Source organism: Haliotis rufescens, unplaced genomic scaffold (assembly GCF_023055435.1).
Source record: "Haliotis rufescens isolate VD_foot unplaced genomic scaffold, xgHalRufe1.0.p SCAF_25, whole genome shotgun sequence".
In the NCBI taxonomy this organism is placed as follows: Eukaryota; Metazoa; Mollusca; class Gastropoda; order Lepetellida; family Haliotidae; genus Haliotis; species Haliotis rufescens.
The window spans coordinates 8,165,716-8,226,663 of NW_025963946.1; the positions used below are offsets into that span (position 1 = coordinate 8,165,716).

At 39.9% G+C, this 60,948-nt stretch overlaps 3 protein-coding genes across 7 annotated transcripts; 2 read left to right on the plus strand and 1 right to left on the minus strand.

Annotated features, from left to right (window-relative positions):
- Positions 1-6,964: 6,964 nt before the first annotated feature.
- LOC124141328 lies at positions 6,965-15,509 on the plus strand. Its single transcript, XM_046509303.2, has 2 exons — positions 6,965-7,073; positions 12,501-15,509. Exon 2 carries the CDS (start codon positions 12,511-12,513, stop codon positions 15,487-15,489), a length of 2,979 nt encoding a protein of 992 aa, XP_046365259.1. The 5' UTR covers positions 6,965-7,073; positions 12,501-12,510; the 3' UTR covers positions 15,490-15,509.
- A 1,815-nt stretch (positions 15,510-17,324) lies between these two features.
- LOC124141329 (peroxynitrite isomerase THAP4-like) lies at positions 17,325-28,218 on the minus strand. Of its 3 annotated transcripts, none has more exons than XM_048402332.1 (6): positions 28,096-28,218; positions 26,885-26,925; positions 22,018-22,171; positions 20,088-20,197; positions 18,223-18,326; positions 17,325-17,619 (listed from the first exon to the last, which is right to left on the minus strand). In XM_048402332.1, the coding sequence occupies exons 2-6, from the start codon at positions 26,895-26,897 to the stop codon at positions 17,509-17,511; spliced, it is 492 nt and encodes a 163-aa protein (XP_048258289.1). In that variant the 5' UTR covers positions 26,898-26,925; positions 28,096-28,218; the 3' UTR covers positions 17,325-17,508. The 3 variants fall into 3 exon arrangements, with proteins under 3 accessions (XP_048258289.1, XP_048258290.1, XP_048258291.1); XM_048402333.1 differs by having other exon boundaries at positions 28,036-28,100; XM_048402334.1 differs by lacking the exon at positions 28,096-28,218 and adding an exon at positions 27,304-27,419.
- A 262-nt stretch (positions 28,219-28,480) lies between these two features.
- Positions 28,481-52,234, plus strand: LOC124141330 (cysteine protease ATG4B-like). Of its 3 annotated transcripts, none has more exons than XM_046509308.2 (12): positions 28,481-28,540; positions 32,002-32,100; positions 34,345-34,416; positions 36,980-37,078; positions 37,384-37,482; positions 38,972-39,044; positions 39,985-40,064; positions 42,382-42,686; positions 43,905-43,983; positions 45,013-45,152; positions 49,742-49,907; positions 52,052-52,234. In XM_046509308.2, the coding sequence occupies exons 1-12, from the start codon at positions 28,528-28,530 to the stop codon at positions 52,120-52,122; spliced, it is 1,296 nt and encodes a 431-aa protein (XP_046365264.2). In that variant the 5' UTR covers positions 28,481-28,527; the 3' UTR covers positions 52,123-52,234. The 3 variants fall into 3 exon arrangements, with proteins under 3 accessions (XP_046365264.2, XP_046365263.2, XP_046365265.2); XM_046509307.2 differs by having other exon boundaries at positions 28,501-28,540; positions 31,990-32,100; XM_046509309.2 differs by lacking the exon at positions 28,481-28,540 and adding an exon at positions 28,589-28,752.
- The last annotated feature ends 8,714 nt before the right edge of the window (positions 52,235-60,948 follow it).

A 60,948-nucleotide genomic window follows, 5' to 3' on the forward strand; every position in this document is an offset into this window, starting at 1 on the left:
ACCAGATGACGTCACTATTCAACGTGACGTCACCTACCCCTATCCTATGACGTCACCTAGCAACGGGCGTAATAATAGCCCGACATCAAGCAATATGAGGGCATTATCAAGTTACAGTAGCCCGCTCATTTCTGATAACATGCGGGCGGTTTAATAATTCTATCCATTTTAGCTATAATACAAAAAAAGACACCAGAAAATTCTGTGGTCGTCATGTTATAACATGTCTGCCAGTTAATTTAGAAAACATCAACCAAATGTGTCAAATGCAATTGCAGTCTGTGCCAGCTAGTCTACGAGCCCAACCCTGTCTCTTGACATCATATTCAGTAGATATAAGTGTCATTGTATGGACTTTAAATAGAAAACATTACTAGACTGAAAGAAGTTTTGCTAGACTCAGGACATGGACTGGTGGCTAAAATCACAGACATTAAAGGGGAAGTGTACACGCAAAAATCACTTTCTTTCTTTTTCTAAACAAAACGCAATTTTAGAATTAGTTAATATCTGTGTTTGAAAATGTAAACTCATTTTTTTCACAGTGAAAGTAGGAAGCTCACAATAGTGTGAAAATGATATGCCGTTATGAGGCCTTCGTTTTTCGAGCTAAACAGGCCTGAGTTATCCCCCTTAGATTATGACGTAATTGGTGCCAATTCAACTGGATCCCTGTCTATTCTCAACGCAAAAGATATCAAGTACCAGTTTTCGGTAAAACAACATGGCCTACGACACACTCCGGCGCAGTGGTGACTCAGCATAACACTATGCTGGCTGGCATCTGAGACGCTAGAATCACACAGCTGTACCTACACCACGTGAAGCGGCTCTAACATAGCATGATGACGTCATAATGTTTATCAATTGGCACCAATGACGTCATATTGCAAGGGGCATAAGCCATGGTGTTTTTGTTATGAAAATAGAACACTTGGTAAATGTGAAAAATATAAATCGTTTTAATGCAAAACATATGTTAATTAATTGTGATATTTTTATATTTTTGTCTATGACACTACTAGGTTAACACTTTTAATGTGGAAAAAGTACAAGAAAAATAGGTTCATTTCCGTGTGAACTTGCCCTTTAAGTAAGAGACAATTGGAGAGTTTTTATACCTTTGACATTGTTTAATGAATCTTATGTGGATATCATGACTTGATCATTTTAATCAAATACAGGATTGCTTCTTAAAACACAATAAACCCCCTCTGATTGAAACAGCTGGTTTGACGGCCGTATCACCGCGGAAGTACCACAAACTTTTCAAACACGTGATCATACCCCATGACGTAGTTTGTAGTATTTTGTTGCCAGTCACACCGGCGAAACAATGCCCTGTGACGTCAGGGGTCATCGAGTGTGCATAAGCTCCTCCCAGTGATCTATCATCTCTACACGAAATGTCATTGAATACGCCAAGCGCTGTGGAGAATTTTGAATATTTGTTTACTGAATATAGCCTGCGGCGGCGCATTTTATAGCAAGCGCTAGTTTACGAAAGCACTTTTATTTTTTATATATTTTTTATTTCGTTTTTCTCTTAATTCAAGTGGCTAAAAGTGTTATGAATGGGAACTAATATACATATATTATTTTTTCGGTGCATTAACTTTCATTATTATGCACAAGAATGTAGTTTATTAGGGATAATATATTGGTGCTGAACACATCCAAATGTCGCCAGTGTTAGGGTAGGTTACCCCGAACTCTATCCTTAGCCCTTGGATCCCCTTTACGATCAATCACCCCTTTACGATCATTAGGGTTAGCTACTCGTTTAGTGGCTATTATAAGGGTAACACTATTTTTCAGGGCATTATCATTTGCAGAAGCCCGAGGTCTTCCATTAACTGCCCGACGAAGGGGGGCAGTTGAAAAGACCGAGGGCTTCTGCAAATGATAATGCCCTGAAAAATAGCGTTACCGTTATTATAGCTAAAATGGATGGAATTTGTTATCAAATAAAAAGAAACAACAATGTCGATTTTGAAACATTTACTGCAATCAACACGAATGTCACTGACCCTTTTTTACAAATATGGAAACGTCATAGAACAAACCAGATGACGTCACTATTCAACGTTACGTCACCTATCCCTATCCTATGACGTCACCTAACAACGGGCGTGATAATGGCCCGTCGTCAAGTAATATGAGGGTATTATCAAGTTACAGTGGCCCGCTCATTTCTGATAACATGCGGGCGTTTTTATGATAATTCTATCCATTTTAGCTATAATATAGATTATACAGCGGCTCCTAATATTCTTCACACAAAAACGTCGAGTAAAAAGGATGAAATGGTTTTGTGTCGAATATTTTGGCTACTGGAAACTGTCCTGGAACATTCACACAAGTCACTTTCACCGGTTACATTTTTTCAGTACTGATTCAAAAGCGAACTCACCGTTGTGTCGTCACTAGCCATGCACATGCCTCCCTCGTTCCTTACTATTATCCACATCATCCTTACAGTGTTCCCTACCACAGTAACCACACTTTTCTGTCACAAAAACCACCCGACGAATTATTAAATAACAGTCATTCATGCGTACTCGTGAGTTCGACGTCTGACGTCTGAGGCCTGGAGCCGTGTTCAGTTCGCGCCATATCGGATCATTCCTCGCCACTCGGTATCTTGTAGATTACGGAATGGGACGAGTGTGCCAAATGACATCGTCATCATTCGTAAGTGTCGATAGACTAAAGTCACGAGACACCATGCCTACCCGTAACCTTCGTAAGTGTCCGTCACCTGTTCGACCCTTTTCGTTCAGTTCCGTAACGTCGTAGGCATGACTTGGTAAAATTGCACTTTGTGATACAGTGTGGACGTAGCTCAGTCGGTTAGCTGTCGGGCTAACAATCCGAAGGTCGCGAGTTCGCGCCCGACGGTTTCTCTCAAAAACTGGTTGCTTGTCTTTGAGACATGTGGCCCACGGCAGAGACCCTCCTCACGAGAAGTGTTCCATTTATTCTTCCCCGCCCTTAAGGCGGGGAAGTATACGGGAGAGGTTAATTTTGGAGCATGTAAGTCGACATGTTGGTTTCTTAGAAATTTCAAGCCACACAGTTACCGAAACGAAACATACAAATCATTTGAAATGTGCGTGAAATGTTGATGTTTATCTTTTCCAGCAATAAGAGATACTTCAAAATCGTCTTGCTATTCTGAGACTTAGTCACTTTTCGTTATGCTGATAACCCATGAAATTTGTTCATTTTGTTTTTAAAAGAGCTAAAAATGATCCCATTTCGCTAAAGTTAACCGGTCTATATTTTGTAAGAATAAACTATTGCGCATTGAGCGATTATCTCCATTAGCTATAGGCGTAGTATAGAAGTGAAAAATTCACGCACTGACCTTGCATTGCTGTACATCGTATCTTATTCAAGCTGCATCACTGAGAGTGAGTGATTATCTCCCTTCCCCGAACAGTTCAATTGCGCACTACCTTTACAATGTATCGTATGTTATTCAGGCAGCCATCGAGAAACGTTCCAGGAAGGAATTTAGGCCAAGCCTGTCACGCGCACTCAATTTTCACACTGCTATTGCAACATATTGTTCAACACGATTAAATAACAGGCTTCTATAAAGTATGACTTTCTACAATAAACAACACATGTAAAACAACGGGTTTGATATGAGAAATTTTTTGTTAGTTGTCTTCATAATCACATGTATGGCGCTAGCTGTGCATAGTTGAGCACAGAATTGTTTTAAATACTTCACTGTATGTAATGTATGGTACATACCGTTTCATGCGGCGGTTTACGTTTCTGCATAGTTTATTGCTTTGTCAAAACAAATTAACTTCCAGCAGAGATCATACACCCGTATATGTTCTTTGCTTCTGGATACATAGGAAATCAACAGGTTGGTCTGTAGTTTGCAATTATTTTCCAAAAAGATAATACGGTTGCATGATATCTTCACGATGTTTGGGTTGAACATAGTAACATTCTTCTAAACAAATTTCCAATCTAAGCCGGAAGCAATCACAACACAAACGCAGTTAACCAAACGGAACCATACACAAGAGTGAGTGAGGTAGTTGGGTTTAACGCCGTCTTCAATAGTATTCCGTGTCAGCTTGAAGTGGGATAAAAGTCTGAAGTGATGCAGGTCTTAGACGGTCACCACTTTGGTGAAACCAACGAGCAAGGGTTTTGTGCTGAAAACAAAATCGGGGCGAACCGAGATTCAAACACACTGTCATAGGTTTCTGGCGTGCCCAAGGGACACAACGCTGCATAGCGAATTGCAGCCCCTTCGGCGACTGGGCCAACCATGCCCCCGTAAACAACTGTAAGAAACTATTATACAACATAGATGTTTTAGATGAGATATGTATTGCGGAACATTCCATGAAGAAACAGTGGCAATATTGCACAATCACAAACTACAAAATACATGCACAATAAACGACAATTAAAAAACACAGGAACATTCAACATTCAAAAGAGGTAGAATTTAATTTCTAAAACAAGTGTATTATAATGATATGGAAACAATATGAGAATTGAGCAAAACTATGGTAATGTAGTACATACATGTACAAGGAATTTGTTGTAATTGTTGATATGTTAACAGATCTTGGAAGTTGTTTCTGGATAACTGTTGGTAAACTTACTAAGAATCTGCTCCTTTTAACAGAGTGTACCAAATTCTTTATAATGATTGGGGATTATTTTTGATTCTCTTTCTTGGTTGTATTATGTAAGACAGTGCGTAATGTTGTTCATCTTCTGAGACATCACATGTTTCACAGAGACATGGTTCAAATGGGGTTGGTGTTTTTGTATATCTACAATTTTTTCAATTTTTAGTTTGTGATTACTTAAACGAAGTTTTGAGAAAAGTGACCTATGGCCTTTGTTTTTACAATATGTAAGATAATTCTCAATATTTATAGATAACGTGACCAAACTGTATGTTCCTAACTTGCTGCTAGATAAATGGGAATCCATTAATGATTGCGTGAATTTTTACATTTGAACTGAAGTATATTTAGAGTGTATTCATTACATTTTTTGTGTTTGCTATTTTAAAAGTTTGCTTTATTTAAACCAACCAACATTTTGACCAGAAATATTGATATTTGCTGCAAAAGCATGCTTTAGAGTGACATTTGTTGTGTTATCTATATAGGATTTTTTTATTGGTACTAATAGTGGATATACATCAAGTTTTGCCTGACAGGCCCAGTTTTCTTGCCTGGGTTTTCTTTGTGCTGACCAATTAAAGACACTGTTTCTTTTATTGTGCTTTCCAAGGATAAGTACATTAATAACAACCAATTTGTACTTTACACCAGTTCTCTCCTCCCATAGCTTACACTTCCTTCCTCTGCACATAACATTATATGGCGGGGAGCTATTGATGCTCTGCAGCAATCTCTACTTGTGTATATACGATCCCTGAATCAACGAAGTCCCCTCGTAAAATCCCGCGTACTGTTGACAGTGAACACGCCTTTTGTAAAAGTCGGTCGATCGACGGTAGTGATGTCATACGCGCCAACATTGTTGTACATATTTGGTAATTTCTTTGAGTGAGTTTGGTTTTTACGTCGCTTTTAGGAATATTCCAGCAATATCACGGCAGGGGACACCAGAAATGGGCTTCACACATTGTACCCATGTCGGGAATCGAACCCGGGTCTTCGGTGTGACGAGCGAACGCTTTAACCACTAGGCAACCCGACCGCCCCGTACTTTCTTTGAGGTGAAGGTCCTTTAACAATGCTGAATGAAAGCACACACGATCATTGTATCCAACTTTTTACAGTCATAATTATTATGTAGATTTTGCATATCTTTCATACATTTTTTTACACATTTAATTTCACTTTGGATATTTGTCAATGTTCGATATGATATCATACGTAGAACATTGTTTACATAAGAAATTGATAAGTTTATAGTGTCGTATACGACTTTTTTTTTATTAACATAATCACTTAACGCAGGTTTGATTTATGTAAATAGTTACTAAATACCATCCATCTAACAAAATTACTTAAAGGGGAAGTGTACACGCAAAAATCACTTTCTTTCTTTTTCTAAACAAAACGCAATTTTAGAATTAGTTAGTATCTGTGTTTGAAAATATACACTCATTTTTTTTCACAGTGAAAGTAGGAAGCTCACAATAGTGTTAAAATAATATGCCGTTATGAGGCCTTCGTTTTACGAGCGAAATAGGCCTGAGTTATCCCCCTTAGATTATGACGTAATTGGTGCCAATTCAACTGGGTCCCTGTCTATTCTCAACGCAAAAGATATCAAGGACCAGTTTGCGGTAAAACAACATGGTCTACGACACACTCCGGCGCAGTGGTGAGTCAGCATAACACAATTCTGGCTGGCATCTGAGACGCTAGAATCACAAAACTGTACCTACACCACGTGAAGCGGCTCTAACAAAGCATGATGACGTCATAATGTTTATCAATTGGCACCAATGACGTCATATTGCAAGGGGCATAAGCCATGGTGTTTTTGTTATGGAAATAGAACACTTGGTTAATGTGAAAAATATAAATCGTTTTAATGCAAAAAATATGTTAATTAAATATGATGTTTTTATATTTTTGTCTATGACACTTCTATGTTAACACTTTTAATGTGGAAAAAGTACAAGAAAAATTGGTTCATTTCCGTGTGAACTTGCCCTTTAAAGTAGTTTGTGACGTTTCTCAGTGAAGCTTTTGTAGAACGGCAGCGCGTCGTCTAAAAATAGCGACCAATGAAAATTACATAACATAGTGTATGTTTAATATTTCGAAGGCGCTCACAGCCATCGTCTCATTGGCCTACACCGGCTCTTAGGCTGTGATATTAGAGACGGGCCCAGCTTAACTTCATCACTGAGCGTAAGATCGCTTTTGGAGAACGGGACCCTGCGCCCGTTCTATGATTTACATGGCAACATCACAGCTGACGTCATGATATGTAACATGATGACGTCATCCTTACAGCGAAGAATGTGACGCCGTCATGATTGTACTTTCCGAGCTCACTTGTCGGAATTCAAACTCAGGCAGTTTTGGATTTATGTGGTAAGTATATTAATGTATTTGAAAGGACACATTAACTTGCTGAGCCTGTTCTTTTATATGCATGAAAATTACGATAATTTTATCGTTTTGTTATCACACAGTCATTGTAAATACTCATGATGACGGCTTGTTTTTAAGAGAAAATTGTCTTTTATTAGTGAATGAGATGTTTTACAGTTGTTCATGTGATTAGAGAGAAAACTACGAATTTTTCTTAAGCGTCCGAAAACCTAAAACACGGAGATAACGTCTTACAGTAAAATGTACTCGATCGTTACAGCGTGAAGATCCGGGGTAGAAGAGGTCTAACGGGGTCGGGTGGTCAGGCTCGTTGACTTGGTTGATGCATGTCATCGTATCCCAATTGCGTTGATCGATGCTCATGATGTCAATCACTGGATTGTCTGGTCTAGACTCGATTATTTACAGACCGCCGTCATATAGCTGGAATATTGCTGAGTGCGGCGTAAAACAACAAAAAACATCGTAGGTCATACATTTTGACAACAGCTGATTGTTGACGATGAGTGTTTGGGTGTTTTATCCGATGCAGTCAGTATTATTGCAGTCTTATCACATTATCACACTGGATGGTCTGGTCCAGACTAAATTATTTACAGACCGCCGTCATATAGCTGGAATATTGCTGAGTGCGGCGTTAAACAACAAACAAACAAAATAAACAGCAGCGCTCGCTCGGACATTCTTCATGCTTTCATGGTGTCCCCTGCCGTGATATTGCTGAAATATTGCTAAAAGCGGCGTAAAACCATACTCACGCACACACTCACTCAGAGGTATGTGTGTAGGGGTAACTTACAGAACCAGGTAATCCCCCAAACATACAGTACCAAGTAAATCCGTTTTTTAAATATTTTACATATCACTGTCATATTTTATATACTTAGAATTTATCCACAAAAATCCTTCCACTAATATGATAAAATAGTTATAAGCATCAGTGTTGTTTAACAGTTGTAGAAAGGTGGATTGTCTCTATATATACAAGGACTGATTGATAAGTTCTTGCCAAGTCCAAACAAAATATATAAGTTCTTGATCACTGCATGTTCCTCAAGTCTTTCCATTTTCCAAAGGTCAAAGGCTCCTGCTTATTTTATTAACTGAAAAAGCGAAGAAATTTGCTCAGTTGTCTCATTTTTGTGGCTTTCATGTAATGTCTGCTCTTACGCAGGTCCGTCCATGTGAGGTCTAGAATTTCTCAATCAACCCATCGTTGATTTCATGGCCTTTTATCATGTTCTTAGAAGCAACATTTACTCACAAAGAAGACCAGAGCAGAGAAACTTTAAAATTTGTTTTCACGCGACCAAATGAACATCTATCCGATCGAGTCAGAAAAAAACATTGATGTGTTACAGAGCTTCAGATGAGCAGCGTATTTGCGGCGTAAGATATCCCAAAAATATATTCAAAACCAGATCACTTTCAATTAACTTGCGTACAGAAACGCAAGCATTAATTGAAAAACTCAATTGTTTGAAAACGGCATGAGCAAATACCCAACGAAGACTTTTCAGCATGTGTACACTGTTTTTGTTGTATTCAGAGCTACAGATAAGCAGCGCATACCCCCAAAAAATATTCTAAACCCAATTACTTTCAATAAACTTGCGTACAGAAACACATGCATTAAATGAAAAACTCAAATGTAAAAGAACAGCACGCGTAAATACACAATAAAGAAAAATAAGTAGCTAATTTCCGAAACACAATTACGAGCTAATTTACTTTCCGAGTCAAGCCTATATATTTAGAACAGTTATATACATATAAAACATTATTTCTTTTTTTCAAAGTCTTAAAATGTTCACTTTTTTAAGGAAAAGCCCAAAAGTGTGATGAAAAGGTGAGTGAAAATATATTGGTTACCCAATTTGAAAAATGAAATAACCCAATGCAAATCGAAAACCTAGAGTAAAAACTCAATGGCTCAAAATGTTATCTGGAGCTCTGTGTGTGTGGGTAATACCGTATTCTGCCTTTGTAGAGTGGATTATGACATGTGCTTTTGATGTTTATGTACATTGTTAAGTAGTATTTGGGATTCAGGGATGAGCCAGTAAGACTTATAGTGACAAAATAGATGGTATTTGTATTTTCGTATATTTTGTATTATTGAATAGAACATGAAGTCAACTTTATCAACAACGAAGTCGACAAGAGACAGAAGTGTATTTTAAGGTTCATGAACGCTTTTAAGTTTATCCCAATGTTTCTATTTTCGCCCATTTTCAGGTTCATAGGGCTGGCTGCTCTGGCGTAAAATGTAACCCTGATTTCAGAACAAATGTATCATTGGACAAGCTTAGCATAATCTATACATGTTATAGCGCTTTGTAAAGTGTATATTGTCTTAGTTGAAAGAACAATGCAGGAAACACTTAACAAAAGATATAGAATGTGTGTAAAAAAGAGCTGAAAACTCTCTCTTAAAGGGCTGCTTTGAACAAGTCGCCTGTGCGCATGCGCATTTGGTGCGGAATTCAGGGGTGGGTGTAGGGGTGGGGCGCCCTAATTTGTATACACCGTGTACATGCAACACTAATCAGTAAACTTTCATGATTCAACATCACACAAGTGTAAGCACCGAATGTGTCATCCCGGTACTTTCAGCTGAAATAGGAATGTGCGTTTCCTGGTCGTACGTTTTTATGTTCAGCATGTCATCCTCATGTGTCAACACCGGTGGGAATGTTGATCAAAGCGTCGTCTAATCTAACTTACCCATCCTAAACAAAACAAGACATCATCCACTTTATATATTATCCGAATAGTGAACCATTTTACAACATAGTGAGTGAGTGAGTTTGGTTTAACGCCGCTTTTAACAGTTTTCCAGCTATATCCCGGCGTGTCAGCTTAATGTGGGAGGAAAGCCCGAAGTGATGCAGGTCTAAGACGTTTACCACTTCGGTGAAACCCACAAGCACGGGTATGGTGCTGACGAACCTAGAAACATAATCGGGGCGAACCGGGATTCGAAACCACAATCATAGGTTTCTGGCGTGCCCAAGGGACGCAACTCTGCACAGCGAATTTCGGCGCCTTAGGCGACTTGGCCACCCGTGCCCCCTTTTACAACATAAACAGTCCCGGGTAATGTAGGTACTTCCACACGATGGCAGCCGCAGTGCAAACTTGTTAGGAGAAAAACGCACGAAAGTTGTAATTTGTAGAAATAGACCTAAATACAAGATGTACGTAGACCTGTTTACTTGAAATTACACTTTGTTATACACCATTAACTCTCAGGACATCGCGCGGCTCCTTGTTCACCATGTTCACGGGAGTATAATGGCGTAAGGAGATCTCATGTTTGCGTGAGTGAAGGAAGACAAAATCTCCAAAAGCAGCACGGGTCAGATCCTCACGGCACTGGATGCCATGCACTCGTCGCTGCAGCTAAATTTAAAATTTCCTCCATACATTTTCAATAATGTTAACATCTGGGCTGGCCGCACCAATGTTGGAGTAGTGTTTCGCTGTTCCCACTTAAAATATCCAGGGTCCCCATGGTTTGGTTGGTTGTTTGTTGATTCACGCCGCACTCAGCAATATTCCAGCTATATGTCAGCGTTCTGTAAATAATGGAGTCTGGACCAGACAAACCAGTGATTAATATCATGAGCATTGATCCACGACATTGGGATTGATGACATGCATCAACCAAGTCAGCAAGCCTGACCACGGGACCCTGTTTGTCGCCTCCTATGACAAGCATAGTCGCCTTTTACGGCAAGCATGGGTTGCTGAAGACCTATTCTGACCGGAATATTCACGGTGGATTCGCATTAATTCTCTGCTATGAGTTTAACCATAATACCAAACGTTTCTGGCCTGTGTCCCTTCAGGATTTCCTCCCACTTAAGATAGCCTTTTTCAAATTGACCGGAAGCCCTGACACGCAAGTACTATTAGCACACCATGTAGGGATTCCTGGTTAGAACTGTTCCCATTACTTCATGCTGAAATGGGGATCGGGTGATCAGGCTCTGACTCATCTTCCCGAGGCAAGAGAGTTAACGGACTTTAAAGTCCAGTTTCCACCCTTGCCGAACTTGGCTGGAATTCCTGGGCTCGATGGTAGCGCCACCAGTGGTTATTATGAGTTATGTCCCTTCTGGGCCTCTCCTCTGGACCAATCCGATTCCATCACTTGCATTTGTTTCAAACAAAATGGTGGCGCGCAGTCAAAATGATCTGATCGATAATCAAGATCTATATTGTGATAAAACGGGTCTTACATCGCGAAGTGAATCAACTCACATGAGCACCTTGATTAAAAACATGAAAAGGTTCGAAAAATATCTGTTGGTAACGAGTTGGTGGTGCACATGCTTTGCAAATCCTGCAATCGACCTAAATCTGCACGATAGTTTACGAACCGGATTTCGCAGCTTGGCAAGGGTGGAAACTGGACTTTTATATTCAGTTAACTCTCTTGCCTCGGGAAGATGGCTCTGACGTGTCTGATTGGTGTCACCGTACTTACAAGGCGTGGACCATTGGTCATTTATCAAAAGCTTGTTTGCTTGGCCCAGTATATACCTTAAATATTACTGAATGCTGTAATGCAATAAATAAAACAAACTAAGGATACACACACTAAAAAGCGGAGAGCAGAACACAATCATGACAAGTCAATCCCAGACTACCAGAGCAGAATAAATCTCCCGAATGTCATGCTTGTCATAAAACTGAAACTGAAATTGGGATTGGTCGGTTAAAATGTGTGACCTGACCGATGGTGGATTATTAACCTCCGTGGTTGCATTGTTTGCTCTATGACTCTGGGAGGATCTGTGATCTTGCCAGCTACATTCATTCACTGACTTCTTGCATTCAATCAGTCCACACGAAATATTTAACCATGGGTAATGCTGTATTATACCAGTCAACAATTGATTCAGTCTTTATCACGGCCTGTACATAACCATAGACTAAACCAGTTGGGGCACAGGTGGCCCGGTCGTCTAAGGCGCCACAAATACTGTGCAGAGTTGCGTCCCTTTGGCATGCCAGAAAACTATGACTGTGGGTTTGAATCCTGGTTCACCCCAATTATGTTTCTAGGTTTGTCAGCACCATACCCGTGCTGGTGGGTTTCATCAAAGAGGTCTCAGACCTGCATCACTTTGGCTTTCCTCCCACATTAAGCTGACACGCCGTGATATAACTGGAATACTGTTAAAAGCGGCGTTAAACCCAACTCACTCACTCACTCACTAAATCAGGCAAATCAATGGTTGATGGAATGAACAGCAAATAATGCCGCTGGAGAGCTTGACACATACTTATTCAGATTCCCATTAGTTTGTTATTATGCAAAGCATAGTTTATTATTACGCAAAGCATGGGATATTTGGGGCCTATTTAAATTGTTATTTCTATCTTTTGTTCCAGAAACAACGCAATGACCTCATCAGAGAAACCCATCTGTTCTCCAATCACCATAGCGAGACAGGATCTAGTATGTCCTCTCTGTAGGCTGGAATTCCTTGAGCCCAAAATGCTCCCATGTTGTCACACATTTTGTCGCATGTGCATCGCGACTGAGTGTGCCGTTCTTTACATGGACCGCTACGTCTTCTGGTGCCCAACCTGCTACGATGAAAGCGAGGCCTATGATGTCACAGGATTCACTCTTCCACCAAACATATACATCACAGGGCTCCAAGAAGTGCAAGCCTGTCGAAAAGCTGACAAAGAATACTGTCTAGTTTGCTCTGTCAAAAAAAGGAAGTCATCAGCTGCCTATAAATGTCTGGACTGTGGTGATAAGCTTTGCCAAACTTGCAGTAGGGGTCACAACTCCTCCACGACCACTTCCAATCACTTCCTTGCTTGCCTAAGTGATTTGATTAAAGGTCGCCACGATATGCAGATCATGAGCAGACAGAGAATTGTCTGTTTAATTCACAGAGAGAATTACAAATTGTATTGCACTACCTGTTCAATTCTAATCTGTGAACGCTGTGCCCTTGATGAACACAGAACACACCTTCACAAATCAATAGAAGAAGCTGTGCAGGAAAGAAAGACTGCTTTGGAAAAAGTGGTGCCCAAGAACTTCTCAGTCAGCCAAATAAAGAAAAGATTAAGCAACTTAGATAAAGAAGAAAAGCAGTTTAATAAGAAGCTGATGGAGGAAACAACAGCCTGTGTGCAGCAAATTCAAATGGAAAGCAAACAGATGCGGAAAAAGTGTCACGAGTTCTTTCAAAAAGAGCGTGCGATGCTTAGTAATCACCTCAGCAGTTTGTCCACAGGGGTCTTCGGAATGTACAACAAGGTCATGGAGTGTGGGGGGTTGCAGGTGCTTGTTATGGGGGATGCCTTAGAGGCAGGTATGAAGTCTCTGCCAGACGATGTAGTGAACAATCCTTTGCTCCACCACAAGAAACTCAGGCTAAATATTGCAGGGTATTCTCCGGGGTCAGATGTGTTATCATGTACAGAAGAACTGGATGAAGAAGAGGTGGATTTAGCCATATCCAGTGCTGGTCAGAATGGAGTGTTCTCATTCATAGCTCCGAAAGTCAGTGTTGGAAACAGCAGCAAGACAGGAAGTGTTTTGGATCTGTCAAGGTTTGATTCCACAAAACCTCTTAAACAAACTAAAGGTAGAAAAACAGTATGTGTTGATGGTAAGACTAATGATGAAGAAAGCGACATGATCGGAGATGTAATAGTGGGTGATACGAAGAAGGACCCTGTCGATAACATCATGATTGACAAGGCTATAGGCATGGTTGATGTCACAACTGAAGATACAGAAAATGGCAAGGCTAGAGGTCCAGAAGATGACAAGGATACAGACATACTTGATGCCAAGGCCAATGACAAAGTTGATATTATGCCTGAAGACAGAGCTAATGCCCAGGCCAAAATCACAGATGATGTCAAGGCTGATGTTGATGTCAAGGAAAAAGATACAGTTGTTGCCATGAGCGATGACATGGTGAAAACTAATGACGAGGACAAGGCTGCTACAGTCTCAGAAGCAAATTCAGCCGATGATGGAGATGGAGAGGATTGTATGACACATATTGACATCCCAGAAAGAAACACAGGATGTGCAGCGAAGCCTTCCAAAAGTATCAAAGACTACTTATCAGAACTTCACAATGAAAAAGTTTCACCTTCAGATGGAACAGGCACAAGACAATTTGTTTGGAAAGATATGCCACATTATGATAAAGTTGCTGAAAAGACATGTTCATCTAAAGACATCAAGAAGAGCAGCTTAGCCACCAAGAGTACAGTCGGAGACACAGAAAAGGGCGATTCTGAATTGCAATTGGTCCTTAAAGATAATAAACAAGAAAGTCTATGTGTGAAAGACATCCAACATAAGGAGGATATGGCTCTAGGGACCAACATGAAATCAGGTAAAACCAAGAAAAAGGATGATGAAGCAGACTGCCTTAAAGATGAAGTAGAAACTGCATCCATGGCAACCTGTAAATCAAGTTCAAGCCAAGGTTCCTGTTGCAGTACAGATGTTGAGAACGGTGAGAAAACAGTTGCAGAGAGAGAGCGAAGGACAGCACAGACAAATACGAGGAGATGTAGGCAGACGATCAAAACACTGATCTACATACACCACTTCTTCACACGACTGCACAGCGACTGGAACATCCCCAACATCACCTGCATGGTGTTTGGCAGGGACGACAGCATATACTTCATCGATGAAAACAACTACAAGATCGAGATGGTGAACAAAATGGGAGATTTTCTGGCAGGTGCTAGAAAAAACGAAACCACTTTTTTCAACCATATGACAGCATATTACAAAGGATTTGCTGCAGTGCACGGCAATGTCCTGTTGTACTACAACTATGACATGATTGTCACCCAAACAGCCACTCTGTCTAAAGACACAACACCCATTACGTCATTTCCAGTCGTCTCAAACTTTCAAGACGGGATCCTCATCGGCAACTTGCCGCGGAATGAAATGAAGCTGTTCAATATATATGGAAGCTTGAAGCGATGTTGGACAAGTAGGGTACCAGGTCCGGTCATGTCCATGAAGTATGTTCACAGTGACAGGGTCATCATGGCCACGTGGGCCAATAATGGAGCTGTGTACATCGAGTCAGAATCTCAGGGTATAGTGCTGGAGATATACCGACAGTTCTCCTCGGGGGACAACGTAGTTGGGTGGCACCCCTGGGACGCCTGTGTCACAGTGGATGGGCGTGTCATTGTGTCCGATAGTCTACGGAATGAGATATCCATCTTTGATCAAGAAGGTAATTTGTTGTATTCACGGAACACTGCAGAGCGCCATCTTCTGGAGCCAAGATGCCTACTGGTGGACAAAACTAACAGAGTGTTCGTGTCTGGAAAACATGGGACCATACTTCAGTATGGTTTTATATAGAAATACATTAATTAACTTCATGTGTTGTCATATTATTGCTTATGGAGCAGGGCGTGGAGTCATCCCACAGATGACATCCTTACCTTGTCAGTGGAGCAGGGCGTGGAGTCATCCCACAGATGACATCCTTACCTTGTCAGCTTGCTGACGGGGTTAACCTCTTTGGTCATGTGGACAAGGCGTCCGACCTCTGATCAGAAGGTCCGTGGTTCGAATCCCATCACGGTACTCGAAAATTTTATGGCCGCAACAGTGGCGCCCAACTTGGGCTGAGCACATTCATATTAAATTTGAACAAAATAAGCCTCAGTACCCTACTACGCGGCCCGGGACGTGCCTTCTGTTGACGGGGGAGTATGTACCAGGGCGTGGAGTCGTCCCACAAATGACATCCTTACCTTGTCAGCTTGCCAACGGGGTTAACTTATTTGGTCATGTGGACAAGGCGTCCGACCTCTGATCAGAAGGTCCGTGGTTCAAATCCAATCACAGTACTCGGAAATTTTATGGCCGCTACACGAACAAATGTACTGTTTCACTTTACATTTTCAGGATCAGAGTAAAGGAAATGCTGACTTAATTATTTCAAACATTGTCTTCTCATGGGAAAAGAACACTTTCAATATAAAAAGAAATCTTTCCTGAAAAATAAAGTAAACTATATTTCCTTTTTTGCCTATTCACTGAAGTCAAACTGATATTCAGAAATTTGTTCATTATAAACATGTTCAAGTCAGATATTTTTCATCCATCCGACTACAGTAGAGATTATTTTTTTTTTAAAATACTGGGCTTTCCTTTTCCAAATCATGTAGATCCTTTTTCATGATCCATTCCATGAGACAACGCATTTTTAACATGCAAACTGAACAATATTATGTAAAATATATCAGCAAAATAACTGTTCTTATATTTTCATAAGGCTCCCCAATATTGTGTACCATTTAGGTGAAGAATTATGTTTTTTTCTAGATTTGCAGTTAATGAATATTCAGTGCCAAGAATTGGTGCTGCATGGAATATACAAAAACACCTGGAAAATATGTAAATGCATCGAGTTCATGACTTTGTAACAACTAAAGTTATATGTAATTATCTGTAGAATTCTCTTTCTACAAACAGTGAGACTTACACAAGGTCATTCTAAAATGACATGATAATATGATACTATGGTTGGCATAAAAACTGTACCAGGATGTGGTTCAAAATCACATATTACAAATTTGAACCAATGAGATTGCGGCACACATGCTCATTTGTATCAGAGTGAGTGAATACGGTTTTACGCCGCTTTTAGCAATATTCCAGTAATATCACGGCGGCAGGGGACACCAGTTATGGGTTTCACACATTGTACCCATGTCGGGAATCAAACCCTGGTCTTCGTCGTGACGAGCAAATGCTTTAACCACTAGGCTACCAGACCGCCCCCATTTGTATCAGAACTCAAGCTGCTGCGTTTCAACGTGTCATGCTTTAATATGCACCTCTTCGTTCATCTCCAGTCCGACACGTGAAGATCCGGGTTAGAAATGCTCTTTACCAACCCAATCCTTGTCGTAAGAGCCTACACAAGATCTGGGCCCACTTGCACAAAGCGATCTTAACACTACAACTATTGTAAGCCTATGTTAAAGTATGGGATATACAATCATCTTAGCGCTAAGATCGCTTTGTGCAAGTGGGCCCTTGTGGTCAGACTCGCTGACTTGGTTGATGCACGTCATCACATCGCGACTGTTTATTATTACATTTTATTTTTTTTATTTTTCAACTTGTTGTTTTCAGAGTTGTAAACAGAATTCGGCAGTGTTTAACAAAAACAGAACAATCAGTTACCCAATATTGATTTTATTAAGTTTATAAGACCAGTCTGAATGCAAAAGCAAAAAATCTACAAAAAGATATAAAATAAGAAACCAATGCCACTTTTTTGTCTATAGAAATACTTTGTTCTGAATAAATTGTATATAAAACACATACCCGCATGAATAAATCAGAATGCGAATTAATTACTCCTTAAATCTTCTTGTACTCTATACGCAGATGCTCTGTCATAGCAGTCTTTTCTGTTGCCATGGAAACAACTTGTACAAGGCTGTCACCAGATCTTTTGAATTCTCTTATTATCTGAAAAAGATTACAGAGTTTATCCAAAGTCAAATACTGCACCTATTAAAAGCATTGAAGAGTTTTTGTTGGTTTAGGAAGGAGAGAGTGAAAGCAAGTGAAAATCCGGGGTAGAATAGGTCTTCAGCAACCCATGCTTGCCTTAAAAGGTGACTATGCTTGTCGTAAGAGGCGACTAACAGAATCGGGTGGTCAGGCTCGCTGACTTGGTTGATGCATGTCATCATATCCCAACTGCAAGGATCGATGCTAATGATGTCAATCACTGGATTGTCTGGTCCAGACTCAATTATTTACAGACCGCCGTCATAAAGCTCGAAAATTGCTGAGTGCAACGTTAAACAACAAACAAACAACAAATTTGTAGAGGAATTATTGCAATGTAATTCTGCTCATACACATTCAACTTATTAAAACAAAATCTGATTTTAATGAGATTGAACATTACTCAACATTTGCTAATATTCATCTTTAGACAAAGATGTGGTCTATTTGAGTCGCATAATACTGTCATGTTTCATTTTTCCAGACATATATTGTCAAACTGGACCTAGACAGCAATTTGAAATTTAAATTACACATTTCTATGTTGAAGGTTCTCACCTGTTTTGTCTGGGGTGGCTTCCCAAATGTCAGTCTTCCTAGAGTATGTGAGGTTGTCTTCAGAGATTCCCCAGTTACCTCCCCTTCTTCAATCTCACACAGTCCTGGCAGTAAAGATATAGTTACGTTATTAATCATTCTAAAAAGTGTCTACATTGCAGATTGTAATATACCAATCTCATTCAAATCAGATCTTAGTTCTCGCTACCGCTAAACAAAGATCTGAGGACATCCCATTACGGGTCAGGTCAGACTGACCTTGCGAACTTTGACCAACCAATGGAATGACCAATCAGAAGGCAGCTTTCTCGTGCTTTACGGCACAAATTTCAAATTGGCGACTACGCTTCAAAGCATATTTTGACAAATTCTCGATTACAAATTTGAAACCTGAACAAAAAAACATTCTGGAATGACTAATAGATGGTCTAGATTGTAAGGATTCAGTCGTTAAACCCGTAACTATCGTTCGGAATACCCCATGTTAAAGTTTTCGAGATTGCATGAGTAGAAATCACATTCTAAGGTTGAACTGACGTGACCCCTAATGGGATGTCCTCAGATCTTTGTTTAGCGGTAGCGAGTACTATTATAAGATCTGATTTTAATGAGATTGTAATATAGAGCCTTCAGACCATCTCCAATGTAATCAATGTATTCAAGTCTGTGTTGTGTTAACTTTTAGAAGTCATCACAAATCCAGTCAAATCCCATTATCATATTTTATAATGCAAACATATCGCGGTACGTCATCTTAATCTGTTGAAAAATGGCCACATGCTTGTTTTTTCGAAACTTTCCCGAATTTGCATGCTTCAATCTCTGTTCCTGTTGGTACGTTGAAACATTATGACGGAAGTATTTGAATTGATAAAATTAAGTCATCAGAACAACAGACGGACTTCAGTGATAGATTCTTTGCAGGTTTGACATTTTGTCCACAATTCCTCATTTTTTGATGACATGACAATATGTAATACTCTAAGGGTAATGCTATTTTTCAGGGCATTATCATTTTCCGAAGCTTGAGGTCTTCCATTAACTGCCTGACAAAGGAGCGCAGTTGAAAAGACCGAGGGCTTCTGCAAATAATGCCCTGAAAAATAGCGTTACCGTTATTATAGCTAAAATGGATGGAATTTATCAAATAAAAAGAAACAACAATATCGATTTTGAAATATTTACTGCAACACAAATGTCACTGACCCACTTTTACAAATATGGAAACGTCATATAACAAACCAGATGACGTCACTATTGAATGTGACGTCACCTATCCCTACCCTATGACGTCACCTAACAACCCAAGCAATATGAGGGCATTATCAAGTTACAGTCACTCGCTGATTTCTGGTAACATGCAGGCAGTTTAATGATAATTCTATCCATTTTAGCTATAATGCAGAGTAACCAACTTGAGACACAAAACTACAGACTGTTAAACCCCCTTGAATGAATAAGGTAATACACATGCACAACATTTACTAATGTAAGTAATTTTACCCATGTGTAACTATACATATGTGCGTATATGTAAATTTACTATGTGTTCACATGAAAAGCATCTTAGCTGTGTAAATAAAGTATGTAAATTGTGTAAGGCACACATATTCGTCAGTCTGTTCACGGCTTTCAACACAAAACAGGTTGTTTTCCAATCAAAGTTGAATGAGAAGAGAGTTACTTCACCAAAAATATTCGTGTAAAGCAACATTTGTTTGATTTGAGGCACACGTGAGCGGGGTATAAGTCCCTCACCCCTCTCCAAAAGCTTGGTACTTATAATCCATTACTAAGGACAGAAAACCTATAATCCCTCATAGCTCGTTGGATATTTTCTAAATACATGTTTATTATGCACTCACCTATATTTTGAGCAAGTACAAAGGCCACTTGGTTTGTGCCTGGCTTGATACGAACAAATCCAAGTTCTCTATGGAGAGGCTGCTTGGTGTCTGAATGCCAAGAGTAAGCACTGAAGATGAAAGACGTTGACTACAACACTCATAGGTCTTGTATACATACAATTATTACAGGACACAAGCGTATCAACAAACGTAACAAGAACTTTAGATTCATATTCATTAATAACATTAATAACAGGGTGGGGTGGGTCGGAGGAAATATGGGGAGAGTCACCAAAAAAATATGACAGTTTTAGGACAGGGTCATAAAAAATAATACTGTATTTTCTTGAGTATAGTGCACACTTTTTTTTCCAAAAAACACAGCTGTGTAGAAGGGGGTGCGCATTATACACGAAATAATGAATTTTGATGTTTTTCCCCCCCCATGGAAAGACATTACCATGAGCACGTAACACCGAAAATACCTAGTCAACAAATCCATACTGAAGTATGCAAATTAATCATGAAATTACACTGTCTGGCTAAAAAAAGTGTTCTTTGTATATCTGGACTTATGTTTGTAACTTATTTCATTAATTTTTTTCCAAATCTCTTTTAATATTGTTTTAATTAATTTTGGCGAAATCGTGTGTGAAGCGATCGGAAGATCGCACAACTCACTGTTATTAACAGCAACCACGGGCAGATTACCGCTATACTGACGCCTTAAAACAAACATTAGTTGACAGAGAATGGAGACATGTATCATAAATGCCATACTTTGACTCGTTAAAAGTCATATTTGTTATTGTTTGACGATTCTATGTCAACACGTAGTTCACACTTATTTGGGCAGGGTCCTGCAACAATGAGCATGACATAATAAAATATGAAATGCAATTGCCTTTTTGGGAAGGGTCATTATTTTCAGTACTTTAGTTACGCCACTGTATAAGAAACAGGTTTCAGTAATTACTATACTGGCTTCTGTCACTGTCCGACTGACACATCACTTACCCTGTGACGTGATATATATTAATGTACACTTTCCAGGAAAACTTGCAGTGTGTAGGTAATGTTTGTAAGAATTGAAGAATGACATTATATGATAAATAGATTATGCCGCTTGTGTGTTTGGGGATGGTAAATATCCTGTATTAGGAATAAACATTATGTATTAAGTTTGTCAAATCTCACTAAATGCAATGTTTATTTCTAATAAAGGCTATTTACCATCCCCAAATACACTTGCGTGATAACCTCTATATATTACTAAAAAAAGTTAGGGGCCAACCATTCTTTCATATTACTATAGTTAATCTGCACAACAGATTATCTATAGTAATATGAAAAATCACGCGGTCGGTATCATAATTGCGACACATACCGCGATATATTGGGAGTTAAAGTGTTGAACACTGATTGAACATGCAGATACCATTTTCTACATACTAAACATTCAAAAGTCAATATTACGATGTCAAAATCAGCACGGAGAGCTACTGCTGAGAAAGAAAAATCACTTCAGCATTTCCGAAATTTTGTTATTCAATTTTGAAGAGAAACATCATTTGTGAATACATTTCTGTGTACATTCTAGGTTAATTCATACAAATAATAATACCCAATATATCGAAACACAGAAAAAATATCGTTTGAAAAATGTATTGCAGTATACTGATAGTGAGTGAGTGAGTAAGTATGGTTTTACGCCGCTTTTAGCAATATTCCAGCAATATCACGGCAGGGGACACCAGAAATGGGCTTCACACATTGTACCCATGTAGGGAATCGATACCGGGTCTTTGGCATGATGAGCGAACGCTTTAACCACTAGGCTACCCGACCGCCCCTATACCGATAGTGACGTGCAGGCCTATAACTATACTGATAGTGACGTGCAGTCCTATAACTATACTGATAGTGACGTGCAGTCCTATAACTATACCTGAACTGTAAATTTGGTTGTCCAACATGGGAAAACTCCACCTCTTCTCCATACTTGAAGTCTTTCATGGTTGGGTATTTTCCCTTGCCATCGTCCGATCTCCACTTCCCCAACAACCACCCCAGGGGCTTGACGATGTCATGAAGCACAGCACCTACAACACAACAGACCCATGAAGATCCGGGGTAGAATAGGTATTCAGCAACCCGTTTGCAGGAAAAGGCGACTACGCTTGTCGTAAGAGGCGACTAACAGAATCGGGTGGTCAGGCTCGCTAACTTGGTTGATGCATGTCATCATTTCCCAATTGCATGATCGATGCTCATGATATCAATCACAGGATTGTCTGGTTCAAACTTGATTTTTTTACAGACTACCGTCATATAGCTGGAACATTGCTGAGTGTGGCATTAAACAACAAACAAACAGACAAACTAACAAACAAACAAAACACTTACATGGAGAGGGGCATCTACAACACAGTAAACAACCACCCCAGGGACTTGAATCAGTCTCGAGATGTCCGCTGAATTGCTATTTTTTCCTTTTTAGCCCATAGGCGACGCATGAGGCGAACAACCTCCGCCATCTTTCTTGCAACAATTTTTTTCTTAAGTCTACTCAAGGGCAGTCTTAGGACTTAAGATCAAATTTTTGTCTTAGACTTAAGATATAATCATAGATTGAGCTTCGTGATCCCCGATTTAAGACAAAATATTGTCTTAAGTATAGTTTCATGATCCCAGGGCAAGGTCAGGGTCACCTACAACACAACACTGATTCTAGTAATTTATTGTCTGTGAAAAGATCAGTATGACATTACATTGTCATTCTCTACACTATACACTATAACTCTACTGACAATTCAATCAAATCAGCCAATCAAATCTTTTGTAATATACTGTTTTCTGGATTTTGTTTATTTTAACCTCAGCAGATGTTTGGACTGGCCCCTTTTTGGGAGGGTTGACAACTGTAAAAATGTTTCTAGTGTTGTTTTTTTAAATAGAACTGTTTATGTTTGACTGTATAATAAATGCTTTGTCTAGAATGTCTTGCACTACTGTATTCGATGTAATAAGCACCCAGAGCACTCTCAAAATTAGTAATAGGGGGCTCTTATTACAATATTATTTTGGTGAAAGCTAAATTTCGTGGTTAATGCTGACAGCCTGAAATGTTTATATACGACAGATATATTTTTCCACAATTAAATGCCCATAAGTAAGGGTGCATGTAACACACGAGTGCGTATAATACGCGAATAAATAAGTCTTGTGTACATTGTTCAATCAGAAGAGGTGCTTATTGGGATTGTTCACTAGCCAATATATTGGCAAATATTGCCGTGGGTGCTTAGTAGAGCGGGGCACTTATTACGTCAAATATGGTATATATGGAGTTAATTTTAAATTTAATAAAGGTCACATTTGGAAACTGATATATAATGTGTGTGTTTGCTTAATGAACAAAACGGTAATCTGATTATCTGATCACAGTGCAAAATCTTATGAACATATGACCCCAATAACAGACATGACCTTTGACCTGTACAAAGTCAAGGACAATTAAACGAGAGACCAGTTATCAGTACATAGGTTACAATGTTCTTTTATGTCAGAACACAGAACACAGACACACAGACAATTAATGTGTTCATTTTATATGCACAATATCGTAAATGACAAGGACAATTAAATTTACTTTGATGCCACTGTGTGTTTCCGTTTGATGTCAAGCCATAAGGTGGTTATTAATACCATGAGTTTTCTGAATGAATTCATATCTCATAAAACTCTGACAAATAAAAGGCCTTCTATTGTAGGAAGATTTTCTTTTCCTCTTAATATTCCTAAGAACAGGTCCCCAGTACATCAGGGCTAGTCAGAAAAGCATTAATATGAGAAAACAACTGTAATTGAGGAGTTCCAAATGCAAAAAAGTAAAGCCAACTATATGCATCCTGTTGTTTCTGAGCACTTTGACTTCCACACCCACAACAGTGTACTATCAAGGGTCTATTTTTGTTCCTTGTTTCTATTGGAAATTGTTAAACTAAGACATTCTAGACCTATCTCAGAAAAAGATAAATACTCAGAATTCAGACTAGTGGAAATCTTTAAATCATTCTATGAAATTGTGTTTTCAAGATGTTTAAATATACCCATACACAAGAGCACATGGTTTCATATTGTTGTGTTTCCACTCCTTGTTTTTAAAAAGATATGTAGAATGTTCGCCAGATCTGAACTATAGTGTATGAAGAGAAAAAGAGAAAAAGCTATACATATGACACCTGCTATACCTATAGGGGTGGCACAGTCGTCTAAGGTGCCGCAATTCTCAGTGCAGAGTTGCGTCCCTTGGGCACGCCAGAAACCTATGATTGTGGGTTCGAACCCCGAATGATTATGTTTCTAGGTTTGTAAGCACCATACCCATGCTCGTGGGTTTGACCCAAGTGGTAAATGTCTGAGACCTGCATCACTTCAGGCTTTCCTCCCTCATTAAGCTGACATGCCGTGATATAACTGGAATACTGTTAAAAGCAGCGTTAAACCCAACTCAATCACTCATATTGATGGGTCTGCATTTATTGATTATTATCAGTGTTCCTGCTGGCATTTGATACTGCTAGTCCCAGGGAAAGATTAGACCCGTGAAGATCCGGGGTAGAATAGGTCTCCAGCAACCCATGCTTGCCGTAAAAAGGGACTATGCTTGTCGTAAGAGACGACTAACAGGATCGGGTGGTCAGGCTCGCTGACTTGGCTGATGCATGACATTGATTCCAATTGCGTGGATCGATGCTCTTGATATCAATAACAGGATTGTCTGGTCCAGACTCAAATATTTACAGACCGCAATCATATAGCTGGAATATTGCTGAGTACGGCGTTAAACAACAAACCAACCAGTGAAAAATTAAGTCCCCTCCAATTTTTGTCAGTCCCGAATTTGAAAAAGTAAAACGAACTCATTTGCCTGTTATAGTCATTAGCATATCGTTAATGATATTTGGTTCCGATGTCAAAACATGCAGCCTAACAAGCATTGCGATTTACATAAAGTTAATCAGAAAACATTTTGTGGTGCAAATCGTCAAACTCTGCCGCAAATACTGTAAATCTTGAAATCAACGCGAGCGTGAATTAAATGCGAAAAATGCGAGTGGTCTTTGCTCGCATTTTTAAACATCGCATTTATATCAACAATAAAACATTTTGGATAGCAGAAAATACCAACTTAGACATACGCTGATGTAATCCACACCACTGTTTATTGAACAGCACTTGTATATAAAGTATATAAACAATGTCATTCAAACACTAATTACATCCTGTGAATTGTCACTGCTGGGGTCAAGACATAAGCTCTACTCACATATGTCATCACTGATCACACCTGCAAATCCAGACAGACGCCATCCTTTGTTCTTTGCGACTGCGTCAAAGGCCGACACAAGCCAGCATGTATTGTTTTTGCGGAAGTACTTCACTCAGCGCTAATAAGCGGTGCTATTTGGTGTGTGATTGGATTAATGTAAGGTTGGATTAAGGTGAGGATTCTAAACCTGACTGAGGACATTTTCTTTGGATAGAAATCCACTGATGCTTGAGAGGAGGGGGTGTCGCATTTTTTGGCTAGGGTCCAGTGGTCGCATTCTTTTGGAGACGCATTAATTTCACGATTTACAGTAATGATGCAGATGAGAGACTCCTTGGCCAGATAACAAAATGGCTGCCAAGTTACAGCTCTTGTCTGATTGATCAAGAAAACACCCCAAAAGGGGGACCACTTACATCAATCCAATCTATTGTCATCGAAGGTATCTGTCACCTAAGAAGCCATCATGGAATTGGCAAAATGGTATTACCGTATTCGACGTAATAAGCGCCCCGCTCTAATAAGCACCCACTGCGATATTTGCTAATATATTGGCTAGTGAACAATCCCAATTAGCACTCCTTCCGATTGATCAATGTACACAAGACTTATTTATTCGTGTATAATACGCACTCGTGTGTTATATGCACCCTTAATTATGGGCAATTAAATTCTAGAAAAATATATCTGTCGTGTATAAACAGTTCAGGCCAGCAGCATAAACCACGAAATGTAGCTTTCAACTAAGCCCCCTATTTCTAATTTTGAGAGCGCCCTGGGTGCTTATTACGTCGAATACGGTAATATGATTGCCATGGTGAAATGTTTTGACATATCATTATTCGTTGAACACTATGTCAAACATAAGTGAAACAAATTTTGTTATCACAGATCTTCGTCCGATTTTCAAATGGCGTTTGTTTGTTTGTTTGTTTGTTTGCAATCTTTGTCAACATCAATAAGAAATAGAAACCCTAAGAGGCATATATATATATGACATAGTTTGTTTGTTGTTTAACACCCCACTCAGCAATATTCCAGCTATATGCCGATGTACCAGGATAAACTCTTCCGAAGGGGACCGCCTCCGTAATCTTGTGGTAGAGCGTCTGCCCGGAGAGCGGAAGGACCCTGGCTGTGTCACACCAAAAGACGTTTAAAGATGGTTCTTGTTGTTACCCTGCCTGATGCTCGGCACTAAGGAGATAAAACAAGGACTGGTTGTCTCGGAGCCAGAATAATCTGTCTGAGTGTGGTATTCATGTTAAACTACAGCATGGTATCTCAGTGGGCTAGCACTATAAATCGGCATCAGTCCGGACTAGTACAAGCAGCCACACACACACACACGACATGATCCCCTAATGGGATGTCCTGTTTGTTTAGCGGTAGCGAGAACTAAGATCTGATTTTAATGAGATTGCACAAAATATTACAGACATAACATACTTTTACTTCGTTTAGTTTTAATGAGTATTACCTGTCCCTGCCATGTCTTCTGTTCTGTAAAACTTCCAGAAACTGAAACAAGAGATAATCTAATTACCATTATCTATAACAGCATCTTTACATAATGTCAATGTTATGATGTTGCAAGATAGAGACTATATTCTTTATAGTTGGTTATTAACTGAACTAGATGACTACATGAATGAGAATCACAGTCACAAAATATGTGCGATTCAACAATATATATATCTGTTTAGGCTTACAATAAAGTATTTCATTACAACTATCATTTTCATACAGTTTCATAAGCTAATTCTAAAGTTAACTTTGTGTGCTGGTGATTAGGTGCCTCCATCTGTGGGTTCCAATCCCAGATGGAACTCAAACCAAACAAGAACTAGAATTTGAACTTTACTAAGAAAGTATACTCCAAAATATAACATTTCTTACATTTGACCACTTTCTAAAAGGCATATTGTGTATTCAAAGCTTAAAAATTTCGGCCATGGGAGCCATGCCAATTCACATTTGTCAGAGAGGTACACAAAGTATGTGATCTTGACTACAGTGCCTCAAATGTCTAAGTGGGTTATTCCAATACAACATTTGTTACATTCAATATGACTTTCTAAAAGGCATTGTGTATTCACAGCTTTCAGCCTCGGCGATTGAGTGGGTGATTCCAAATGTAACATTTGTTACATTCAATAACCACTTTCTAAAAGCCATTGTGTAGTCACAGCTTTTAGCCATTTACCAATTTACAGCTATTTGTCAGACGGGTACACAAGGTGTGTGACCTAGACAACTAGTGGTTGAACTTCCATTTTCAGGATCCCTCAGTGGCCGAGTGGGCTAGATCGCCCACCTTGTGTGCAGGCAATTAATTAGGTGTGGGTTCGAATCCCGGATGGCACTCATTGAAAACAAGTACTGGCATGTTGTAGCCTACTAAGAAAGTCTAATCCCAAATATAACATTTGTTACATTAAACCACTTTCTCATTCTTAAGTGTTGTTTTGATGAGAGACGTTTTGCCGAAGTGTCGTGTTAGCGATATCAGTTATCCAAAGACGATATACGTCTTTGAGTTATCACAATACCGATTCTTTTCGAACCGGCTAGACGTTGGTGGCTGATGGGTATCGCCACTGCTGCGATCGATTTTTTTGCAACACTTACCACTCTGAAATCCGATACAAGTATTTCCCCCATGCAAAACAAACGAAAAAATACTGTTACCTTTTTCACCCGAGTGACCTGCACCCACGCCAACAAATTAATGTCAACAACGTGTTGCATGAAGGGAATTCCCCTTTTTGGAATATACTATTCTCTGTCAAAGTAGAAAGCACTCACATATGCGGGGAATATATCATGGAACAACAATATTTTACGTCAGTTTACAAATGTTACTACATTAACTGTTAATTGATAACACGTAGTCTATTATCAAGATCGCAATATACAGAAGTTTAAAATTTTACTTTAGTAAACAACGCAAATGTAGTAGTTATGCCACCTAAAGATAAATAGGCTCTACCATATTCCTTTACACTTTACCCAGCAGTTCATTGGATAAAGCGAATCGGATTGACCAATCATCGGAGTTATCACAAAAGTAATACAGTTATCCGGTCATGCGTAGAACAAATGTTATGATTTTGCAAGGAAATGGAGTTTGATGGTAAGTTATAGATCAAACAGAAACTACGCCCATACGTTGTTAAATATCGAGATTGTGATGGTTTGTTAATGGAGAATGTTCAACTAGTTTAATCTGAGGTCATTCACAATTCTTAAGAAATCGGCTGTCATTTATTTTTGGAAGAGTTCACTAGCAACAGCTGACGTCTCAGTGACTGACGAGAATATGGGGAAATGACAGGTCATCTGATTGTGAGTGAGCAGTCCCGAGTTTAAGAAATTGTTACTTAATTTACATACCCTTTGTTACAAGTACAAGCCCCGACCTCAGTAAGGACGTATAATGAGGTTAAACCTTACGACGGAAATCATCTGCAGCAATGTTGATAAAGTGCGTCATCACTATTTACGTGCATAATTTCGATTTACAAAAAAGATACATGTAACGTGTCGTGAAGTCAAGTCGTTCTGGACAGTGTCGAATGTATACACGAAGCATGTGGAAACTATCAGACGGGAGTAAACACTGACTGATGAAGATGTGCCATGATTTTGGCAATATGTCCACGTATTTATAGTATTTAGTTTCAATGTCTGTTACATTTATTGGCCCATTTATTTAGTAACATGAGTAAGGCATCATATGTGTATTTGCAAACGTTACATAATCATGATAACAGAGCATCATCCATATTCCCTCTGTTTGCACCTGTTGGACAACTAAAACCAGTGATTATGATAATACTGGTTGTGGCATAGTACTCCACGACCACTACGCAGTTGGACGCAACAAGTCCATCCTGATGGTATCTGCATAGAATTGGGAGGGAGGCAGCAGTTGTGACATGAAGTTAAATTGCACAGACTGTGGCTGGAACGTTTTCAGGATGATCTTTGGTTTTGTTTGTTTCTGATATAATTATTCATACTTCATTGTTTTAACATGTTTAGGCCACACTTTTTTAATTTCATGTTTCACCGATTTATTCAAGTTTTTGCACGCACTGTCGGTCGAAATGAATATGAAAATAAATAGCTATATCATGTATTTATTTATATGAAAGTCATTCTGCCGGGGAGTTAAAACTGCAGATGGCTTTTTGAATCACTGATAGTGATGTAGACATGGAATTTATATCTAACATTTGTATTGTATGAGAAGGACTATATTACCAGCAGAATACATAATGAAAATAGATATTTTTGTGTTGAATTTATTTCTTTTCCAGCTGCTTTTCAGTAGGGGCAGCGGGCCGGTGAAGTGAAAAATAAATAAGTGTGGCTTTAACATGGTTTTGATTTATCATCATGATCATAGATTATTGATATTTGTGTGTCAATTTATGGATTGCAAAAATAATTAAATAGAAATCATTGATTTGGTTTTCGTTAACGATGTCGCAAAAGACTATGATCATGAACTACAAATCTGAATTGAATTGAGGACTGGCTGGAGTTAAAAATTTGTTACATCTACATTTACTTTGTCAATCCTATTTCATGTGTATCACCACCCATGAAGATCCGGGGTAGAATAGGTCTTCAGCAACCCATGCTTGCCGTAAAAGTCGACTATGCTTGTCGTAAGAGGCGACTAACGGGATCGGGTGGTAAGTCTCGCTGACTTGGTTGATACATGTCATCGATCCCAATTGTATGGATCGATGCTCATGATATTAATCACTGGATTGGCTGGCCCTGACTCGATTATTTACAGACCGCCGTCATATAGCTGGAATATTGCTGAGTGCGGCGTTAAACGACAAAACAATCATGTGTATGATGTTTATTCCTTCATCATCATGATCTTGTGAAGGTTGATCATGTTGATACAATTTGTTTCAAGTGTATCCAGTCCAGAATGACATGTTGACATGTCTTAACTGTTCAAAAATAGGGTATGTGAAGATTGGAAGGCGGATGCCTCGATGCACACGCGACCCGCCAGTCACGACCTTGGGAGGATTGGGGGCTCTCTCGGTAGTGGGTTATTTTACATAGCGCTTTAATTACTTTCGCAGAGGTCGCGGGTGACAGCACAGCCACAGTGATTGAATTAATTATTATCAAGCGCTTCACTGAGTACTGCGGACAGCACCCGTCTCTCGTACAAGAGACAGCAGAGCCGTCACGCGTACACGTTACGTCTGCGACTGATGATTAACAATTCTGGTTTCCATGACTACAGTAAACCCGTAATGAGCATGATGAGTGTTTGGTGTTACATCATGTTGAAAGTTAAATTCATCTGTTAAAAAACTCACTTACAAAAAGAGAAAGTTACAATGATATGTGAAGAAAACCCTTTTCTTTTTTAGCATGTTCAACTATCTCTGCATGTCCTATCATCATAATCAGCGCTTTAGACATGAAGGATAATTCAACCGTTATGAACTTTGGTAGGGACATGTACCACATGCTAATGCTGAAGGCACCATATCACAGGGCACTGATCATGTTAGTGATCAATTTTCAATTAGTGTGTCAATGACGAGGCTGTGCAGTGTGTGCAGATGCATCAGATTGTAGACATATGGCATGTATTATGTGTATAGTAAAGGCCGTTATTATGTTCTTGTGTCATATCTGTAGACATTGTATTCATGCACATTACCATGGCTACGTGTAAATTGTCTCACTATAGGATTACCCCAGTCTGTAGGGGTGTCACGATAAATCAAAATATCAATGTATTGCTAAATTGGTTGTTAAATCAGTTTCCGATCAATAGTATCGATTTCAGTTAGAAATATTTACCATATCAATTTACACATATGTGGTAATATGGAAGTTTCTTTTTCTTAAATTATTAGGGTAAAGAAAAAACAAATCAGTAATATCTCACACTTTACTTTTATTTGTTGTTATGGTGATCACATCCAAAGGAAACTTCAGTTCCAAGGTTTAATTCAACTCTAAAATCCATCTAAAATGATACACTGAAAACTATTGATATTTATCGCAATAGTTGCTTGCAATATCAATAGTTATCGCAATAGTGATTTCCAGACCAAGAGTCACCCCTACCAGTCTGTGCCAAAAACAGTTGAAGCCACTGGCCTGATTTTGGCTCTTAGCATCATTTTCAGTACATTTTTATTGTTTCATTAGCTGCTGAGTATCAGTGAGTGAGTATGGTTTTACGCCGCTTTTAGCAATATTCCAGCAATATCACGGCGGGGGACACCAGAAATGGGCTTCACACATTGTACCCATGTCGGGAATCAAACCCGGGTCTTTGGCGTGACAAGCGAACGCTTTAACCACAAGGCTACCCGACCGCACCTGGTCAGTATCAGATGGGTATGGAAATAAAACAAAAAAACATTAGCTTGTCCATGGGAGGATATATGCTTTTAGTCTCAGGTAAAATCACTGTTTAGTGTTTGGTACTTGATTGTTGGACTGACACAGTGACAGTGTTTCCAGGTGCGATGTGCATGATCATGATGTTTTTTTCACTTTTGGTGATTCTTTGTAAATTTTCAGTTTTTGTTACAGCAACGTTCACGTATGAAAGTGGTCCCTTGCAGTATGTGGAGTTTCCGAAGACACAGGAACCCCTGTACATCCTGGGAGAGAAGTACAGTACACTGTACGGTAAGTGTTGGTGTGTGGGGAAAGAAGTACAGTACAATGTACAGTAAGTGTTGGTGTCTGTGTGGGGAGAAGTACAGTACACTGTACGGTAAGTGTTGGTGTCTGTGTGGGGAGAAGTACAGTACACTGTACGGTAAGTGTTGGTGTCTGTGTGGGGAGAAGTACAGTACACTGTACGGTAAGTGTTGGTGTCTGTGTGGGGAGAAGTACAGTACACTGTACGGTAAGTGTTGGTGTCTGTGTGGGGAGAAGTACAGTACACTGTACAGTGAGTGTTGGTGTCTGTGTGGGGAGAAGTACAGTACACTGTACGGTAAGTGTTGGTGTCTGTGTGGGGAGAAGTACAGTACACTGTACGGTAAGTGTTGGTGTCTGTGTGGGGAGAAGTACAGTACACTGTACGGTAAGTGTTGGTGTCTGTGTGGGGAGAAGTACAGTACACTGTACGGTAAGTGTTGGTGTCTGTGTGGGGAGAAGTACAGTACACTGTACGGTAAGTGTTGGTGTCTGTGTGGGGAGAAGTACAGTACACTGTACAGTAAGTGTTGGTGTCTGTGTGGGGAGAAGTACAGTACACTGTACGGTAAGTGTTGGTGTCTGTGTGGGGAGAAGTACAGTACACTGTACGGTGAGTGTTGGTGTCTGTGTGGGGAGAAGTACAGTACACTGTACAGTAAGTGTTGGTGTCTGTGTGGGGAGAAGTACAGTACACTGTACGGTAAGTGTTGGTGTCTGTGTGGGGAGAAGTACAGTACACTGTACGGTAAGTGTTGGTGTCTGTGTGGGGAGAAGTACAGTACACTGTACGGTAAGTGTTGGTGTCTGTGTGGGGAGAAGTACAGTACACTGTACGGTAAGTGTTGGTGTCTGTGTGGGGAGAAGTACAGTACACTGTACAGTAAGTGTTGGTGTCTGTGTGGGGAGAAGTATGTTAGTGTTAAGTAAAGAAAACAGCTGGAGCAAACATTTTTCATGATCAGCTGGTGTCATTCTTCATGTGTCACAGTATCATGATCATTCCATGATTTGTGTCAAATATGTCTTTGCGTATTAGGGGTGGATTTAGCTATGTAAAAGTTTTAAAACATGCACAAGTGCAACCTATTATTGAAACATGCAACCTAATATTTATGCATCAGGTGCATGTCAAACATTTTCACATTTGTCTCTGGCTAACCCTTACTGGACCACACAAAGTCAATCATTGAACACACCCAGAACTTCTAAATTTTATTTACCATACTACATCACTAATCCCTGTGGCATGTGTAATTTGTCATGCTTTCTTAGGCTTGAAGTCATCCATCTTCCTGAGGCAAGGGAGTTATCTGACTATAAAAGTCCAATTTCCACCCTTGCCGAACTGGGCTGGAATTCCTGGGCTCATGCAATCGTAGCGCCACCAGTGGCTATTACGGGCGATTTCCCTTCTATGTCTCTCCTATTGACCAATTAGATTTCCATCTCTAAAATCACTTGCATTTGCTTCAAGCAAAATGTTGGCGCCCAGTCAAGACGATCTGACCGATAATCAAGATCTATATTGTGATGAGATGGGTCTAACCCCGCGGAGCACATCACATCGCGTCAGCACCTTGATTAAAAACATGGAAAGATTTCGGGAAATATCTGTTAACGCTTAGTAGATGGTACACATGCTTTGTAAATCCTACAAGTGCAATCAACCGAAATCTGCACGCCAGTTTATGCACCAGATGTCGAGTTCATTATGAGATTTTCATTGGACGATGCATTGACTCGTTAGTCCAGCCAAAATATGACTCCTAAATTCCAGCCTTGTTCGGCAAGGGTGGAGACTGGATGGTTTATACTCAGTTAACTCTCTTGCCTCGGGAAGATGCTATTTAGCTTGTTTAGGCCACACTCTTTTTTTAAATATTTATCAAAAATCAAGTCTACAAGGTTGGAAAAAGTTAAAAGCCTGTTCAGATTTTTATAGTCAGTTAACTCCCTTGCCTTTGGAAGATGGAGGTCATCAAACTGTGGATACTTCAAGATTATGTGCGCATGTTCCTGTTACATTTTAATTTTTGTGACACTGGCAGCAGACCAGCCCATGTTTTAAATGTGATGGGACAAGTGTGCAACCTGGTTTTTGTGCGGTGCAACAGGTGCAACTAGGTTTTCATGGCACCTGGTGCAAGTTAAATCAAGTTCCTTAAATTGAGCCCTGCATAATCATTTCAGCCCTGGAACTAATGAAACTTTTGTTGTTGTTTTCAGACATGGAGGACCTGAAACATGACATCGTGACAAGACTGTGGTTTACATACAGGAAGAACTTCGCACATATAGGTAGTATATGTAGTTGTTGTACCTGTAGTAGTTGTAGCGGTTTTGTCTGGAGTGATTTTCCTTTTGCAATACTTAAAGAATGCTCTTTGGGATTCCTGGATAGAAATGTCCCCAGCAACCAATTATGGTCGTAAGAGGCGACTTATTATATCAGGTGGTCAGACGAAGGGATTTAGGTTAAAAGTGTGTCATCATACCCTGTCTACATGGATCATTGATCATAATGTCAGTCACTGGATTGTCTGGTCCAGGTTCCAGGCCACTAGCACATAGCTGGAATATTGCATTAAGCAACACAAAAGTTAATTAACCTATGGTATAGGATCTAGATGAAGTGCAGGATTTGCCTGTTGTCAGCTATTGGTTTTGTTAACAGTAAAATCTGATTGCACATTTAGGTGAAATAGTTCCTGTTTTACAACTCTGTCCCAAATAATGGCCACAGATACATAAGATTGTTCAGGCAAACTTTTATTAACTGTCATAACAATATTTCATACTTCTCCCAGAAATAACATAAGCCCTATGATGCATCCTCTATATCTCCAAAGCTCGCATTTCGGTACACCTATACCAATTCCCGGATCCTTTCCCATGGTTCTCCTGATCTCAAATTACTGTATTTCCTAGAGTATAGTGAACACCCAAGTATAATGCGCACCCCCCTCTAGCGGATTCAGTATTTTGAAAAAAAAAGAAAATTTGTATATTTTGCGCTGAAATTTTTTTACACAAAAGCAAATTCTGGTAAATCGTATTTTTTTGTTCTGCTTGGCATTGTTTTACATCCATGGATTAAGATTACCTTGTGTATTTTCTCGTAAACTAAGCCGGAAACAGCAATCAGCTGTACACACGTTTTCTTTGAATCTACCGATGATTCGGTCAAGACACACCCAATGATGTAACCTAACAGGATTTTGATGCAAGGATCGAGAAAAATTGTATCTGAAACTGTTTTTTTATCAGGAATAATATATGTCTTGTTATTTTAGTTGCAGCTTTTACTACATCTATTTAAAATAATAATAACCCTAAGCGTAGCAGCTGATCGCTATTGCCATGATTGCCGGTGCACATGCATGGAACCAGTTTGACCAGTCACCGCTGAGGCTCCCGCGCAGGTGAACGCGAGAACTATGTGTTGACATAGAATCGTCAAAGTATAACAAATATGACTTTTAACGAGTCAAAGTATGGCAATTATGATATATGAATCCATTCTCTGTCAACTAAAGTTCGTTTCAAGGCGTCAATAGCGGTAATCTGACCGTGGTTGCTGTTAGTAACGGTGAGTTGTGCGATCTTCCAGTTTCACCGAAATTAATTAAAACAATATTAAAAGGAATTTTTAATAAAACTTATAAAATAAGTTACAAACATAAGTCCAGATATACAAAGAACACTTTTTATAGCCAGACAGTGTAATTACATGATTAATTTGCATACTTTAGTATGGATTTGTTGACATGGTATGTCCGGTGTTACACGCTCACGGTAATGTCTGCGTTGGGGGAAAAAAACATCAAAACTCATTATGGCGTGTATTGTGCGCACCCCCTTCTACACAGCTGTGCCTTTTTGTAAAAAAGTGTGCACTATACTCAAGAAAATAAGGTACGTTTTTTTCTCAATTTTCATTAGCAAACTTGAGTTGCTACACTATTCAGTCTGTCAGACCAATCAGAACGCAAGTTGCAAACCAGCCTCAATGTTGGGTTGGCAATGTCAACAACATGGCTGCCAGTCCCATCGATTACATACTGCCTCCCTGGTCTAGTGGTAGAGCGTCCGCCTTGAGAGTGGAAAGGTCTGGGGTTCGATTCCCATCTGCTTCAAACCAAAAGACGTTAAAAGATGGTACTCGTTGTTACCCTGTCTGGCGCTTGGCATTAAGGGGCTTAAACAAGGACTGATCAGCTCGGAGTCAGTATACTGTGTCTGAGTGGGGTATTCATGTTAAACTGTGACATGGTATCTCAGTGGGCTAGCACTATAAAATCGTCATTAGTCCATTCACGCACGCACGCACGCACGCACGCACGCACACACATCGCTTTATAAGGGCAATAATCTTGGACGGACGTTAAATCCTATTTCTCCTCACCTCACCCATTGATTACAATAGAGTTTGCGAGATATTCAACATTGCAAAACTAACTGACACTCAAAAGAAATCCCGAAAAATCTTTTGATGGAAAGGATAAGGATGTCTTCGCGTCCACCTCCCTTACCCATTTACTTTTTCCTTATCTCAACCTTTGATTAGTCGGTAAAATGTTACTGAAAATCAAGGGTGGGTAGTTTGAGATCGCGAGAACCACTGGAATGGATCCAGGGATTAGTATAGGTTTACCGAAATGTGAGCCCTGGAGATATAGAGGATCCATCATCATACCTCATCCTTTGTGCTTGAAATTTATTAGCTCGCTAGGTCTAGCATGGTGTGTTGCAGGTCTTCATAAATACATTAAAAAATTTCCCCAATTTACCTGCCAAATTTGGAATCGTTGATACATTTTGCATTTTACCTACGTTGTGCTGACTGTATGTTGTGTTTCAGGTGGTTCCGGCCCCAACTCAGACCAGGGATGGGGATGTATGCTGAGATGTGGGCAGATGATGCTGGCTCAAGCCCTGTGTAACCGACATCTGGGCAGAGGTAGGTACTGCTGTGGGCAAAATTATCGGGAGTCACAGGGCCCTAGAGTCATGATGAGGATTTCGCCTCCAGTATTTGAATCTCAGCAATAGAAGCTACACTAGTCCTTATAATGATAACAGAAATCCAGGTGCCGCCTGACTTGCTCGGTGCACGTTATCAGGTTATAAGAGATTAATTTCCCCCGCAGAGAAATTTATTCCCCCCCCACCCAAGGCAGGATAAACAGTATTTTATCCAGATCACATGGACCAATCAGATCTCATCATTCTGACACAGTGGTATGATAATTTCATCTGTTGCAGCATGGCGATGGGAGGCCAAGGAAGATAACTCTGACTACTGGCGACTTCTTCAGATGTTCCAGGATAAGAAGAGTAGCGTTTACTCCATACATCAGATAGGTAGGTAGGGGACAGTCTCCGGGGACATGTCCAAACTGGCTGACATACTTCTTGATGGTGGTTGGGTGGGTGAGAGGGAAAGGGAATTTCTATCTTTTCAGCATGTTCAAATTTTGTACTCCCAGTTCCAGTTTCTGAATTTTTGTAAAAGATTGATAATTGACATGTGACCAGTGATGGATGCGTTATAATTCGCAACATGTGATTAAGTTATGAATGTTGTTCTTACCCAACCCGTGAAGATCCGGGGTAGAATAGGTCTTCAGCAACCCATTCTTGCCGTAAACGGCGACTATGCTTGTTGTAAAAGCTGTCTAACGGGATCGGGTGATCAGACTCCCTGACTTGGTTGATGCATGTCATCGATCCCAATTGTATGGATCCATGTTCATGATATCAATCACTGGATTGTCTGGTCTACACTCGATTATTCACAGACTGCCGTCATATAGCTTGAATATTGCTGAGTGCGGCGTAAAACAACAAACTAACCAACCAGACCTGGTTGATAGTGTGACAGTACTGGGTTTTGTTGCTCATGCTGTTGACCACTGATGTGCCTGGCCTAGAATTTATTGACTACAGGCCACCATGATATGGTATGACTGTTTCAAGTAAACCAACATCAACTTGCAAACATTCATCTATTTAGCCATCTTCCCGAGGCAAGAGAGTTCACTGACTTTAAAAGTCCAGTTTCCACCCTTGCCAAACTAGGACTTACTGGGCTCTATCGTAGCGCCACCAGTGGCTGTTACGAGTTATGTCCCTTCTAAGCCTCTCCTTTTGGCCAGTCAGATTCCACCTCTTGTATCACTTGCATTTGCTTCACACAAAATGGCGGCGTCCAGACGATCTGATCAATAATCAAGATCTATATATTGTGAGAAAACGGGTCTTACATTGCAAAATGTATCAAATCATGTGAGCACCTTGATTAAAAACAGGATAAGATTTGGAAAATATCTGCTGACAACGAGTTGGCGGTGCACATGCTTTGCAAATCCTGCTTTGCAAATCAACCGAAATCTGCATGACAGTTTACGAACCGGATTTTGATTTCATTTCGCAATTTTGATTGGACTATGCATAGACTTGTTTGTCCAGCCAAAACTCCATAATACCAGCCTAGTTCGGCAAGGGTAGAAACTGGACTTATATAGTCAGTTAACTCCCTTTCCTCGGAAAGATACTATTTAGCATGTTTAGGCCACACTCTTTTTTTAAAATATTTATCAAAAAGATTGGAAAACAGTTAAAAGCCTGATCAGATTTTTTTTTGTTCATCAATGGTAACTGTCAGATTATAATTCTTTCCTAATAATTTAGGGTCAGTTGGAGTCCTTAATTATTTTTATTAAGGTCTCACCTTAGTTAAATTTTGAAAGGAAGAGATCAAATGGTGGTGGTTAAAATTGAAATTCTTGGCCATTGCATAATAAAAAACACACAACAACTTACACACTCTGATCTTCTGTTATGTTGACAGCCTCCATGGGAGAGTCCGAGGGCAAGGCTGTCGGGCAGTGGTTTGGACCAAACACAATAGCACAAGTACTCAAGTAAGCTTCAACATACCTAATTGGACTTCCCACAGTGAGTGAGTGAGTGAGTATGGTTTTACGCCGCTTTTAGCAATATTCCAGCAATATCACGGCGGGGACACCAGAAATGGGCTTCACAAATTGTACCCATGTGGGGAATCGAACCCGGGTCTTCGGCATGATGAGCGAACGCTTTAACCACTAGGCTACCCCACTGTTCACACTTCCCACAGAATACTGATATATTTGTGCAGGATATTTCTATGGCACTGATCCCAGTATTGACCTGTACCTCTCTCATCATATGGAACTTGTTGACTATTGAGTGAAGTCCCATTTTATGTAAAAACGTTAAATTTCATAATGAATGGATAAGATCAATTTATACAATCAAGTATGATAGAAAATTATTTCATAAAAACCTACTGCTTCTTAAATGCAACTTTCCTAAATGCATTAATCATTATTTTTTATTATTTACACATTCAGTAATTCTTGTAATGTAATTATTAGGCTACGAAGAGTACCATATTCGACGTAATAAGCGCACTCTCAAATTTAGAAATAGGGGGCTCTTGTTTGAATATCATTTTGGTGAGAAAAAGAGTTGAAAGATCGTGAATTTCGTGGTTTATGCTGACAGCCGAAATGATACTAAAGAAAAGTCTGTGCGTATCATACACGACAGATATATTTTCCAGAATTTAATTGCCCATAATTAAGGATGCATATAACACATGAGTGCGTATTATACATGAATAAATAAGTCTTGTGTATATTGATCAATCGGAAGGGGTGCTAATTGGGATTGTTCACTAGCCAATATATTAGCAAATATTGCCGTGGGCACCTATTAGGGGTCGCTTATTATGTTGAATATGGTAAGCACAATCCAATTCTTGGTGTAAATGGTTTCCGATTGTTTTGACCATGTTGTCTGCCATGTTCTGTGTTCCAGAAAGATCGCTGTGTATGATGACTGGAGCTCGTTAGTTATCCACGTTGCTATGGACAACACTGTGATAGAAGATGATATCAGTAGGTACCCGTTATCTCACCTCGGTGTTCTCTTCTGTCATGTGGATTAAATATTGCTAGTGCCTTCCCCCCCTCCTCTAGGCATCTGGCATGTCACTTAATCTGCCTTGACATCCAACTAAAGAGTCGTATCAGTGTACACAGCTGGTACAAGTATATTAGACTGGCATTTTCACATAGAATGCATGGCCAGGAGTGCTCATTAGCTTAGAATATTTTATTCATTTGTCACTCTTTTCTTGGAAAAAAAGACCAAAATATAAATTTTAACATATGTATTTCATGCCATCCACATACCAGATAAACATTTCATGGCATCCGAATACCAGATAAACATTTCATGGTATCCGAATACCAGATAAACGTTTCATGGCATCCGAATACCAGATAAACGTTTCATGGCATCCGAATACCAGATAAACGTTTCATGGCATCTGAATACCAGATAAACGTTTCATGGCATCCGAATACCAGATAAACCTTTCATGGCATCCAAATACCAGATAAACATTTCATGGCATCCAAATACCAGATAAACATTTCATGGCATCCAAATACCACTAAACTGGATCGGATCATCCGGCGTACTTTAAGGGGGTTAGCACTCACTCACTCACTCACTCACTCAGTCACTCACTCACTCACTCAGTCACTCACTCACTCACTCACTCACTCACTCACTCACTCACCTCACCTCACCTCACCTCACCTCACCTCACCTCACCTCACCTCACCTCAACACCGCGCATCCAGTACACTTAACTGTATAGTGAGTGAGTGAGTGAGTGAATTTGATTTTACACCGCTTTTAGCAATATTCCAGCAATACCACAGCGGGGTAACTACTAGGCTACCCTATGTTGCGTCCAGAGGGATACAGTAATATTGACTGTACCCACATCTTCCCGGGGCAAGTGTGTCCACTAACCCATATAAAAGCCTAGTTTCTACTGTAGCCACATCAAGGCCACTTTTCTTGGCTCGACCCTTCCGCCAACTTGCGTAGATCACGAGTTGTGCCCCTTGTAATAAAAATGTGATATCCGATCAGATCACTGTTCTCATCTCGTATAGCTTCATAGAGATCGCAACCACCATAGGCAACAACCTAGTCAATCAGATAATGAAAACATTCATGTTTTCATCCCTGACACAAAAACACAGGCAATCGTTGGGGGGTTTAAAAGATTAAAAAGACATTTTCATGTCAACAAAGACAGGCAGCGGTAACTCACTTTCATACGAAGGTGTACAAGTCGTGGATGTTGATTTTGTGAAACATTCTCTGATTAGACTATTGATATGTGCGATAGTCCAATCATATTTAGCACAGGAAAGTGGGCTTGATGTGGCAAGGTTGGAAACAAGACTTTTATAAAAAGGCCAGTGGATGCTCTTGCCTCAAGAAGATGCTGTACCCAATTCATGACAAGAGATAAAAAGGTCTTGTAATTTAAGTCATTATCAAATTTGACAGTACAGTACACTACACCTAGGGCTGGGACAAGTCCAAATTTACTACCCGGGTACCCAACCCCCTATTACCCGACCCTACTTGGTACCCACTGTAGGTCTCAAGAGTTGGGAACACAATGTCTAATTGGGAATAGTTTAACTGTAGCCCTGGCAAAAACTGCTTAGATACATGTATGAAACCAGAGACCATATAATAGATACATGGTCTCTTATGAAACGATGAAATCAAGCGTACACTGAAGTTGACTGAAGCTTTATCTTTACTCAAACATATACAAGTCAAAAGAAATGTGTGCATCATCAGAAAGAAATGCGAACATTAGCGACTTGTAGTGTAACCACCGACCTACAGTGAGTTTTCGTCATTAAACAATATGTCACTTGACTGACCACGGGTCTGGGTAGTCCTGTGGGTACCCGGGTCCTACTCAGAATCCACCCGACCCAAGTACCCGAGTTACCCGTCCCAGCCCTAACTACACCATAACATTACTTTACAGAATCCCCATATTTCCTGTAACGACCCTTGAATGAGTTATTGGGGTCAGTCTGCTGGACCCCTAGTTTTGAAGGTCAAGGTAAAACTCTGAGACATGGAAATCTGTCACGTGACTGACCACGGGTCCGGGTAGTCCTTTGGGTACCTGGGTCCTACTTAGAATCCACCTGACCCGAGTACCCGAGTTACCCGTCCCAGCCCTAACTACACCATAACATTACCTTACAGAATCCCCATATTTCCTGTAACGACCCTTGAATTAGTTATGGGGGTCTGCTGGACCCCTATTTTTAAAGGTCAAGGTAGAACTTTGAGACATGGAAATCTGTCGTTTCTCTACAGGGAAATTATGCAGGCGTCCACAAGAAAATGGCACGGAGTACGTTGACATGAACGGATCAGACTCCAATGTGTTTCCCTCATCACAAAGTTCACGGAAAACACAGCCATTCACAATAAGTGGCAGTCTGCAGACCCAACCGTTCGCACGAGACGGCAGAACACATTCCCCAGGGAGCAGTCATTGTTTGGGTCGGTCGCCGCCCTGGAAACCCGTCAACTTGGACAAGTGGAAACCCTTACTCCTCATCATCCCCCTCAGGCTGGGGCTGACAGACATCAATCCTGTATATTTTGATAGTTTAAAGGTACGAGGAGTGTGGCGATACAGCATGCAACAGAAAAGAATTGTGTCAACTTTATTGTGAGGAACATAATGTTTCGGAGTATATACTTACTCCATCATCAGATGAATTCACCTGATGAAGGAGTAAGGAGTAAGTAATTGCTCCGAAATAAGTTTCTAATTGCAAAGAAGTTGGCGTCCATAGATTCTCTCTCTTATCTGTATCACTTCTAAATGCTGTTCCAAGACTAGAAATGAATTGTATTTCCTAGTGTGTCACAGGGCCCCATCAGGATGTATACGAGCAAGACCTGCTCCAGCTCCGATATTCAGCGCCAAGTCTGAAGCAAATGTCAATAAATATTCCCAATTCATGTTATATAGTAATAGCTAATGTTATTGTTTTATACAGGTGACTTTCATATATCACTGACCAATTTGAGCAAAATAACAATTTCTTTCCAAATGACCTTACTTAGTCACAATTTAAGTGAGCTCACAACCAAATACTGCTCATCTTGGAAATTGATGACTGTCATGTCACTGTGAGCTGGATAATAAGCAGTCAAGATTGAGAATATGTACCATTCCCTCCTCAAATTCTGAATCGCTATACCCGTGGAGATCCAGGTAGAGAATAGGTCTTCAGCAACCCATGCTTGACGTAAAAGGCGAATAACGGGATCGGGGGGTAGGCTTGCTGAGTTGGGTGATACATGACATCATATCCCAATTGTGTGGATCAATGCTGATGATGTCAATCACTGGATTAGCTGGTCCACACTCGATTATCTACAGACAGCAGTCATATAGATGGAATATTGCTGAGTGTGGTATTGAATAACAAAGAAAGAAACAAATCTGAATCCCCAGCTTAATTTTATCAGTTATGTTGTGCATGTTCCCATCTTCATGTCCATGTGTTCCCCCAGTTTACATGGTTTTGCTGTCACTGGCTTCATACCATAAACATTGTTGTGTGACAACCATCATTTCTACATGTGCCCTTCATGCACTAGGAACCCATTTTAACTGTGACTTTATGACTCTGACCATGGCACTACAAGGAATTTCAAACCCTGCAAATGATCAGAATCTATTGATGCATCACAATTGTTCAGACCCAGTGGCCGTATATTTGTGACAAGTTTGTGAGACTCCAAATTTTCTGAAAATTGGTAATTTCTTGAATTTACTGTTGAACATCTTGGTTGAAGATGAAGATGTTTACTTGTTTCAGAGCTGTCTTGCCTTGAAGCAGTCTGTGGGTATTATAGGAGGCAAGCCGAATCACGCACACTGGTTCATAGGATATCTTGGTAGGTGGAGGGACGTCTTGCTGGGTATCATCTGTGAAATCATTGTAATCGCATTTGGTAAATTTATATATATTTTTTGTAGTAAAGGTTGGCGTTTTGTGTCCTGAATTGACTGTCAATTGAACAGCTGATGATATAAAGGCGACTACATTATGTAGAAATGTGCATGAGGCACTGAAAATCATATAAAAATGTTCAAATATAAATCTTTTGAATATGACAGTTGCCTGAAAGTTAAATCCACACATGCGAAGTAAAATATCTTTGATCACAAAATTTATTTGATATGACATTAACAGGGAACAACGCAATCTAAATATATGCAGTGTTAAAGAATGAAAGTTGAAAGGTCTTGTCATAACCCTTGTGTTTAATTTAGGGGTTGCCCAGATTCAAATACTCGAGGAGCATGCGAGCAAGTTTAATTTCAAGCACTGGTTAGCCGCGATATAACTGGAATACTGTTAAAAGCGGCATTAAACCCAACTCACTCACTCAAGCACTGGTTAGGAATTTCATTATATTAATACTAGGGCTTGGACGGGTAACTCGGGTTATCTGGTCGGGTGGGTACTGAGTAGGACCCCGGTACCCACAGGACTACCCGGACCCGTAGTTAGTCATGTGATTATATTGTTTAATGGCAAAACATATCTAGAACTCTATGGGTACACTATAAGTGATAAATGTTCACATTTCTTTCTGACTTTGCACACATTCCTTCTGACTTTATATGTTTGCATAATGATAAAACTTCAGTCAACTTCAGTGTATGCATTACCACATCGGTTTATACGTGTATCTGAATGTATTTTGACAGGAGTACGGTCAAACTATTCCAAATCAGACATGTTTTACCTATCTCTTGAAACCTACAGCGGGTACCTGGGTAGGGTCGGGTAATTGGTGGGTGGGTACCCGGGTAGCAAATTTGGACTCGTCCCAGCCCTAATTAATACTGTTATCATGGTAACAGATACTGGCATCTTCACATTTCATGGCTGACTAGGATTACCTCCCTTGTTCCAGGTGAAGAGCTTGTGTATCTTGATCCCCACACAACACAACCCTACACTGACCTTGACCCCCGACTGGCCAACGACGATTCCTACCACTGTCCTTTCCCCAGCCGGATGCGACTCAGTCAGCTTGACCCGTCGGTAGCTGTGGTGAGTTGGATGTGGGCTTTAGCATACTGTACCTCTCCGCTAAGGCTCAATAAATAAAAAAATTGGTTCAGTCAGCTTGACCCATCGGTAGCTGTGGTGAGTTGGATGTGGGCTTTAGCATACTGTACCTCTCCGCTAAGGCTCAATAAATAAAAAAATTGGTTCAGTCAGCTTGACCCAGCGGTAGCTGTGATGAGTTGGATGTGGGCTTTAGCATTCTGTACCTCACCGCTAAGGCTCAATAAATAAAAAAATTGGTTCAGTCAGCTCGACCCGTCTGTAGCTGTGGTGAGTTGGATGTGGACTTTAGCATTCTGTACCTCTCCGCTAAGGCTCAATAAATAAAAAAATTGGTTCAGTCAGCTTGACCCGTCGGTAGCTGTGGTGAGTTGGATGTGGACTTTAGCATACTGAACCTCACCGCTAAGGCTCAATAAATAAAAAAATTGGTTCAGTCAGCTCGACCCATCGGTAGCTGTGGTGAGTTGGATGTGGGCTTTAGCATTCTGTACCTCACCGCTAAGGCTCAATAAATAAAAAAATTGGTTCAGTCAGCTCGACCCATCGGTAGCTGTGGTGAGTTGGATGTGGACTTTAGCATACTGTACCTCACCGCTAAGGCTCAATAAATAAAAAAATTGGTTCTCAGGCAAAGGCTTTTGAAAATATAGTGTGTTTAATTATTTGGGTTGTTCAAACTAGAACGTAACCAAATAAACAGTTGTTTACAATCAACCTGGGAAAGAGTGTCCCTACATAAGTCTATTCCTTGAATTCCTTCCTATACTGGTTCACATTGTTTTTAAATATTGTCGTATTTCAGACGCAGTATTGTTAAGGTATTGTTGTTTTTAAAAAATAAAAATAAAAGGGAACGCGCAGCTGCCACTCATCTGAAGCCTGTGTATAGAAGAATCTGGTTTTATTTTCGTTTTTAGCTCAGGTCATAGTTCGTATGATAACACCAAGATCTGAAAATGATGCTGCAGGGTTTTGCCTTGACTTACTGGGGCGGTCAGGTGGCCTAGTGATTTAAAAAAAAGGAAGTAATGTTTCAGATGTATATAACTGTTCTAAATATAAAGGGTTGACTTGGAAAGTAAATTAGCTCATAATTATGTTTCGGAAATTAGCTACTTTGTACGTATGCTGGAAAAGCTTTATTGGGTATTTACGCGTGCTGTTCTCATATATTTGAGTTTTTCATTTAATGCATGTGTTTCTGTACGCAAGTTAATTGAAAGTAATTGGGTTAAGAATATTTTTGGGGGGTATAGGCTGCTTATCTGTAGCTATGAATACAACAAAAACACTGTCCCCGCTGGCTTTTGAATCTGTCAAGTCCGAAAGTTTGTTTAAAACTCTGAATACGTTTTAAATGGAAAGTGATTGTGTAAAACGAGTTAGACATCACACGTACGTAATGTGCCCTAGGGACCACAATAATGCGTCCATGTCGTGGAAACGCAGCCTAGATCTGACCCTGTAATTGTTCCAGAACTCTGTATAACTGTTTGTGATTTTATTAGTATATTGCATATATGTGGGAACACAAGTCTATCATGTTTATTATTTGTGGCCATTGGCATGGTTTGTCATTACAAGGTGCTATGCGTTATTTCTTTTTGGTTTGAAAAAGCTACATGGGTAATTTGATAAGAGCAATAGTTGTAACCAATTTTTTAGTAAAATCTTTATCCGTCTCACACATGTATAATGGTATTTGTAGATACAAAAAACATAAATCCTTATGTAAATATTTTATTAAACATTCTTAACTGTAAAGTTTGACCTTACCTGATGCTACACTGTGCTTTAGCTTCCCTACCTTATACAAACAGACAGTACTGGAACAAAGAGACAGTTGAGACAGGCTATCTCTTTATAAATGCTAAAGCACTGTGAAGTGTCAGGTAAGTATAAAAACATTGCATTTATCCCGAAATGCTCGGGCACAATGATCAGAGGGAGGCTATCGCTGCCCTTGACTGGTTTGCCTGCCCTAGACTGGTTTGCCTGCCCTAGACTGGTTTGCCTGGCCTAGACTGGTTTGCCTGCCCTTGACTGGTTTGCCTGCCCTAGACTGGTTTGCCTGCCCTTGACTGGTTTGCCTGCCCTAGACTGGTTTGCCTGCCCTAGACTGGTTTGCCTGCCCTAGACTGGTTTGCCTGCCCTAGACTGGTTTGCCTGCCCTAGACTGGTTTGCCTGCCCTAGAGTGCTCGCGCTGCTCGTGTTCAGCGACTTCGAGGCAAAGGGAAGGGTACCAGTCCAACTCTCTCTTACTTACCGTATATGACCTCAGATACGCCGATCCGTAGATAAGCCGAGGTATTAACTTGACCATTGAAATATGAAAGAACATGATATGACGCATAGATAAGCCAAACCAGGAAGCGAAAGGCAACGACACTCCGCAAAGTCAGACTGCAAGAGTGTAATGGTACTTGCAGATACAGTGGTCCCTCGCTACAACGCTACCAATGGGGTCCAAATAATTGGTGGGCGTTATAGAGGATGAGCCGTTTAACCAAGGCCGAGGTGGGGGAGCGCGCTCGGCAAATCTCAAATTATCAATATGTGTTTATCTCACGTCACGTCAAAATAGTATATATTTTTATGGACCTAGATCTACCTGTAATATCATTCATTTATTAAATCTGTCACATTTCACAATGTCTGAAATACGTATTCCATTCTAATTTATCATTTTTTATCAATAAATTAAAAAATTATTCACTATTTCCCGCGATCTTATTGAAAATAAAATTCTTGGACACACATTTCGACAACGGGTCCGCATCGAACATGTCAAAGAGCAAAATAAAGACTATTTTAAGCAAATCTTTAAATATATTATACAAAGTGATAAATACAATCAACAAAAATATATCTAAAAGTAATCAAACTTACATCTAAGTTATTATTTCCATCGTTTCGTGCGATCGCGTGTAATGTAAGTCAAATGACATCTCGGCTTTCGTCGCCTTGAATTCTCGGCTCGGACAAAACGTTAAATGCAAAAATATGTGCATGAAAAATCTTTGTCACAGCTCGTAACCTAGCACGATACATTCGCGAAGTTCCATATTTTTAATATATATCGTGATTTCCTGCTTAAAACGTTCAGAATAACACGATGTAACAAAAAATCTTTCGCTAACTTCTGAAATTTATCAAACACGAGCTTGGTATCACAGCTATAATTTGATTGGCTGCCTGAGGTCACATGCTCAAAATTGACCAATCACGAAACTTGTATTCAATAATATCAGAAGAAAAAAGTTATGGGTTTCAATTTTAAAAATATCTGCATGTCTTAACTGATCTTAATCATTATAAAATAATATTACAACAATGTAACTATTACTGAAAAAATATAAATTATGAAAAAATATTAATGACTGTACCACTGTATATATAAATGTCAACAGCAAAATTCACGTCATTTCTAATTTTAGATATGACCACATGTTTTGTAGAGTCAGCATTTTTTTTAAGCGCACATATTTATCATGTATACCAGTGTAATACCACTATGATTGTGTCATACCTCTTTGTACCTTGAACAATAAAACATTTCAGGAAGTAATTGTTGTGAAAACATATTCCAAGTTTTGTTGTTGTGATGTTTGTTTTCTACTTTATATTACATATTAAAACTGATGTGTGTCATATTCTCATTCCTGATTCTGAAGGTACCACATGCAAATTACAATTTGTTTTATCTTCTGGGTCACACATGTGCGCTTTATGACAGTATAGGTACTTGTATCAATAGGAAGGTATGCTGCAAAATTTCCAATCTCATTAAAATCAGATCTGAGTCCTCGCTACTGCTAAACAAAGATCTGAGGACACCCCATTATGGGTCACGTCAGACCGACCTGTCGCGAACTTTGACCGACCAATGGAATGACCAATCAGAAGGCAGCTTTCTCGTGCTTTACGGCACTAATTTCAAATTGGTGACTACGCTTCGAAACATATTTGACAAATTCTCGATTACAAATTTGAAACCTGAACAAAAGAACATTCATGAATGGCTAATAGATGGTCTAGATGGTATGGATACAGTCGTTAAACCCGTAACTATTGTTAGGAGTTAAAGTTTTCAAGGCTGCATGATTAGAAATCACATTCCGACTGTCACTTTCATAATCTGGTAAGCGATGCTCTGATTGGTCGTATGAAAGGTCGTTCTGACGTGACCCGTAATGTCCTCAGATCTTTGTTTAGCGGTAGCGAGAACTGATTTTAATGAGATTGCAAAATTTCTTTGTGTTGATACTCTCCATCAATGTTACCTTGTCGGGTCTAGTGACCACTTAGACATAAGCTCATAAAATATTGATCCATCCTTTTAGGTACTTTGTGTGCTATGAAATGGTGCAAAGTTTCGCAATATTTTGTGTTTTCCTGATTAATGTTGATCATATGTTTTTGAGTGAGCTAATTTTTAGTGGCCAATGTAAGTGTATATTCATTTCATATCGTTCAGAATTGATAGTTTATGCTTTCTGTTTGAAATTTGAGTGTATATCTGTTGGTGTTCTTTCAGTCATATTCTGTATGCTGTTCTCTTGGACAGGGTTTTTACTGTGGCACAGAGGAAGAGTTCAGTGACCTGTGTCTGACGTTCCACAAATTCATCATCAAAGCCAGCAAGACGCCGATGTTTGAGCTGCACAAAGTCCGGCCGCTCCACTGGCCGCCGCTAGAGACGCCATCACGCAATAGGACCACGTCAAACTCAGGTGGGCTTGTGTTGGGGTTCTGTTGGGGTTGTGTTAGGCTTGTGTTGGGCTTGTGTTGGGGTTCTGACAACTGGACCAATATTGCTGACAATAGACGATGTGTTTCTGACAATACAAAATGAGTTGCTGACAATAGACAATGTGTTTCTGACAACAGTGTTTCTGACAATAGACATTGTATCTGAGTGAGTGCGTGAGTGAGTGAGTGAGTGAGTGAGTTGGGTTTAACACCGCTTTAAACAGTATTCCAGTTATATCACGGCGTGTCAGCTTAATGTGGGAGGAAAGCCCGAAGTGATGCAGGTCTCAGACATTTACCACTTCGGTGAAACCCACGAGCACGGGTATGGTGCTGACAAACCTAGAAACTTAATCGGGGCGAACCGGGATTCGAACCCACAATCATAGGTTTCTGGCATGCCCAAGGGATGCAACTCTGCACAGCGAATGGCGGCGCCCTATACGACTGGGCCACCTGTGCCCCCAAGTTGTATGTGACAATACACAATGTGTTTCTGACAATAGACAAGGTGTTTCTGACAATAGACAAGGTGTTTCTGACAATAGACAAGGTGTTTCTGACAACAGACAAGGTGTTTCTGACAACAGACAAGGTGTTTCTGACAATAGACAAGGTGTTTCTGACAATAGACAAGGTGTTTCTGACAATAGACAAGGTGTTTCTGACAACAGTCATGGTCTTGCTGACAATAGGTAATGTATTTCTTAAATTTGGCATAATACTGACAATAGACAAGGTGTTTCTGACAAAAGACAAGGTGTTTCTGACAACAGACAAGGTGTTTCTGACAATAGACAAGGTGTTTCTGACAATAGACAAGGTGTTTCTGACAACAGTCATGGTCTTGCTGACAATAGGTAATGTATTTCTTAAATTTGGCATAATACCGACAATAGACAAGGTGTATCTGACAATAGACAAGGTGTTTCTTACATTTGGCAAAATATCACTGACAATAGACAAGGTGTTTCTGACAATAGACAAGGTGTTTCTGACAACAGTCATGGTCTTGCTGACAATAGGTAATGTATTTCTTACATTTGGCAAAATATCACTGACAATAAACAAGGTGTTTCTGACAATAGACAAGGTGTTTCTTACATTTGGCAAAATATCACTGACAATAGATGAGGTGTTTCTGACAATAGGCAAGGTGTTTCTGACAATAGACAAAGTGTTTCTGACAATAGGCAAGGTGTTTCTGCCAATAGACAAGGTGTTTCTGACAATAGACAAGGTGTTTCTTACATTTGGCAAAATATCACTGACAATAGACAAGGTGTTTCTGACAATAAACAAGGTGTTTCTGACAATAGACAAGGTGTTTCTTACATTTGGCAAAATATCACTGACAATAGACAAGGTGTTTCTGACATTAGGCAAGGTGTTTCTGACAATAGACAAGGTGTTTCTGACAATAGACAAAGTGTTTCCGACAACAGTCATGGTCTTGCTGACAATAGGTAAGGTATTTCTTTCATTTGGCAAAATATCACTGACAATAGACAAGGTGTTTCTGACAATAGGCAAGGTGTTTCTGACAATAGACAAAGTGTTTCTGACATTAGACAAGGTGTTTCTGCCAATAGACAAGGTGTTTCTGACAATAGACGAGGTGTTTCTGACAATATACAAAGTGTTTCAGACAACAGTCATGGTCTTGCTGACCATGGTAAGGTATTTCTTACATTTGGCAAAATATCACCGACAACAGACAAGGTGTTTCTGACAAAAGACAATGTTTCCGACAATAGACATGGTGTTTCTGCCAATAGTGAGTGAGTGAGTGAGTATGGTTTTACGCCGCTTTTAGCAATATTCCAGCAATATCACGGCGGGGGACACCAGAAATGGGCTTCACACATTGTACCCATGTCGGGAATCGAACCCGGGTCTTCGGCGTGAGGAGCCAACGCTTTAACCACTAGGCTACCCGACCGCCCCTTCTGCCAATAGACAAGGTGTTTCTGCCAATAAACAATGGGTATCTGACAAAGACAATGTTTCTGACAATAGACGAGGTGTTTCTGACAATAAACAAGGTGTTTCTGACAATAGACAAGGTATTTCTGACGATAGACAAGGTGTTTCTGGAGATTCACACACTGTATCTATTTCCCAGATTTCACAGTGCTGGACAGCGCAGAAGGAGGGGCCAAGTTCGACAGTGAAGAAGAATTTGAAATCTTATAGGGGTGTTTTATCCGCAACAAAGCAAAGTATTTTATGGAAAATCTTTATGTGGAATATATGTATTTTATGTGGCACCATGGTTACATAAATCTTTTATTATTGCATGCAATGCGAAAACAGCCAAATGTTTACTGTAGATGGAAGAAGATAAAATACCATAGAAGGCACTGGTACATGATGCAAAGAAGCTGCCGGACATGCCAATCTAAGGATACTATCACAGATGTTTTTCAGTTGCAATTTTCTAGTGGGACTTTTTTAATGTTAAAATCTGGAGTTCTTTATGATTCTCCAAGCTCAATGCTTGTCCAAAGACAAAAGACTCAGAGGGTGCTTCAGAAGCTTCGCTAACACTTTGTATGTAGCAAGAGGTGTGAAAAGGCACACAAGATAGAGGTGTTGAAGAAGTATTGTTATTACCTAACAGGCTTGAATCATAAGAGGATTATTCTTGTCGTAAAAGGCGACTAACGGGATCGGGTGGTCAGACTCGCTGACTTGGCTGATGCATTGCGTATCCCAATTGCATGGATGGAACAATCACTGGATTGTCTGGTCCAGGCTTGATTATTTACAGACCGCCGTCATATAGCTGGAATATTGCTGAGTGCGGCGTTAAGCAACAAACAAACAAACAAAACAGCTTGAAAACACTACTATAAGGGTAAAGCTATTTTTCAGGGCATAATCATTTGCAGAAGCCTGAGGTCTTCCATTAACTGCCTGACGAAGGAGGTTAGTTGAAAAGACCGAGGGCTTCTGCAAATGATAATGCCCTGAAAAATAGTGTTACCGTGATTATAGCTAAAATGGATGGAATCTATTATCAAATTAAAAGAAACAACAATATTGGTTTTGAAACATTTACTGCAATCAACACAAATGTCACTGACCCACTTTTACAAATATGGAAACGTCATAGAATATACCAGATAGCGTCACTATTCAACGTGACGTCACCCATCCCTGTCTTATGACGTCACCTAACAACGGGCGTGATAATGGCCCGGCGTCAAGCAATATGAGGGCATTATAAAAGTTCCAGTGGCCCGCTGATTTCTGATAACATGCAGGCGGTTTAATGATAATTCTATCCATTTTAGCTATATGATGTGCATCATCACCTGTGAATGCGACCCAGTCAGCTACTTTAGCCAATAGTCCGAAGCCCGAGGCTCAGCTAATAATGGTCCATATTGTGACCCACATTAAGCTGACACGCCGCGATATAACTGGAATACTGTTAAAAGTGGTGTTTAATCCATCTCACTCACTCACCCCATACAGTGACACTAAGGTCTGAAATGATGTTAGGAGTTTGTTCAGTGAGCAGACACTAAAGTCTTTGGCACAGACAGCTATCTATGCTTGTCACACAATATGATATGCTGCTCGAATCAATCACTGGCTTGTCTGGTCCAGGTTTGATTATTCTGACATATTGCTAAGTATGGTAGTAAACAAGGAAATATATACTGCTATAAACGGAGTGGTAATATTACTAACCTTCCTCCAGTCAAGAGTTCAAACATTGATATTAAATTTGAACATTTTCTGAAAGCGCATGTTCTGTAAACTAGCATCTTCGGCATATCGGGTGGTATAGAAGTCCAGCAGTTGCTTTATCACTATTTGAATTTTTTTTAAATGTGATGTGTAGAGTAACACACCATCCTTGAAGGTCTTTCGGATGTACACTGAGAATTTGTTTCGGGTGGGGAATTTCACTACTTTTTTCCAGAGCAGAGTGATGCATTTTCAGCTAGCAAATGGATGAATATAAAAGAACAAAAATCTTTACATGGGCTGGAGATGAGGGTATCTATTAGATACTGTAAATCTGGAAAGTATTGTGTCACTCACAGGTTTTGCAAGACTATCCTGCTCACAAAACTTTCTAGATTTTCTTTATGGTTATGTTATATTGTTTAATTCTGACCTGCTGAGCGAATGCAAGCAAGCTGTAAATGCTTGTATGTGTTTAGTTATTGATTCATAGGACATTTGTGGAGATGTTGTGATATAATTGTTTTTGTTTTGCCTCAAGATATTTCATTGTTAAGACCCAACATCTTCCTGAGGCAAGGGAATTATATTTTGGCTGGACTATTCATTGTCCAATCAAAATTTTGTAAAGAAATTGATGTCTGGTTCATAAACTGCAGATTTCAGTTGATTACAGGATTTGCAAAGCATGTGTTCTGTCAACTTAGCGCCAACAGATATTTTCAAAATCTTTTCATGTTTTTAATCAAGGTGCTCGCTCGATGTGATGCACTTTTATGACATGTATGAAGTAAGACCCGTTTTATTACAATATAGATCTTGATTATCGATGAAATAGCCTTCACTGGGTCATCTGAAGCAATGCATGTGATGGTGGAATCTGATTGGTCAATAGGAGAGGCATAGAAGGGACATAACTTGTAACAGCTACTGGTGGCGCTACGATTGAGCCCAGAAACTCCTGCCTTGTTCGGAAAGGGTGGAAACTGGACTTTTACAGTCAGTTAACTCCCTTGCCTCGGAAGATGCTTCATTTAGGTACAGACAGATGTCGTCATCGTCATTCACCGAGGGTAAGGAATAGTGAATGTTTACTGATGTTTGTTGACAACATTTGAGCTCAAACAGACTTTGATTGATTCCTGATGATTGATTCCTGATGATTGATTCCTGATGTTCAATTACAACTATGAACAACTTTAGGTATAAAACAAAATACAATCAGCTGATGTTTTATGATTGGCTTGTAAATATTATGTGCCGTATATCTCAAATGTACTTGTAATAACATCCTCATGATCCAGTTCTATTTTGCTACACTACTGATCCTCACCATATGACAAGTGGGTATCTAAACAGAATGACATATCTGATTATCCCTATCAAAAGTTGACTGGTATATTCACCCTGTACCCACCATTGCTTCAGTTTGAGTCTGGTTAGGACGCCACAATGCTAGAAACAGACATCCAAATAAAACTCCACTATTGTTTCTAGATTGAAACAGATGGCAGTATCACCAGTACTGGACTCGACATTTGTGAGTCAAATACATCTGGGACCACTTGCACAAAGCGATCTTAGCGCTAATTATGGGAGTAACGATCACCTTAGTGCTAAGATTGCTTTGTGCAAGTGGGATCTGGAACGTGTTGTGGCAAAAGGACTTCACTCCTGGTATTAGTGCCCAGGAAAACACCTTTTCAGGATAAGGCTGAGGCAACACTTTTTTTCTCTTGCTTTACAGTTTTTAGAGAAAAATACCTGTCGGTAGGTGGGGATAACACAACAAAGCAAGCCATTTTTTTTTGGGGGGGGGGTGTGTGTTCTGCTCCACTATGGTCGGCTGGTATGCAAAAATGCAAATTGTTTAATGTGGGAGGAGAGCCTGCTACACAGCTGTTTCTTTTAGCAATGGAAACCTGCTGAATCAAGCAGGAACACTGTTGTGCATCTATGCATACTATCAATTTCAGGAACAACAACAAACTTCAATATATGTCAACTTCAGTGGGTTCTTGTTTAGAAAATAATTTTGGGGAACAATATGGTATCAGATTATCGGCAGGATAAAAACAACTTTTTTCATTTCAACATTATTTACAGTCAGTTGATCCGTAAAGCAAGTAAAAAAAAGAAGTATGGCCTAAAAGATCCTTTATAGTTCTGATTCTGTTAAATATATCGAGGACTTGTGAGTTTGAATGCAGATCTAAACAGAACTTCTGTTCAGAGAGACATTTTGATTGGTTGTTGATGTCAGGGTCATGTGACAGAGATCAGGGAAACAGAGATGGGGACATGACTTCAGAAATGAAACTAGGGTGGCGAATGTGTCCAAGGTATTTATCAGGACAAAATTGAAATATTATACCCTGGATAATAGAGGATGATGTGATAATTGTAATCATGTCATAACAAGTGTATTATAACTGCTAGTCATATTGAACCTCTTTGAGAGGCATTTGCAAGTTGGAGAACTAAGTAAGGATAAGATATATGGATGAACAACTTCTTTGTTACAATTAGGAGCGACGTTTCGATGTAGGTTCTAACACCAGATAGATTGAAACTTAGCTCCTTATTGTAATAAAGAGGGGCGGTCGGGTAGCCTAGTGGTTAAAGCGTTCGCTCGTCACGCCGAAGACCCAGGATTGATTCCCGACATTGGTACAATGTGTGAAGCCCATTTCTGGTGTCCCCCGCCGTCATATTGCCGTCATATTGCTGACTCAGTCATTCAGTGTGATAAAGAATATGTTCATCCATATGGTTTATCCTTGCTAGTCATATTGTTCAACACTGAGTTTTCATTTTGTGAGTGCATCATTGATTTGTTTGGTGTCAGCTCAAAGTCTTTGCACTGTACTGCTCCACATCTGCATCTGACGTCTACTGGTAGATAACAGCTAGAAACCCCCTAATTTAGCAGCTTTTTGTAGAATTCTGATGCTGATATTGTCATTTAGAAACACTGGTAGAATTATCTAGCCCAAATTGAAGGATGTTAAAATATGGTACTTGTTGTTATTATGCCAGGCGCTTGGCATTCAGGAAAGAAAACAGTGCCTGGATGGCTCAGAGTTGGTATACTGTGTATCAGTGGGGTATCCATGCGGTATGTGGTGTCATAGCCATACCGTACATGGAAAGAGGGAGTGTATGGGCACACACGCACGCACACACACTCACACATACATGCACATGTACACACACTCACACACAAATGCACATTCACACTCTCACACATGCACACACACACGAATGCACATGCACACACTTGCATGCACGCACACTCGCACACACATGCACACTCAAACTCGAATGCACACGCGCACATGCACACATACGTTATTTAAGTCTCTCACTCGCACACACATGCACACTCAAACTCGAACACACATGCACACACACACACACACACACACACACACACACACACACACACACACGTTATTTAAGTCTCTCCTTATGTACAGCAATATAATGAACATGTTAGAATGTATTCTTCACATGAAAGTATGTTTCTTTCTTGTTTAATGCCGCAGTCAGCAATATTCCTGCTATATGATGGCGGTCTGTAAATAATCGAGTCTGGACTAGACAGTCCAGTGATATATATCATGAGCTTCGATCTAAAAAAATTGGATACGATGACATGCATCAACCAAGTCAGCGAGCCTGACTACCCAATCCTGTTAGTCGTACCTTATGCCATGCATAAGTTGCTAAAGACCTATTCTCTTCCCAGATCACATGAAAGTAAAAATACATATTTTTAAAATATGCACATATAAAAGTTCCCAAATATAATTCAGAGGATATATGAAATTCTATCAATAACACAATAAAGCCCAACGGTGAGATTGAATATAATATAGGGTTTTGGGAACGTTCAAATATGTATTCGTTTGACATTCAAAAGTCATATTTCTGTATATCAGATAAAAGATAACAATGAGTATTTTTAAAACAAGCAAACATTCAAGATTGAAACGCAGATGAGATTCATGGGGCATGGATTAAGATGTTTAGTTCGTCCTCTGTATAGTTATTTGTACACACAGGACAGATGCATTGCTCAACTTGTAGTTTTCATATCGCCCAGTATCCATCTAAATGTAGCTAATGTACTATTACTAATGCTATGTATGTATGCATGTAAGTGCACTAACCCGGAGAGCGAGCCCATTTCATCGCCTAGCCCCTATGAAACCCTATGCAAATTATGCATCTGACTCTATAACAAACTGACCCATGAAGATCCGGGCTAGAATAGGTCTTCAGCAACCCATACTTGTCATAAGAGTCGACTAACGGGATCGGGTGGTCAGGCTCGCTGACTTGGTTGATGCATGTCATCGTATCCCAATTGCTTAGATCGCTGCTCATGATATCAATCACTGGATTGTTTGGTCCAGACTCGATTATGTGCAGACCGGCTTCATAAAGCTGGAATGTTGCTGAGAGCGGCGTTAAACAACAAACCAACAAACAAAACTGTACGGTCGATGGTGACAGCAGAGCAATGCATAGCTACCACTTTGTAGTTGGTTCATTTTCAGTACATACAGTGCATCACAAGAACATATAGTAACATTTTATTGCACATTTGAATAGGTGGTAGTCTCGATGAGAATAGACGCAGCAGTGATTAGCACTAGAGATGGGAGTTTTGCGTGAATTATCTGAACATAAGTGAATAGCCTTGACACTGAATGGTGTCTTATGAATATTTGTGAAAAGATGCCTGTTATGTAACTACCTGTTAGTTGCAAGGGTGTTATTCACATGTGAATAGTCTTGTATTATTTCACTTAGCATTACTGCGAGAATTGTCTCTGAATCAATGGAGTCATGTTCATGTGGAAGGTATAGCTACCATCAGGTACTTCTCTCCTGGTGCTTCGTCCATAGCGATCTTAGCTAATACTTAACTTATACTTTAACACAGGCAAAAGACACTGATATTGCTTTTTTTGCCTGGTGCTAGGTCCTTGTTCCTAGAAGCAATCTTAGGCCTTATTTTTTATAAACTGGGGTCTAAGATATTTTCTCAAAACCTTTCATCAGTGGTCAAAATATAAATAAGAGGATATCTATCAATTATATTTGTGTAGTTTGTAGGATTATACAGGTTGTAGGGTCTTCAGGACAAGAAATCGCCTTTTTGTGACAGGAATGTTCATATGTTTTATAAAGTTTCCATGGGAACCAAGTCGCTCACTGTTTGGAGTGTCAGTGAAGCTGTAACACATGATACTTGTGTTTGTGCAAACCATTATTGGTCACTGAAAATGTGACATAAATTCTCAGTCAGTTAGGGGAAAGATTTGGCATCTTGTAATCATATGCTAGGTTAGCAGACCGCCGTCATATAGCTGGAATATTGCTGAGTGCGGCATTAAACAACAAACAAGCAATCACACATTCCCGCCAGTCTCCCCTCCACTGTGAGACAACACAGGGATAACACAGAGCATGCTAGAATGTTATGTGGTCAGTCGCGGAAGGATGGGTGACCGCATTTCGTCAGTTTGGCTCCTGAGAGTTTCCATGGCTTCCGTTCTCCCCCACACTGAAGACTGAAGCACATGTAACACATGTGGTGTCCCATTGGGCAAGTGACTTTCTTAAAAATGTGCCTCTGTTCACCCAGCAGTTCATGGGTGCCCAGTGTGTGGTGGCAATGTGGTCATTAATCTTCCTAACAGGAGCTGAGAATGATCATTGAGTGCACACTGATCCATTGACAGGGCTAATAATAACACTTTCAGCATGCTCCTGTGTGGTGTGGAATTATGCGCAATACAAATTGCCTATTATTGTTTGGTGTTTTGTTGAGTGTCCCAAAGGAGTTTTGCTCAATTAACATGACCACAGGGAATGAACATTGTTTCAAGTTTCCGAAAATGATTGCTTGAGTACAAGATAAGAAATACATTGGGTAAAAGCTGTTCTTTCATTTTGTGTCTGTTTTAACTGTAGGCATGAGGATTCCATTTTATTTATGTCATGTTTGATATATTTATATCAGTACAGACCCATGAAGATCCGGGTAGAATAGGCCTTCAGCAACCCATGCTTGCCATAAAAGGCGACTAACAGGATCGGGTGGTCAGGCTTGCTGACTTGGTTGATGTATGTCATCAATCCAAATTGCAGGGATCGTTGCTCATGATGTCAATCACTGTATTGTCCGGTCCAGTCTTGATTATTTACAGACCGCCGTCATATAGCTGGAATATTGCTGAGTGCGGCGTTAAACAACAAACAAACAAACAAACTATGTCAGTACAGATTTTGAAAGAAGATTCATCTCTACAGTTATATATAATTCACAGGGAGATAAGACCCTCACTCCAGGGTTATTATGCATGACTCTTGGCTGATATTTTTATGTGACACATTTATGGATAAATGATAGAGTGAGTGAGTGAGTTGGGTTTAACGCCGCTTTTAACAGTATTCCAGTTATATCACGGCGTGTCAGCTTAATGTGGAAGGAAAGCCTGAAGTGATGCAGGTCCAAAAGACGTTTACCACTTTGGTGAAATTCATGAGCACGGGTATGGTGCTGACAAACCTAGAAACATAAACTGGGGCGAACTGGGATTCGAACCCACAATCATAGGTTTCTGGTGTGCCCAAGGGACGCAACTCTGCAAAGCGAATCGCGGCGCCCTAGACGACTGGGCCACCTGTGCCCCCGATAAATGGTAGAACCCATCTTCAAAGGATAAAAAAACTTGAGTGAGGTGTGCACCAGTGATGTGACTGCTGAAACTGTTCCCTCAAGATCATGCATGGTCTAAAGCAGGTCAACTACTGGTTAATAGTATAAGCATCATAATATGGTACTCTAAGTCAACAAGGTCACAGTTGAAAGTTAGTCTTCCCATTTCTTCACCCAAAGCAGTGGCCATGATAAGTAGCCATTTTGACCATCCAATGCCTTTTTAGCAGCACCATGTGACGAGAGTTCAAGCAGTGTTGGGGTTCTTTGAGTTTGTGTCAGCTATAGTGTATCCATCTTCCCGAGGCAAGTGAGTTAACTAACTATAAAAGTCCAGTTTCCACCTTTGCCGAACTAGGCTCGTATTATGGAGTTACATTTTGGCTGGACTAACGAGTCTATGCATAGTCCAATCAAAATCGCGCACCGAAATCGAAATCCGGTTCGTAAACTGTCATGCAGATTCGGTCGACTGCAGGATTTGCAAAGCATGTGCACCGCCAACTCGTTGTCAACAGATATTTTCTAAATCTTTTCATGTTTTTAATCAAGGTGCTCACGTGATTTGATGCACTTCGCGATGT

Coding starts and splice junctions, on each gene's coding strand:
- LOC124141328 (XM_046509303.2), top strand. CDS start 12,511: ATGACCTCATCAGAGAAACCCATCTGTTCTCCAATCACCATAGCGAGA.
- LOC124141329 (XM_048402332.1), bottom strand. Junction 20,198..22,017: donor CAACCAAATTTACAGTTCAG/GTATAGTTATAG, acceptor TTTCATCTTCAG/TGCTTACTCTTGGCATTCAG. Junction 18,327..20,087: donor TGTACTTGCTCAAAATATAG/GTGAGTGCATAA, acceptor CTTTACTGCCAG/GACTGTGTGAGATTGAAGAA.
- LOC124141330 (XM_046509307.2), top strand. Junction 40,065..42,381: donor TGTGATAGAAGATGATATCA/GTAGGTACCCGT, acceptor GTTTCTCTACAG/GGAAATTATGCAGGCGTCCA. Junction 49,908..52,051: donor TAGGACCACGTCAAACTCAG/GTGGGCTTGTGT, acceptor TCTATTTCCCAG/ATTTCACAGTGCTGGACAGC.